The 72,089-nt window shown below is 44.8% G+C and overlaps 1 protein-coding gene and 1 long non-coding RNA gene across 2 annotated transcripts; one reads left to right on the plus strand and one right to left on the minus strand.

Annotated features, from left to right (window-relative positions):
* Positions 1-9,211: 9,211 nt before the first annotated feature.
* LOC122681137 (probable histone-lysine N-methyltransferase PRDM7) lies at positions 9,212-32,401 on the minus strand. The gene is made up of 14 exons (XM_043882849.1): positions 32,333-32,401; positions 31,807-31,930; positions 31,392-31,499; positions 27,201-27,250; positions 25,305-25,461; positions 24,376-24,477; positions 23,891-24,162; positions 22,527-22,594; positions 21,264-21,457; positions 18,322-18,828; positions 17,493-17,561; positions 15,461-15,540; positions 14,602-14,785; positions 9,212-9,303 (listed from the first exon to the last, which is right to left on the minus strand). Exons 1-14 carry the CDS (start codon positions 32,399-32,401, stop codon positions 9,212-9,214), a joined length of 2,076 nt encoding a protein of 691 aa, XP_043738784.1.
* Positions 32,402-68,405: 36,004 nt separating this feature from the next.
* On the plus strand, positions 68,406-69,880 carry LOC122681581. The gene is made up of 3 exons (XR_006337035.1): positions 68,406-68,907; positions 69,042-69,224; positions 69,642-69,880. It is a non-coding gene; the product is annotated as an uncharacterized LOC122681581 (long non-coding RNA).
* Positions 69,881-72,089: the final 2,209 nt, after the last annotated feature.

Raw genomic sequence — 72,089 nt, forward strand, 5'->3', positions numbered from 1 at the left:
ACTGTGCTTACAAAGGTCCGTCTAGTCAAAACTATGGTTTTTCATCTATATATGGGTGTGGGAGTTGGACTATAGAGTAGTCATGTATGGATGTAAGAATTGGACTATAAAGAAAGCTGAGAGCTGAAGAATTGATGCTTTTGAACCGTGGTGTTGGAGAAGACTCTTGAGAGTCCCTTGGACTGCAAGGAGATCCAGTCCATCCTAAAGGAAATCAGTCCTGAATATCCATTGGAAGGACTGACGCTAAAGCTGAACCTCCAATACTTTGGCCACCTGATGTGAGGAAGTGACTCATTGGAAAAGACCCTGATGCTGGGAATTATTGAAGGCGGCAGGAGAAAGGGGCGACAGAGGATGAGAGGGTTAGACGGCATCACTGACTCCATGGACATGAGTTTGAGCAAACTCCAGGAGTTGGTGGTGGACAGGGAGGCCTGGCGTGCTGCAGCCCACGGGGTCACAAAGAGTCAGACATGGCTGAATGACTTAACTGATGGTTTGGGTAGAGGAGTTCATATGGTTAAAGCTAGGCTCAAGGCAAAGATAGGTTCAAGGATAAGTACAGAACCTGAGGATGTGGCTGGTCATAGGGCTTCTTTAATAAATAGTTTGACTGCATCGCCAATAGTTTGGAGTAGGCTGTATGGCCCTACAACATTTGGGCCTTTTCAGAATTGTGTATAGCCTAGAACTTTTCATTCTACTAGTGTTAAGAGTGCTATAGCTAGGAAGATGGGCATAATAACTATTATAATATTATGAACTGTTTGTTAAGGATAGGATTTAAATCTCTGATCATACAGGTTCAAGTTTTATGCAATTATCAGGTTCTGCCACCTTAAATAAGGCCTGTTTTTGGGTGGAAATGTTTACTTATCCATTAAGATAAAATTATGCATTATTTTAAGGCACTTATTTAAAGTTGGCCTTATTTCTCTTGTCCTTTCCTACTGGGAAAATTGTATAATAGATGGAAACCGACCTGAATGACTCTGGTCTGAACTCAGATCATGTAGAACTTTAATTGTTGAACAAAACAAAACTTTAATACTAGTCACACCATTCAGGTGTCCTGATCCAACATCAAGGTTGTAAACACTGTTGTTAATATGAACTCTGAAATAGGACTGTGCTATTATCCCTAGGGTTACTTGTCCCATTGATCAATTTCTTGGATCAATAATTGATAATTTGATTTGCCTGGGAGGTCTTGGCTTTAAAAGTCACTTGGAGGATCTTTTGTTCTCCAAGGTCACCCCAATCAAAATCATTATTAGCTCATGAAAAGTTCTGTTATCCCTTAATGGTTTAATTTTATTTGGGGGGCTAATTAATTAAAGTTCCATAGGGTCTTCTCATCTCATTGGTTTTTTCCCCTGACTTTATGGGAAGGTCAGTTTCACTGATGAGAAGTAAGAGTAAAACCCTTGTGTGGCCATTTATACAAGTCCTTATTTACAGAACCAATGATTAGGCTACATTTGCACAGTCAGGGTACCACAGCTCTTTAACGATTGTCACTGGGCACGCAGTGACAATGCTAGAGATGCTAGAGTGATGTTAGAAATGATGTTTTTGGTAAACAGGCAGGGTTTATGTTTGCCGAGTTCTTTTTCTTCTTTTCTTCTTTGCTTGAGTGAATGCCTCTGTTGGGTTAAGAGTACAATTAATAGTCTAACATTAGATTATTTTTATTTACTGTTCACCATCAAGGAATAATACTAGTTGCTGACACAAAGTTGTGCAAGGAGTCTTAGGGAGTTTTATTGTTTTCCTTTTCAGGTTTACAAGACCAGAAGCATGGATATACTACGAAGACTTCGCTTCATTTTAGATTATTTTAGATAATGCTAGCCACTGGCATTGATAGTAGGATAAGGAAAAACATATAATAGATGCTAGTTGTCCAGTGATGATAAAGGGATGTTCTACTGGTTGTCCTCCAATTCATGGTAGTGTTAAGTGGTTCACTACTAGAATTCAGAATAAGCACTGGCTGAATGGTCAGAATGTCATGCATTGTCGTTTGCATGTATGAAGTAATGGCATTAATACTAAGATTAGGATAGAAAAGATTCGGGCTAAAATTCTGCCTAGTTTGTTAGGGCTTCATCGTAGGACTGCATATGTGAATAAGAAGTATCATTCTTGCTTGATGTGTGAAGGTGTGTTGAGAGGTTTGCCGGGGTGTAGCTATCTGGGTCTCCTAGTAGGTCAGGTGAAAATAGGACTAGTATTTTTAACCCCAGAACTAGTAGCAAGGCACCCAAGATGTCTTTAAATGTATAATATAGATGGAATGGGATCTTGTCTATATCAGATGAAATTCCTACTGAGTTATTTGATCCTGTTTCATGGAGAGATAGTAAGTGGACTATAGTAAGTGCTGCAATAAATGAGCTTGTAGAGAAGGGGAACTGACCATGTTACTAGTTGGCCATAATTAATTGTTATTACAGAAATTACTTGTGGAAATTTACATTATGCTGATGAGTAAGGTGATAAGGAAAGAGGAAATACAGTGTGATTAGCCCCTTTTGACCTGATACTAATATAGACATTTTTATTTGAATAAGGGAGGTGGTTTTTGGCAAAATATCCTCTCCTCAGATTCAGTCTAGAAGGGGGATGCAGACTTTTGGCTGGTTAAGTTTAAATAAGGGGTCAGGCGGTGTATGATAGTGGAAAAGTATCCTTGAATACATTTGAATAGTTGAACTTCAGATTTTGTGTTACTGCTATTTTTGAGTGCCAAGATGAAGCCTAGAATATTCAGGGCCAGGGCAGTTATTTTGAGGTAGTAAGGTATGGTTATTTGTGGAACTGCTGTTGGGGGAATATTGTTGGAGATAATAAAGCCAGCAAAAATACTTCCAACTAGTAGGCATTTAATTGATGAGGAGGGGGTTGTTCTTGTTAATGATAATCAGAGTAGAGAATTGAGGCCGCCCTAGTAGGATGAAGAAGATAGTGAGGATACTGGAGACGGCTGTGAGTGAGGAGGCAGTTTGTGCAGGGGATCAGGCATTGGTATAAGGCATATTCACAGTTTCAATATTTAGGTCTTTAGAGTAGAATCCAGTGAGGAAAGGCATTCCTGTCAATGCTAAGCTGCCAATGATAAGGGCAGTTGTAGTAAAAGGCATAGCTTTAAACAGGCCTCCTATTTTTTGAATATCTTGTTCATCATTTAGGTTGTGAATAATCTGGGTTACATAAATAGAATGGCTTTGAAAAAGTCAAGAGCATTGTTTTGGAGAAAGAGGAATGCTGGGTAGAGTTGGTTGATGCCAATAGTTACTATCCTGAGGCCTAATTGATTGGAGGTGGAGAAAGCAATGATTTATTTTGATATCATTCTGGGTAATGGCACATATTGCTATAAATGTTGTGATAGCCCCTAGGCATAATGTAACCGATGGGGTACATTTATAGCTTTCTGTCAGAGGCTAGAAGTGGATGAGTAGGAACATATCTGCTACTATTATTGTGCTTGAGTGGAGTAGGGCTGAGACTGATGTGGGCCCTCTATTGCTGAGGGTAATTGTGGGTGTAGCCCAAATTGGCAAATTTTCCCATTGCAGCTAATACTAAACCTAATATAGGCAATTTGAATTAAGTTGAGCAAGAGAGTTCCAGAAAAACATCTATTTCTGCTTTATTGACTATACCAAAGCCTTTGACTGTGTGGATCACAATAAACTGTGAACAATTCTGAAAGAGATGGGAATACCAAACCACCTTACCTGCCTGTTGAGAAACCTGTATGCAGGTCAGGATGCAACTTTAAAAGTGGACTTCGAACAATAGACTGGTTCCAAATAGGAAAAGAAGCATGTCAAGGCTGTATATTGTCACCCTGCTTATTTAACTTATATGCAGAGTACATCATGAGAAATGCTGGGCTGGAGGAAGTACAAACTGGAATCAAGATTACCAGGAGAAACATCAATAACCTCAGATATGCAGATGACACCACCTTTATGGCAGAAAGTGAAGTAGAACTAAAGAGCGTGTTGATGAAAATGAAAGAGGAGAGTGAACAAGTTGGCTTAAAACTCAACATTCAGAAAACTAAGATCATGGCATCTGGTCCTATCACTTCATGTCAAATAGTTGGGGAAACAGTGGAAACAGGGCTCCAAAATCACTGCAGATGGTGATTGCAGCCATGAAATTAAGAGACACTTGCTCCTTGGAAGGAAAGTTATGAGCAACCAAGACAGCATATTAAAAAGCAGAGACATTACTTTGCCAACAAAGGTCCGTCTAGACAAGGCTATGGTTTTTTCAGTAGTCATGTATGGATGTGAGAGTTGGACTATAAAGAAGGCTGAGCGCCGAAGAATTGATGCTTTTGAACTGTGGTGTTGGAGAAGACTCTTGAGAGTCCCTTGGACTGTGAGGAGATCCAACCATTCCATCCTGAAGGAAGTAAGCACTGGGTGTTCATTGGAAGGACTGATGTTGAAGCTGAAACTCCAATACCCTGGCCACCTGATGGGAAGAGCTGACTCATTGGTAAAGACCCTGATGCTGGGAGGGATTGGGGGCAGGAGGAGAAGGGGATGGCAAAGGATGAGATGGTTGGATGGCATCACCAACTCAATGGACATGAGGTTGGGTAAACTCCGGGAGTTGGTGATGGACGACGAGGCCTGGCGTGCTGAGGTTTTGGGGTCGCAAAAAGTTGGACACGACTGAGCAACTGAACTGAACTGAGGATAAAAATTTGTTGTAAGTGTCATGCATTGAAGTTAAGTAAGAATCATGCTGTTGTTTTAATAAAACCTGTATCAGCCTAGGGTTTGGAGAAGGCAATGGCACCCCACTCTAGTACTCTTGCCTGGAAAATCCCATGAATGGAGGAGCCTGGTAGGCTGTGGTCCATGGGGTCGCGAAGAATCAGACACGACGGAGTGACTTCACTTTCACTTTTCTCTTTCACGCATTGGAGAAGGAAATGGCAACCCACTCCAGTGTAGTTGCCCGAAGAATCCCAGGGACGGAGGAGCCTGGTGGGCTGCCGTCTATGGGGTTGCACAGAGTCGGACACGACTGAAGCGACTTAGCAGCAGCAGCAGCACGGGGTTATACGAAACAGATCCACGCCCCCCTGGCCCCACTTTCTCACATCCACGCCCTCGTGCCCTGCATCCCCACATCCACGCAGCGCAAGCCAGCAGTCTGCCTCCTCTTTCCAGTCAGTCATTGGGCTTCACTGAGGTGTTTTGGCCCTGGGGAAGGAAATGGCAACCCACTCCAGGATTCTTGCCTGGAACATCCCATGGACTGAGGGGCCTGGTGGGCTACAGTCCATGGGGTCGCAAAGAGTCGGACACAGCTGAGCGACTGAGGTGTTATACAAAATTGCCTGTAGTGCCGCTGTGTGTGCATCTGCCATCCACACCATCATCCAATGAGCAGGAAGGACATAATCCCTGCTCCTTCTCAGCCAGTAAGTAATTGGAAGAGATTATTAGTGGTAAGAAGAATTAGTATTGTAACAAGGAAAAGGAGTGTTTGAAGAATCAGTTAATGTTGGGGTCTGAGTGAATGGATCATATTGAGAAGTCTATAGTTGATCATATGACAAATAGGGCCACCAGCACACATTATTGAGAAATAATCTATTTTAGAACTAAATGATAGCTTAAGGGTTTGTAGTGTGATTCAGTGCCAGTTAGAGATAATTATCTCTTGGTCTGTATACATGAATATTATTGTTGGAGCTAAGCTAATGGTGAAGGCATATGAGATAATCTTACATATAGAGGGTATGTGTTGGTTTTATAAATGTTAGTGCTTGTTATTATGATGGATGATATGAATAGTGAGGCTAGAGTGAAAGAGGAAATTTAATTTATTATTTTTATTTGGAGTTGCACCAATTATTTGGTTCCTAACACCAATGGAGAGTTTGAAAAAGCCATGCTGTTAGTCATGGGAGTGTGGAATCAGCAATTCTTATATACTTCTGTGGTAAATAAAAAGGTATTGTCTTCTCTTACTAGATTCACAATCAAGTGTTTTTTTCTAAACTATATATACAGTATAGGGGGCCTAGAATAATTTTTGGGTTTAAGGATAGAAGTAGAAGAGGTAGGATGGGTAATGATATGAGAGCATTTTCTCATGTAAAAGATGGAGAGATACTGTTTATGTGGTGTGTGTATTTGCCTCACTGTGTTGTAATGAGTATATATAAAAAGTATAGGGCAGCAATTACTATATGAATTCCTATTCAAATAACTGCAATGTTTGATCACGAGAAGGATATTGCTACAGATAGCTCTCCAATCAAGTTAATAGTTGGGGGTAGAGCTAGGTTTGTTTAACTTGCTGGTAATCATCAGGTTGCTATTAGTAGGAGTATTTGTAGGCTTTAGGCTAGGATTATTGTTTGGCGATGGACCTGGTAATTTGAATTTGCCAGGCAGAACAATACAGAGGATGTAAGACTATGGGCAATTATTAGGGCTGTGGCTCCTATAGAACTTAAAGGTGTTCGGGTAAGGATAGCAAAGTGCTATGTGGCTGACAGAAGAGTATGCAGTGATTGATTTTAGGTCTGTCTGGCATAAGCAAATTGAGCTGGTTATAAGTATGCCTCATAAGAACAATAGAATGAGTGGATACCCTATGAAGTCTGTTAGTGGGTTTCAAATTATTGTAATTCGTAATTTGTAGTACACCATAGCATCCAAAGTTTAGTAGTGCTGGCAGCATAGCCAGAACTATGAAGCCTGCAATAGGGGCCTCTTCATGTGCTTTAGGTAGTCAAAGGTGGAGGCCATAAGATTGTATTTTTACTGTAAAGGCAATTATGCATACTAACCATATGAAATCATTGGATCAAGAGTTGGATACTGATTGGGCTCAGCATTAGACTATTTAAAGGTCCTACTGTATTTTGAATGTAGACAAGTATTCCTAAGAGGGGGAGAGAACAAACTAGGGTTATAAAATGAATAGAGACCTGCATTAAGGTGTTCTGCTTGATTTCCTCTTTGGGTAATGATAATAAGTGTTGAAACTAGTGTTTCTCCAAATAGAATATATAAAAGAATGAATTTTATGGCAGTAAATGTTATAATTAAAGTAATTATAGTATGACTAGCAGTGATAATATTTTTTTTCTGATAGAGATTCTTTTAATATGAGATGTTGACTATTAGTATAAGGGGTCATAACCATGTAGTTAAAATCAGTGGTGGTGTCCATAGGGAGTGGGAGAAAACAATTGAGAAATTGAGGCTGTTATCATTGATTAAGGAGGAGTAGGCTTGTGAGTCTAATTAGTAGGCTATGCATGGTGGTGTTAATTCAGATTAACCTGGTTATCAGGTTAGTGGTATTGTTGCTGACCAAAATCTTGGCCTTCTCTGCCCACTGAGCTGAATAAAAGAACATGGAGACTGAGTCTGGAGGAAATAGAAAGCTGGCTTCAATTCTCAGCCGGCAGAGAGGGGAACCCAGCAGGCTCATGCCTCAAGACCTGTGCCTGCCCCCCTTGAGAAGTCTAGGGGCTCATAGAAGGAAGGGCTCACATTCAGGAGGCAGTATGATAAACAAAGGGGATAGGACTTTGATTTCTTCCTCTTGCATTTATTCACAGTCGCATCAGTTCAGTTCAGTTGCTCAGTCATGTCTGACTGATGATGGGAAAGACTGAAGGCGGGAGGAGAAGGGGACGACAGAGGATGAGATGGTTGGATGGCCTCAGTGACTCAATGGACATGGGTTTGAGTAAACTCCGGGAGTTGGTGATGGACAGGGAGGCCTGGTGTGCTGCAGTCCATAGGGTCGCGAAGAGACGGACACGACTGAGCGACTGAACTGAACTGAAACCACTCCACTAGATCCTTCCAAGTGTGTAGCCCAGAGCATTCTGCCTGAGGGAGTTGAGATCACACAGGAAAAACGTGTAACAGCTCACAGGGTGCTCAGGACTGTGGAACTGACAGCCCATCCCTGAGCAGCGATGAGAGCCTTGCCCCCTCGTGGTCCCAGGGAGAAGGAAGCTGATCAGCCTGCCATCCAGTCCGAGCCACTGCTGGGAGGTACCTGTCTACCCTGACCACTGGAGCGGCCCAGGGGGCCCACCCTCTCAGGCCCCACCGAGCCCCTGCTCCACACCCATGTGGAGAGCCCTTCCAGGCCACCCTGATGGGAATCTGTGGTGGGAACTCAGCAGAAAGGGCGTGAGGGCAGCCGGGAACTTCCTTCACTGAGGACATGAGATCGCCAGGTACACTGAGGTCGCAGGGGTGGCGGGGAGGCCGTTTCAGATGGTGGTCTGTGCTGAGAAGGACACAGGACACAGGGAGGCAGGGGCTGATGGGCGGCGAGTCCAGAGAGGCGCCTTCTTGGAGGTGGGGGGGTGCTCAGACAGAACTGCATCTTACGCCAGAGCTCCAGCGGGCCGGCCGGTGGCTGAGGAGGGCAAGGCCGGGGCTCGGCCACAGGAGCGGTGCATCTGGCCTCTGGTAGAGTTTCTGCTCCCCAAGGACTGGGGTTATTGTCTGTCTCCTCATGGCCGTCCCGTGCCTGGAACACGACCTGGCCAGAGGCAGGTGCTAAGCAAATATCTGTGAATTAGTGGACGGTCCGAGTGTGGAGATGCGCAGGACAGGCGGCCTCAGGCTGCAGAGTGGGGGTTAAGTAGATTAGGAGGCCAAGATGGGAGAGAGGCGTACAGGGTTTCTGAGTCTGGACTCCCAGCCCCCTTGAGCTCAGTTCCACCCAAGCCCATCTGTTCCCCAGACACTCTGTTTTCTATGGTACATTCCCTCTGGCCTTCACTCACCTGCATGGCCTGCCCTGCATGACTTAAAAGCAGCTCCAAGTCTGTTCCTACCACCTGTACCTGAAGTCTCTTTATGCTTAAGCTGGGGGATCCCAAGGGCGCCCCCTGAGATGGGGCCCCTTCCCTGCCCGTGGATGGGCGCACCTTGTCTGTGCCGTGGACACTGCTCTCTGCAGTTGTCTGCCTGTTCGGGTCTCTGCCTGACCCAAGGTCGGGAGTGTTCGTGGGTCGGTGTGTCCCCGCTGAGTCTAGCAATCCGCCAGGCCGAGTCCTGCTGGCCTGCATCGCGACACTGCCATTTACTGGTGACCCTGTAAATGGGTCACCACCCTGGAGCACCGCTGACAACATGTCCACTGGTCTCAGCTGGACCTCGCTGTTGGGCCGGGAGCCAGATGGTCAGTGCTGCTGGTGCCTGTGGGCATGGCTGCCATCACATGCCTTCTCCTTGGGGCTCAGCAGCTGAGGCATCAGGGCCTGTGCAGAACGCGCTGCAGACCGGCACAGGGGGCCAGCGCTGGGCCTCAGCCAGAGAGCAGAGGCACCGACGTGGGTCCTGCCCTCCATTAGGACACTTTCCGGCCTCCTGGGCTCTGTTTTGTCCGATCTTCGAGGAATGGGCGGAGCTGCTGCGCTCATCCTGGCCCACCCGCTCCAGAGCTGCCCTCACAGACCTCCCCTGCATTGGGGTCTGACCAGTACATTCCTGGTCCCAGCACCAAGCCAGGGCATCCCGGGGCCCCTCAGTTAAGGGGTCAGGGGAAGCAGAGCCGCTTTGTTTAGAGCTGGAGGGGGAGTCGTGTGGGTAGAGTTCTCATTTCCTCCAGCGACATTTGTGGCTTTCGGCGCCCAGGGCTCCTAGCCAGCCTGTGGGCCGCCGTGGGACCCCGTCTCCTGTCGGCCCCTCTTCTGACTGGTTGGTCCATGTTCTAACTGCTCGGGAGTTGGTGCTCCTGGGTTGAGTGTCTGTTGTAATTGGCTAGTGTCTGTTTTTTTGTGTGTTTTTTTTATCAGTATTTTTTTTTTTTTGAAGTATAGCTGGTTTACAATGTGTTAATTTCTGCTGCATAGCTCAGAGATACACTTATACACACATATACATTCTTTTTATAAATATTCTTTTATAGTTCATCATTGGATACTGAATATGGTTCTCTGCTATGCAGCAGGGCCTTGTTTTTCCATTCTACTTACAAAAGCTACATCTGCTAACCCCAGCCTCCCACTCTGGCCCACCACCGCCCCCTCCTCCTCAGAGAGCACCAGTCTGTTCCCTCTGTGCCTGAGTCCATTTCTGTTTCATGTGTGTGTGCTCAGGCGCTCAGTTGTGTCTGACTCTTTGCGACCCCATGGACTGTAGCCCACCAGGCTCTTCTGTCCATGGGATTCTCCAGGCAAGAATTCACCGCTGGGTGAGTGCAGGCTCGCGGTCACTCTGGTCTGTCACAGACCTCTCAGAGCCCATCCGCTGGGTGAATGCATGCTTCTGGAAACTCTGGCCTGCCACAGACCTCTCAGAGGCCATCATCTGGGTGAATACATGCTTGTGGTAACTCTGGTCTGTCACAGACCTATCAGAGACTGTCCGCTGGGTGAATACACGATTGTGGTCACTCTGGTCTGTCACAGACCTATCAGAGGCTGTCCACTGGGTGAGTGCAGGCTCATGGTTGCCTTAGTCTGTCACGGACCTCTCAGAAGCCATCTGCTGGGTGAATGTGGGCTCCTGGTCACTCTGGTGCACAGTCTCCGTGGGGATGTCGAGAGGCACCGTGTGGCTGCCCCAGCTGGGGGCCACTTATTGCACTCTTGCTGCCCCCAAGCTACGTCTGGAGAAGGCTAATCCCAATGAGAAGCTACTTTCAGACTTCAGCTCACATCCCAGGAACTAGTCTTCCAGCCTAAGCAGGTCACTTGGGGTTTCCTGTGTTAGTGCTCACAGCTCACATTTCCTAGAGGGTGGGCCGGATCTGGGGACACATGTCCTCTGCTGCTAAAAGTGACATTAGACTGTGTTCCCATGGATGGACCACAAGGCATGATGGGAGAACGTCTGCCCTACCTGCTTGGAGGCACTGTGCCCCCAGCCCCTGCCTTCTCCCCACTCAGGTATGGAATGTGGGAGAGCAGGAGGGGGAACCTCGGTCCCCAGTGAGACCCTCTCAGCAGAGCTGGGCCTGGGTCAGGCTTGGAGGGTGTGACCGAGAGTTTGCTGGACAGGACGGCACATTTAGAGGGCCTCCTGCAGTGCAGGTTTCAGGGCTAAATAGCAGCTAAGTGCAGACCATGGTGGCTGAGCTCACGGCTGTGGATCCTGCAGGCTGAACGCTGAGCCCTGAACGTTGGAAGGTTGTCTGGAGTCACAGGACATGCTTGCTCTCTGTGCTGAGATGATCTCAATGGGGACACAGGTTCCCCCTCCTACTCTCTAGAAGCTATCAAACTGAAGCCACTCCTCATGGTGAGCTCTGAGGAACCTCAGGAAAGAAAAGAATACCTGCTTTCCAGCAGCCATCAGACTGCAGCCACTCCCCCTGTGATCCCCGAGGAAACTCAGGAAGGAGAAGTCAGGGTGCTGCTCCCAGGTGGTAAGGTGTGTATCAAAGGGGATGATTTCAGTGAGATGGCTGGTGCATCTTCCCACACACAGAAAAGTGCTAAGTTCCTTAACTTTAGATGCTGCCCCCTGGTTCTGAAATCCTAAAAGATTTGTACTGAATAAAACAGCTCTCAACACCTGTATTATAATATTATTATGTCTATACATATGAAGTAGAGACTTTCCAAAGAACAACAAGAGACAAATCTCAACATTCAGCACACTGGCACCAGTGGTGGGCACTCCCCAAAAGATGCAACTAGTGGGGCAATTAGAACACTCATCACCCCTTTTCCCATAAGATTGTGGAATGGACGCTGACACTGGGAATTGTTACAGGGAAGAACAAAATCTGACTCCATGTCGAATGTTTTACTTTAACCTTTGCTTCCTGTTGGTCTGTTTGCTACAGGGATGCTGTCCATACATAATGGCCTGCCTCAGGAAACCCCGCCCCTCTGCCTCTGTCCAGGACCTGTTCACCTGTGGATGGCTAGAGGAGGGAGAAAGTAACACATCTCCTCCCGAGGCTGGCCATTCCAGGAGATATTTGCCAGATTAATGGCCTTTTTACTTTATTTCCTTACCTCCCAGCTCTGTGTTCTATAAAACACACTGGCATCCAGACCCTGACAAGATGGTTTCTTGGAGATATTAGTTTGCTATCTTCTCAATCTGCTGGCTTTCCAAGTAAAGTCATATTCTTTGCCTCAGCATCTTGGCTCTGATTAATCGGCCTGTTGTGAGGTGTGCAGAACAAGCTTGGACTTGGTAACAATCCCACATGCCTTGCAGTCAAAAAATCAAAACATAAAATGGAAGCAATATTGTAAGAGATTCAATAAAGACTCTGAAAATGGACCATATAAAAAGATCTGAAACCAAAAACCAAAAGGAACTCAGTGGTTGTCTGAAATATTTAGAAAGGAGTTAGTGCCCCTCTTGCCTGTACCCCCTGAAGCCACACTGGACAGTTAGGCCCTGTCCATTCAGGACACCCTCTCCAGACCCCGGTGGAGGTGCTCTGCCCTCAGTGCCCACCTGGGTCTCACGAGTAGAAGAGACACAGCCTGGGGGGTCTCCTCTCTGGTCCAGGGGAGCATCACACCAGCCACCCTGTCTCCCTGCCCATAATAAATAAGGAGGGTTGTCAGCACCTGGGTGAGTGGTGCTGTGGGCACCTGGACTGCCTCGTCCTTGTGAGATTTGGTGTTTAGACAACACAGAAGGAGGACCAGCCCTAAGAAGGATCCAGGGAGCAGTGAACCCCTCTTCACAGGGACCCTGTGAGACCCAAGACTCACTGCCCACCCTGCTCTGACTTTTGGGAACTGGCCTTTGTCATTCTCTGGGCAGGAGGTGGGAAGTACAACCCAGTCTCTCTTCCACCTCCTGAGACCCAGGTGGGCCCTGGGGGCAGCAGGACCTCCACCTGGGGTCCAGAGAGCGTGTCCTGAATGCACAGGGCCTAACCGTTCAGTGAGGCCATCCCTTGTCCACAGGGCACTGACCTGCTGCAGGGTCTTGGGTTCCCTGGCATTCAGCTCCCCCATCGCCAACCCCAGCTTGGTGTCTTGGGAGCCCCTCACTGGCGGGCACCCAGCAGGTGAAAGCTGCATGTCCAGCGAGAAGGAGGAGAAGCCGGTGGGGCAGGGGTCCAGCATGGAGTGTCCAAGGCCCCTCTGCTCTCCCAGGAACACCCAGCCCCGCCTGCCGTGGCCTTGCTCCTCTTCAGTATGTGTCTTTGTGGCTGATGTTGCCAAACACCTTCCTCTGGAAGAGAAGGCTCCATGACCGTGGAAGGGGTGGAGGTGAGGAGGTGCTGTAGCCCTAAACCCAGAGAGCTTCAGAACTAACTCCCCTGAGCCCTGAACGTACTGCCTGTTACATCTGTACCAACCAAGGCCAAGATCCAGGCAGATTCTCTGTGGAAACACTTTTCTGTCCAACAAGAGAGGACTTGTTAACCCACAGCTGAACCCCGAGACGTGGGACGTGCTGTAACTGTGGAGACTGCAGGGAAGGTGTTTGAGAGGCTTCTTCCCGGGCGGCTCCCCGAGGCCCCTGGAGTTACTGGGCCCAGAGGCGGAGCACTCGCGCTTCTCTCCTCACTGCAGGCCAGATGGTGCCCCCAACCACACAGCCCTGCTCCTCCGCCTCCCTGAGTTCAACAGAAACGCCCCAGTCACGAGGCCAAAGCGCAGTCTTCTTGGTGAGCAGAGCAGAGGCCGGTGGGAAGAGGGGTGGAGGCTGAAAGCCTCTTTGTAGAGGAAAAACACGGACGTGTGTTCCCGTGTGTGGTGGCCGGATGCTGCAGTAATTGATGCTCCCCACACATTTATGGGTGGATTTTAGTTTCTGTATTTTCTAAATTTCTTTTTTTTTTAAACAGCTGCATATTATGAGAAAATTTTTGCAATCAACCATGAACACTTGCAAAATAAGATCTTTTGTTTTTTCTTTTCCTAAAATGTCGCAGTTTTCTATGGTGACAGATGAACTGCCTCCTACTTTTAAGTATTCATTTAATTGGCTGCGCTGGGTCTTAGCTGTGGCATGCAGGGCCTTCAGTTGCAGCATGTGGGATCTAGTGCCCTGACCAGGGATTGAACGTGGCCCCCTTTGTTGGGAGCTCAGAGTCCTAGGCCCTGGATCAGCAGAGAATGCTGCGATCTCCTACTTAAAGCAAGGTTATTTATTTATTTTCGGCTTGTTGGGTCCTCGCTGCTGTGCGGGCTTGTCTCTGGCTGTCGGGCGTGGGGGCTGCTCTCTCGTTTCTGCGCTGAACTTCTCCCTGTGGCGGCTGCTCTGGTTGGGAAGCAGAGACTCTAGGCTCTTGGGCTGCAGTAGTTGTGAACGGACTTAGTTGCTCCACGGCACGTGGGGTCTTCCCAGATCAGGGATTGAACCCGTGTCTCCTGCATTGGCAGGTGGATTCTTAACCACAGCACCACCAAGGGAGTCATTCCCCTCCCCGCTTCCTGCCAACATCCCCCTTTAAAAAAAGACTATAAATAATCTGTTTAGTAAGTTTTCAGGAGTCTGAGCTCTGAGGTCAGCATCTGTGGTGTCATTCTCTCAGAGGCATCTTGGCTTCAGATACTGGCTGGGCTCATGAGTCCAGTAAGCAGGGCAGGTCTGGTGGCTGAAGACAGGCTTGGCCTCTAGAGCTCTGCCCTCACCGACTCACCCAGGGTCCCCGAGCCCCGGCAGCCAAGCAGAGCCGCCCACAGGTGGGGCTGGTACAGCCCTGGGGCCGCCGTGGTCAGGGTGGAGCGTGCGGCGGAGGCAGCTGGCTCTCCGTCCCATGACTGCTGGTGTCCTGTGTGCCCATGCAGGGCAGTCACGGTGTCAGGCGGGGCCTGGCCACTGTCCTGGGGACAGCATGGGACCTCAGAGAGCTCGCATCCCCACTCCCCATCTCCCAGCTCCGCTTCAGATCATGGCTTGTGGCTGCTGGCAGCTCCCTGGGCTGGGAGGCTGTGTAAAGCATCAACCCCCTTGCTCAAGGTCAGCTGAGACCCCCAGCTCTGGGGTCACACACCATCTGTGCCACCATCCAGGTCATCCCACTTCTGTGAGGGAGGGCCTGTGTGGGGCTGTGGGTGATGGGGGATTTGGGGGTGTTGTGGGCTGGCCCCAGGAGTCAGCTTTTTGAGGGGAGGGGAGCGGAGGGGAGGGGAGGGAGAAGGTTTGACCTGCTCAGCCTTCCAGGGGATTCCAGGCCCAGCTCTGCTGGGAGGTGCAGGTGAGAAGCCCCTGCAGGTTTCTGGATCCCCACCGTTTTTCAGTTGAAGCCCCTCTGCCTACACCACCCCTAACTCTCCCTCCCGTGGCCCCGGCCTGAAGCCACAGAAGATGGGGAGTTTACGTGGCTTCCCTTCCTGTAGGGAAACCAAGCCACAGACAAACGCGTTCCTTTAAGAAAGCATAGAAACCAGAAAATAATAGTGGGTGGTTATCACTGACGCGGTTCATGTAGAGACGCTTCACAAACCTGGCACATGGAGGGAACTGAGGGCCGTTGCCCCGAGTCCTGGACTTCGCACCCTCCGCCCGCCGCCCCGTGGCCCACTCTCCCCTTGGTGTCTTCTGGTGGCCGGGCGGACTTCAGCCTCTTGAACCCCTTCTGGAAAGACCAGGCCAGGGCAGAGGTCATTCACAGAGGGGAGGGTGTGGCCGACCTTAAGAACCCCATTGCCCCCACTCTGTGTCGGAGCTCGGTTCCGGGTCTAAGCAAGCGTGGCTTCCTGGTGCTGTCCCCACCCTCACTCACCCAGGGTGGGGGGGCTTTGTGTCCACTTTGTCCCCTTGTGCAGCCTGGTCACCCCAGGACCCGTGCTGTGTGTGCATCTGCTCTGCTCACAGTTCACCCCGGGGCCCATCAGACTTCACTCATGAAAGGGAAGTGTAAGGATGAAGTATTCCATGGTTAAGAATTTCAGGGTCGCGACAGAGTTGACCAGAGCGCACGGGCACAGGTACGAGGCCCATGCAGAGAGAAGCCGCGGTGTGGTCTTCAAGGACCCTCCGTGTGGGGGTAGGATGGGGGACGGTCAGGGATTTCATGCAAACGCGGCTCCAGGCTCTGTTCTCGGCCGGGGGACGAATGTGGGGACTGCCTCTCTGTGGACGGGCTCTGAGGCTGCCCAGCTCAGCAGGAACAGCAGCGGTTGGAAGGGAGGTCGCCCTCCCTTAGCACCCCTGACCTCACACCCCATCAGGGCATCCTAGTGCCTGAACGGCCCCTTCCTCGTCTAGCTCTGAAGACCTGGAAGGTGTGGGGGCTGGAGGACATGCAGAAAACAAATTCTGTAATGCAATTATCCTTCTATTAAAAAAATAAAAAATATTAAAGAAAAAAACACAAAAGACAGCAAAGGTGGGGCTTGCGTTCTCAGCTAGCCTCTGCCAGATTCCGCCTGTGCTTACGCATCAGACCAAAATGCTGGTGCTCCCACCTTGTATCACAGTGAGATTAGAGACACAGAGAAGTTGAGCATCTTGCCCCAGCTCACGCAGCTGCTGGGGGCAGGGCTGAGAACTGGACCCCTGTGGTCGCATCTGGAGTCCAGATGCTGTGATGACCCCGAGGGAGCGGCAGAGACCAGACGGACCATGCTGAGTCAGGCACGCGCGCTCACACACACACGTGCACGTGGCCTTCACCTTTGCGGCTACAGAAGTCAGAGGGAACCAGAGGGCCACCAGGAGAGGCCAAAGGAGAGTCGGGGTCTATAAGGAGGAGAGGCCCCACTTCCCAGGAGGCCAGGGAATTCCTTTCCCTGGTGAGTCTGACTCCACTGTGCATTCCTCTCCCTGGACCCAGGCTTGACTGTCCAGTGACCTAACTGATTTGGCTCCAGAATTATGCCTTCCCCGGGGTTCAGCTATAACTGGACCCCACTACTGTCAGTGATAAGGGGGGAATGAGTACATAGTCTGGGATTCAGATTTGTTTGGAGACAAAATTTATTAGAAAAGGAGACCTAAAATACCACGAAGGCAATTGGCATGAACATCTACAGAACACTTAAGAAACCCTCTGCTGTTTATCTACCTCCTCTCCTGTCACAAAAGTGGAAGGTCTATTTAACAAGTAATTCTGTGCTTATCACACTCTTTCTTTAAAATATTTATCATATATTTATTTATTCAGCTGTGCTGTGTCTTAGTTGCAGCCTGTGGGAGCTAGTTCCCCAATCAGGTATTGAACATGGGTCTCTGCATTAGAGTCTTGGCCACTGGACCACCTGGGAAGTCTCTCCTCATACTCCTGGGGACAGTAACGGGTCACAAGCCTCCTCTGAGGCCCCCTTAGAGCTGAGGCATGGGGTGGCTGCAGTGATCCTCCTGTGGCTAAGGTGTGGTTTGTTGGTCATGACTCACTCACACTCCCTACAAACATAGGGCTACTCCCCTGTGTGTGTCCTCTGGTGTCTGATGAGGATGGACTTCCAACTGAAGCTTCGCCCACACTCCCCGCAAACATAGGGCTTCTCCCCTGTGTGTGTCCTCTGGTGTCTGATGAGGACGGACTTCCGACTGAAGCTTCGCCCACACTCCCCGCAAACATAGGGCTTCTCCCCTGTGTGTGTCCTCTTGTGGGAGATGAGATGGGACTTCTGACTGAAGCTTCGCCCACACTCCCTGCAAACATGGGGCTTCTCCCCTGTGTGTGTCCTCTGGTGGGTGATGAGGAGGTACTTCCGACTGAAGCTTCGCCCACACTCCCTGCAAACGTAGGGCTTCTCCCCTGTGTGTGTCCTCTGGTGTGTGATGAGGTTGAAGTTCTTACTGAAGCTTTGCCCACACTCCCCACAAACATAGGGCTTCTCCCCTGTGTGTGTCCTCTGGTGTGTGATGAGGGCTGACTTCTGACGGAAGCTTCGCCCACACTCCCCACAAACATAGGGCTTCTCCCCTGTGTGTGTCCTCTGGTGGATGATGAAATCTGACTTCTGAATGAAGCTTCGCCCACACTCCCCACAAACATAGGGCTTCTCCCCTGTGTGTGTCCTCTGGTGGATGATGAGATGGGCCTTCTGACTGAATCTTCGCCCACACTCCCTGCAAACATGGGGCTTCTCCCCTGTGTGTGTCCTCTCATGTGAGATGAGATTTGACTTATCACTGAAGCTTCTCCCACAGTCCCTGCAAACATAGGGCTTTTCCCCTGTGTGTGTCCTCTGGTGTATGATGAGGACGGACTTCTGACTGAAGCTTCGCCCACACTCCCTGCAAACATAGGGCTTCTCCCCTGTGTGTGTCCTCTGGTGTCTGACGAGGACGGACTTCTGACTGAAGCTTCGCCCACACTCCCCGCAAACATAGGGCTTCTCCCCTGTGTGTGTCCTCTGGTGTGTGATGAGGTTGAAGTTCTTACTGAAGCTTCGTCCACACTCCCCACAAACATAGGGCTTCTCCCCTGTGTGTGTCCTCTCGTGTGTGCTGAGACTTGACCTGTCCTTGGAGCCTTGCCCACACTCTCCGTACTTGAACCTCATAATCCCTGAGACCCCTGCCCCCGTGAGCAATGTGCCTGTGTCCTCTGGATTCAGTTTCTGGCTTGTGCTGGGCTCGTCTTTCATTCTCTCATGCACCCCAGAACCCCCCATTTCTACTCTGGGTGAGTAGGCAGAGACCCTTGAAATCCTCTTCAGCCTTACGCTTTTAAGCAAAGGTTGGGGCCTGTCCTTGGCCTCCCGGCCCTCAGGTTTGTCGCTCGGGCTGTGTGGATCTGAATATCGCTGATTTTGATTGCCTGGGCAGGGATCCTCTGGTTGGAGGAGGTCTCTTTCAGATGGTCTCAGGAGGGTCTGAGAGGGGTGACTGCGTTGGGTGTGTTGGCTGAGGAATTTCTGACTGGAGAAGGCCAGAGAGCAGGAGGCACATGGGTGGATCTTGGGCTTCGGTTCTGCTGAAAGAGGAAGCTTTTGGTCAGGTAGCTGGTTTGCCATGGTCAGGCCCTCGCCAGTAATCATCTAAGTGTTGACAGTGCACGATTTGTCTCCCATCAAATGTCTTTACAGTCCACTTTTCCATTCCACTCTTATTCTCTACATCTACAGAAATCCAGGAAGCTTGTGTCAAGGGCCTTTTCTACATATCACCCAGATAGGGACCTTCCAGCAGCATCAGAGGCAGTGTCTCTCCTGATAGAGATGGATCGCAGGGACTTTCCCTGCGTGTAGTTATCTGAAAAGTTACGTCACAGTGGCCACAGGTATTTACCCTACTGAGAGATAAGACTTGATGACTTAGGTGGAATCTCCTGAGAGGCTTCCTGTGAGGGTAAAGGGTCTGTTAAGTTAGGGGTGCCTGGCCTGGAGCTCTCTGCATATGGGAGGCAGCACAGGGGGTGGTTAGAGCAGGTGAGTAAAGCTGAATTTGAGGCTCCTTGTTCAAAGAGCAGCCTTTGTGCCGATCTCTGCAGAAAGTGGGTTTGAGACTGGATGAGACCGAGTGGCCCAGGTCCCACTGACCACAGGTCTCTGGCTCCTGCTGCCCCAATTGGTTCACAAATTGCTCCTCTCTCAGTTTCCCATAGATCATAAAATAAAGGCATATCCTTTCTCAAGCCTCAGCAGTATTCATACCTCATTTATTTCATTCAGGCTTAGTCCACTTAGCATGCACTAGGAAGCCCTGTTTAAAAATACATCTCCAGCCAGATTCTTCACACCCTCAGTCCCAAGCATCTTAAGCCAGCCCACTCTCCCCTCATGTCTGGCAATGAACTGACCTCTGAGGGGACTCCCCGCTGCTGTCTCTTCCCAAAAGTGAACCAAAGCATCGTCTTAGCACAGAGAACATGCCGCTTGCAGCTGAAAGCCTCGCGGTTGTTCTGTGTCACCCAGGAAGGCCCCTGGGGCCTGCACGTGGACACAGGCCCCGAGGCTTCCGTGTCCCGCCCAGCCTCCTTCCTCTCCCTCTGTGCTTACTCCTGCGACCCCTGGCATGGCCTCTCTTCCCGGCCCTGGGTCTGAGGCACTGGCTGCTCCCCTGCCTGGAATCCTTTCCCGCAGGTGTTATCTCTGCAGAGACCCTGCCGCACCGTCCTGCACCACACCCCACCCTCTGCTCACGCTGACCCGAGGCACGCTCCCTGCGCTGGTTTTCCTCAGAGCACCAGCCCCTGTCTGGTATGAAGCCCCTGCTGCCCCAGGGCAGTGGTTCTGTCTGTTTCGGTGCGTGGAGCCCCGTCTGGCACAGAGTGTGAACTCACATGACAACAGACTGGAACAGTAACTGAATGCACATCACTGCACATGTGTGCACCCCAATGTTCATCGCAGCACTGTTTATAATAGCCAGGACATGGAAGCAGCCTAGATGCCCATCAGCAGACGAATGGATAAGGAAGCTGTGGTACATATACACCATGGAATGTTACTCAGCCATTAAAAAGAATTCATCTGAATCAGTTCTAATGAGACGGATGAAACTGGAGCCCATTATACAGAGTGAAGTAAGGCGGAAAGATAAAGGCCATTACAGTATACTAACACATATATATGGAATTTAGGAAGACGGTAATGATAACCCTATATGCAAAACAGAAAAAGAGTCAGATGTACAGAACAGACTTTTGGACTCTGTGGGAGAAGGCGAGGGTGGGATGTTTCAAGAGAACAGCATTGAGACATGTATATTATCTAGGGTGAAACAGATCACCAGCCCAGGCTGGATGCATGAGACAAGTGCTCAGGCCGGGTGCAATGGGAAGACCCAGAGGGATCTGGTTGAGAGGGAGGTGGGAAGGGGGATCGGGATGGGGAATACATGTAAATCCATGGCTAATTCATGTCAGTGTATGACAAAAACCACTATAATATTGTAAAGTAATTAGCCTCCAACTAATAAAAATAAATGAAATAAATAAATTAATTAATTAATTAAAAAAATACTGATGACTAAGGAATTCCACTTACTTTCTTTAAATTGGCAGATGTCATTCATAAATTTCCTAGTGTGACTCTTAAAATATCTTTGCCCTATAAATATTTTAAAATAAAATGTCTTTATTTTAGTTTAAAAAAAAATAATGGGAGAAATTAAGGAAGAAAGAGATAAAGGGCAGAGAGCTGGTAGGTGCTAGAAAACTTGCCTTTTGCTCCTAAGCCTTTCAGCAGAAGGAGATGTTACATATTATTTTGCATGAAATATTAAAAATTAGAACTAGCATTTTTAATATAAAAATTTTTCCTAACAATCATATGAAAAGAATCAAATACTGAGGCATTTTATTTGCAACTCAACTGACTTTGGACTGGATTGTCCTCTGCTTCTAAATCGGACCATGGAGGCTCCCAGGATGGGGTGGGGTGCTGGAAGAGGGGTGACACTCACCTCTCCTGGTCGCGAGCTCACTCTTCCCCCTGCTGTTCCGCTTGATGCCAAGGTCCTGACCATACTCGTCCCCGTACCAGACCAGCAGCTCACAGCCCGGCCTGACCACCTGGCAGGTTCGGTAGAAGATCTGCCCGTGATACTGGAAGGCCACCAGGTTCTGCTCCTCGTTGTCCCGGGCACAGTTCACATACCTGGGGGCGAGGCCGGGAACGGGAAAGAAACCTCAAGTGATGAGTGCCCTCCACTCTCCGACCATGCCCAGCTCCTTGCCTTCCACCCCCGAGGCCGCCCCTCATGTGGACCTTCTATTCACACCTTCAACCAGACTATGTGAATTCCCATGCCTTTCTCTCCTTACCTAATTAGCCATTTTCCGGAGCCCAGTTCCAGACTCGTCTCCACCTGGACTCTCCGTGAGGCTGGTGACCTCCAGCTCCTCTAAACTCTGAATTAAGTTCTCTTCCATCCACAGGACTTGGTGCTCCTTGGCTAACACGCAGCCCTCAGCACTCACCCCAGCCTGCCTTCTCTCCCGAGGCTTTCTCCCATCTCCCCACGTGTATCCAGTGTCCTATTCACTTGCCCACCCTCTCCCATGGACACTTGGAGAGAGCTCTGATATAGCTTGAGACACGGAACAGTAATTGTTTGTTCACTGTCTGCCTGCCCTGATGAAAGGAGAGGCCCTCAGAGAATGGCCCCACTCAGAGCCATCCTGCCCCCCATTCCTTCTGAGGCCTCAGGGCCCACTTCTCACTGGAACCAAGCCTGAGGAGGTTGTTGCCCACATAGAGTCAAGGTCTCCTGTATTAGGTTTTCCTGGCGCTGTGTAGTTACTCAAAGAGAAAAAAATAAGGTTACTGTTCCTAAAATCAATTGGCTAATGTCTGTATGCAGTATGTTCTCCAAAAGGACATGGGTTGTGTGATCTGCTTCAGTAACGAAGTGCACTGTCTAAACTGAAACATAAAGTGTGTGGTAAGTGTCCACTAAGTCAGTTAAAGTGTCCCTGGTGAATCTAGACTCCTCAAGTTGTTTTCAAGTCCACCAGTTTTGTTCAGCAGATAGACTTGTATCTTGACGGCACATGCCATATTTTTATTTCCCTCTTTCTAGTGTCTTTTGAAATGAAAGAACATGATATGGAGGGAAAAGAGGAAAGAATATGTGAAAGCTGTTGAGGGAGCCGGGTTGAGAAGGAAAGGGGCATGGGATGGAGGGAGTCTTGATGTCTACACACTGCAGCCTCACTGCACTCACCTCATCCAGTTGGCCCAAGACGTGTCCTTTCCATCCACATACTCGTAGCAGTTCCTCCCTTTGGTTATCTGAGTGTCAGAAAAAGAGTTACAAGATGTCTTTTTTTTTTTTTTTTTTAATCTGTAGGAAGCAATAGAAGAGCTATTTCCCTCTGTAGTCATTGATGCTTTTGAGCCTGCATGGATTCAACTGCCAGTTGGACCACACGGTAAGCCCTTACTCATCATTCCAAGTCTGAGTCTCTTGGTTCATTGAAGGCAAGGGCTCCACAAGGGAGGAGTCACTTCTGTGTGCCTGGACCACTGTGTTCACACCTCTCCTCTGACCTTTAGATACAGGTCCTGAGTGTCTGTGCACGGTGGTCCCACCTCTCCTCTGACGTTTAGATAGAGGTCCTGAGTGTCTGTACACTGTGTTCCCACCTCTCCTCTGACCTTTAGATAGAGGTCCTGAGTGTCTGTACACTGTGGTCCCACCTCTGCTCTGACCTTTGCGTAGAGGTTCTGAGTGTCTGTACACTGTGTTCCCACCTCTCCTCTGACCTTTGGATAGAAGTCCTCAGTGTCTGTGTACTGTGGTCCCACATCTCCTCTGATCTTTAGATAGAGGTCCTGTGTGTCTCTACACTGTGTTCCCACCTCTCCTCTGACCTTTAGATGGAGGTCCTGAGTGTCTCTACACTGTGTTCCCACCTCTCCTCTGACCTTTAGATAGAGGTCCTGAGTGTCTGTACACTGTGGTCCCACCTCTCCTCTGACCTTTAGATAGAGATCCTGAGTGTCTGTACACTGTGGTCCCACCGCTAATCTGACCTTTAGATAGAGGTTCTGAGTGTCTGTACACTGTGTTCCCACCTCTCCTCTGACCTTTGGATAGAAGTCCTCAGTGTCTGTATACTGTGGTCCCGCATCTCCTCTGATCTTTAGATAGAGGTCCTGTGTGTCTGTACACTCTGGTCCCACATCTGCACTGACCTTTAAATAGAGGTCCTGTGTGTCTGTACACTGTGTTCCCACCTCTCCTCTGACCTTTAGATAGAAGTCCTGTGAGTGTGTACCAAGGTGTTCCCATCTCTCTTCTGACCTTTAGATGGAAGTCCGGAGTGTCTGTACACTGTGTTCCCACCTCTCCTCTGACCTTTAGATGGAACTCCTGTGTGTCTGTACACTGTGCTCCCACCTCTCCTCTGACCTTTAAATGGAAGTCCTGTGTTCACGCCCAGGGCACACAGTACACAGGGCTGACTGTGTCATTGCCATCCATGTTATCACCATCTGCGTCCTCGCATGTAATCATGAAGTACCCCCCCACCACCACACACAAGCGGTTAGAGGCCAGAGGACAAGGAAACGGGTGCTTCTCACCTGCCAGGCGTATCCACTCTTGGCGGCCTCTTCATTGTCTGTGATCTTGCCCTCATAGGGGCCAAAGTGCAGGCCCAGCGGCAGATCGGATGCCTCGTTCCACACTCCAAGCCCAGCGTCAGGGATGCCCGACAGTCTGATGCTTAACCCAGGGGGCAGAGTGAGGGCTGAGCGATTGGCATGCCCCCTTTCCACTGCACAGTCCTTTACAAAGGTTGGGGGCCCATGGGCAGCACAGCTGTCGATGAAGAAGTTCTGACACTCCTCACAATCTGGAGGTGAGAACAGGGATGAGAGGAGGTATCGTGATGTTGCTGGTCGTAATGCCCTTCAGAAAGAACTGGGGCATTCATGGCATTTGGCCTTGATCCTGCACCCCAAGTCATAGAGGAAGGGGATGGCTGGGGGACCAAATGGTGAGGTGAGGTTAGTGGACCAAGGCCTTGTAGCCCCTTCTCCGTGAGTGGGCCAACAGGGTCACTCACAGAGGTAGTCGTCATCCTGGGGCTCGCTGACCTCTTGGTACACGTGGCCCTTTCTTTCTCGTAAACTGTACCTCTTCACTCCAGTCTCCTTTCTTCTGAGTTCTAAGATGGAGAACAGAAGCTAAGCAAGGCTGGCGGGGTCTGGGGAGTTAGTCCCTGTTTTATCAGAAAGTGTGAGATCTCCTACCTGTCCATCTATACACTTTGTTAAAACTTTCTTACATGTAGTTTTCAAACGTTTACTTTTGTAATTTTATGTTTTCATGTTACATTATTTATTTCTTGGCCACACTGCATGGCTTGTGGGATCATAGTTTCTTGACCAGGAATGGAACCCATACCGCCTGCAGTGGAAGCGGGGAGCCTTAAGCACTTCACCCCCAGGAAGTCCCTTCTCTATACTTTGTTTCTTCTCCCTTTAACTACTGGTTCAGGATACTGAGGCTCCACTGACCACAGATGCCCAGTTCAGTGATAGCATCCTGCACTTCCCGTTAGTAGGTTTAACTTCCCAACCTTCCTACTTAGGAAATAGTTCACCAACACATCTACTCAGAAAATATATGCTAAGGGCACATGACATGTAAGGCACTGAGCAGAGGTCTGGGCATAAACACTAACAAAGCACGGTTCCCATCATCAGAGATGGGTTTATTGAACTACTTGTAGGTGTCAGACTTTTGCATTTAATGTAAGGCTTTCAAGCACTATGAGTTATGTATCCTTATCTTCACTTTACAGATAGCAATCAGGACCTCAGAAAATGAATAAGATTTTCCCAAGGCCCCAGTGCTAACTTCATGTCTCAGATCAGTCCACCTTAAACCTCACCTACCCAAAGTCCATGCCACACACCTAGGCCATACTTATTAGTTTTTCTACAGGGATTAAAGAAACTAATTAGAGGAGCTCCCCAAATTTTCTCTTACCGACTTTTTGTCTGGGGTGCTGTCCAGGGGTCCTTGCTTTTCTGTGATGGGGCACTGGTTTCTGAGCCTGCTGGGAGCCACTTGTCTTGAGCGATTTTGCTGCTCCTGGCAATTCCTTCAAACTAGATTCCTTACTTAATGGTGCCCTGGTCATTCTCTTCCGTGTGAGTAAAAGACAACAGGCATTTCTTTAGTTCTTTAGGACTTTATGAAGTGTTTTCACATGCATGACTTTAGTTAATACTTTGACAATTCTTGGAAATACCTGATTTGGGGGGAGGGTCTGAACACTGGAGAGTAATAAAAGGACCTAGGTGGATAGTGAATCAAAACTAGAATTCATATCTTAAGGCTCTTCCCCTTCAACTTTCTGCATAAAAGTGAGAGCAAGGCAGGGAGAATAGCTGGAGGTCAGGGAAAGAAGAGGGTAAGGGCTCGTAGAGAGTTCCGGGGTTTCTATTAATTAGTGGCCCTTTGATGGATGAGGAAGTATGGAAAATTACAGAGGGGACAAAACACATCTGGAAAATAAGGTGACAAAGCAGTGAGATTAAGAAGAGAAAAGACGATCGGCAGAAACACATTTAGACAATAAAGAAAATGAGATGAAAGTTGCAGGTTGCCATGTCCTAGAGACAATATTTGGAATTAAAGTAGCTGGTCTCATCAGTTCTCCTTGAACAAGGCTGTATGACTAGCTGGTTCTCCTCAGTTTCCTGATCCATTAATTGGTATACAGGCTAATTCTTAATATTATAGTGGACATGAAGTTTAATAATCTTCAACAAATTGGTGTGTGAGCTATTTAATACAGTGAGAACGTGAGCGTACATCCCTGGTATCAATGTATTCCCTAAACTGCATCTATATTTGAAGTCTAGCTCACAGATACTATCTTCAGCATTCTTTGACCTTTCTACTCCTAGATGAATGCTTAAATGTGGAGTCACTCATTCACAAAACATTCAGGGGGCCCTCAGGGCTTTGAGCTGGGCCTGGACTTCTGAGAATGAATGGGTGTGGGCTAGCCTCCCAAAGCTCACAACACAGGGGCAGGCTAAACAAATGATTCCAAACAGGAGAGTTGCCTATTAGAGCTCAGAGGAGGAGCTGTTACTCCTCCTGCAAGAAGGAGCATTTGAAATGATGCCCAGATGGTGAGTTTCTACTCAAAAGTGGGTAATCTATGTGAAGTCCTTCTGTTATTTTCTTATTTGTTGCTTTTCAGTCATAAACCTGAGGCTTCTCAGGGTGGCGAGTCACTTCCTCTTATTGGAGTGGGAGGCTCTGAGGTAGGGATCCTGTCTCCTTCTTCATCTTGGACTGTCCACTCTACAAACTGCCCAGCATGTCCTTAAGCTTCCCTTAGTCAGATGTCTCAGCATATCTCTCCCTAGCACAGCACAAAAGAACTGAGGTTGAAAACATCTCTCAGATGAATGATATAAAGATGTATGAATAAGCTTCATAGAACTATGGAAGTTTTAATCAGTTTGTAAGGGGTTTAGAGAACGTGCATGGGTTTAGATTGCACTACCAGTGATACTGTGATCTCAGGCATATAATCAAATGTTTTTTACCTCATTTTTTGGATCTATAATGGTGATAGCTATATACCTACTTATAGGTACTGTAGGATTGATTTAAGGTTTAAGTAAGTTTATTCACATAAAATGCTTAACGTCTGAAATATTATGAAAATAATGTAACAACAGAACTGCCTACTACTGTTGTTGTCCTTACTAACTGTAAAGATGGTGATGATATCAGAAAGTGTGCTAAAGATCCAGGGCAGGAAGGCAGCCGTCTCCAGGATCTCTGTGTTTTCTCCTGTTCTCACCTGTGACTGAATCCATGAGGAGGATATTTTGGCAACAGGATTTGGGAAATACTCACCTTCTGGTGTTTACTGTGCTCCACTCTGAAGGGCATTGAAGAAGGTTTACCTAATAAATGATGAGAATCGGTGCTTTGGTTGGAAAATGTTTCCAAACTCTGGGTATTCTAGTTAAGGACACATAAATCTAAGCCAGAGAGTGACAAAGACAATGATTACCAAAGGAGGAATGGAAAATAATTCTGTATCATCAACTTCTATGGTTCCACTGGGAGCATTACATAATTTTTAAAATTAAAAAAAATATATAAAACTTCATCTGTTCCTCATCTGATGTTCATAAAGTATCTAATAAATTTACTAGTCTTTCATGACAAAAAATACTCAACACTGTAGAAATAGAAGGAAGTGACTGCAATGTAATAAAGGTCATATATTGAAAGTCTACCTCTAACATCATAGTCATCAGTGAAAAAGATCAAGAAAAAAAGCCAAGGATGCCTGTTATCAACATTTCTGTTCACCATAATATTAGAAGTCCTAGCCAGGGCTTTAGGTTAGAAATGGAAACAAAAGGCTTCCATTTGGAAAGAAAGAAGTAAAATTATGTCTGTTCACAGGGGCATGGTTTTATGTGCAGAAGAATCTTTAAATCCACACACACAAAATTCCTGCACAGAAAGTTGCATGGTACAAAATCAACATTCAGATGTCTTTCCATGCACGAAGAATGACCATTCCACAAAGGAAAATAAGAAAACAATCCTATTTATTTTTTATTTTTTTAAAACCACCATCAAGAGCTAAATTAAAAAAAAATATTTATTTTTATTTATTTGTTTGTGCCAGGTCTTTGTTGCAGCATGTGGGATCTAGTTCCCTGACTAGGAACTGAACCCAAGTTATCTGCATTGGGAGTGTGGAGTCTTAGCCACTGGATAAATAATCTTGTTTATAATAGCATTGAAAACAAGGAAGTAATTAGGAATAAACTTAAGGAGATGAAAGAATTATATGTTGAAAACTACAAATTTTTGCTGAAAGGAATCTGACATAAATAAATAGATAGATGTCTCATGTTTATGGATTTGGAGGCTTAATATTATTAAGCTGTTCATACTACCCAAAGCAATTTAAAGATTCAATGCAATTCCTATTAAAATCCCAATGGAATTTTTTTTCAGATATAGAAAATCCATCTAACAGTTAACACGGAATCTCAGAGCACCCCAAATAGGCAAAGCAATCTTAGAAAGAACAGCAAAGCTGGAGGCCTCTGATTTCAGAACATACTACAAAGGTACAGGAACCAAAAGAGTGTAGATTTGGCAAAACATTTATGCTTAGTCGCTGAGTCTTCTTGACTTTTTGTGACCTTTTGGACTGTAGCCCACCAGGCTCCTCTGTCCAGGGGATTTCTCAGGCAAGAATACTGGACAGGGTTGCCATTTCCTTCTCCAGGGGATCTTCTTAACCCGTGGAGTGAACCCGCATCTCCTGTGTCTCCTGCACTGAAGGCAGATTCTTCACCTGCTGAGCCACTGAGGAAGCTGGCTGGCATAAAGACTGATATGTCAATCAATGGAACAGAATAGACAGCCAGAAATAAACTCTTGGATACATGGTCTAATGATCTTCATCTAGGGTGTCAAGATAGTGGGGAAAGTTTAATCCCTGTAATGAATGGTGCTGGGGAAACAAAATATCCATATGCAAAATAATGAACATCTTACATCTTGAAGAAAAATCAATTCAGAATGGATGAAAGACCTAAATGCAAGACTTGATAAGACTCTTAGAAGAAAACAAGGGTGAAGCTTCACGACACTGAATCAGCAATGATTTCTTAGATATGGTACTAAGTGCACAAGTATTAGTAACAAAGTAAAAGTAGACAAATGAGATTAATCTTAAAACCTTGTGCATCAAAGGACACTGAACAGAGTTGAAAAGGCCACCTATAGGATGGTAGAAAATATTTGTAAAATATGCATCTGATAAGGGGTTACTAAGCATACACTAGTATGATGGCTACCTACAAGCCAGGAAGAGAACCTGATTGACCATGATGGCACCTTGATATCAAATTCATTCTCCAGCATTGTAAGAAAACAAATTTCTGTGGTTTAAGGAATGCAGTCTGTTTTGTTATGGCAGTCTGAGATGACTAACAGTGAGAAAAGGAATTGAATAGACATTTCTCCAGAGAAAATACACAAATGGCCAACAAACATATGAAAAGATGCTCAATATTACTAATCAATAGGGAAATACAAAGTGAAACCTTCTGTGATGGGCAATATGTATAAGAAGACAATAGCAAGCTTGGTAAGGATATGGAGAAATTGGAACCCTTATACACTATTGTTGGCAATGTAAAAAGTTGCAAGCTTTCTAGAAAACAGTATGGAGTTTCCACAGAAAGTTAGAACTGCTGTATGATCTAGCAATCCCACTCAAAAGTGTATTTCCATAAAGAATTGAAAGCAAGATATTGACTAAATAGTGGGCACATGTACGGTCACTGCCGCATTATTCCCAATGGGCAAGATGTGTAAGCAATCTAAATGTTCATTGGTGGATAAAAGATAAAGATTATATATAAGATATATGTTATAGCTCTTATATCCACATGCACACAATGGAATGTTTTGAAGCCTTAAAAAAGAATTCTGTCACATGCTACATCATGGATGGGCCTTGATGATATTTTACTAAGTGAAATGAACCAATCAAAAAAGACAAATATTGCCAGATTCCACGTCTATGAGGTATCTAAATTAATCAAATCCATGGAAACAGAAAATAAAATCGTGGTTGCCAAGGGCTGTGAGGAGGAAGGATTGGAGAATTGTTACTCAGTGGGTTAGGGCTTCAGTCACGCAAGATGTAACATTTCTACAGATTTGTTGTACAGCAATGTGTATATATCCCCAGTGGCTCAGCGGTAAAAAATCCACCTGCAATGCAGGAGATGCAGCAGATGCAGGCCCAGTTCCTGTGTTGGGAAGATCACCTGGAGCAGGAGATGGCAACCCACTCCAGGATTCTTCCCTAGAGAATCCCATGGACAGAGGAGCCTGATGGGCTACAGTCTATGGGTACGCAGAGTCAGACATGACTGAGCCATTAGCACTATGGCCACTAATACTAACGTGCACATAGTTAGCAACAGTGTGCCATACACTCAGAAATTGTTAAAAAGGTAAATAAAGACGTGCAGGTGTATGGTGAACCGAGGCGTATGTATTCCCTATGAAGAATCTCTCCTTATGTCAAAACCTTTGCAGACAACCAAATGTTTGTTTTCATGTCCCTTTCACTAGTTTTAATAACCTAAGGGAAGAGAGGTTCTTCCCTGGTGCACAGTGGATGAGAATCTGCCTGCCAATGCAGAGGACACAGGTTCGATGGCTGGTCCAGGAAGATTCCACTTTGTGCGGGGCAGCTGAGCCTGTGTGTCACAAACTACAGAGCCTGCATGTGCTCTGCAGCGAGAAGACACTCACCGCAACCAGAGAAAGCCCATGGACAGCAATGAAGACCCAGTGCAGCCAAAACTAAATAAATAATTTTTAAAAATCTGGGAGAACAGAAATCCATAGATGGAGAATCATAGAACTATCTAAATTGTTTTCTCCAGTCTAGGCAGATTAACTCTTCTAAACTGTTTCAGCAGCAGAAGAGGAAGTGAGCTGCTCACTTCTATTTTATAATAAGTGTACTTCATTTTATTTACCTGATGCCATCTCTGGTCAGTGCAATGTGGGAAAGATCATGGAGAATAAATAGTTCTCTCAAACACTTTCCAGAATCAAAATAAAGAATTAGTTTAACCTTAGGGTAAGAAGATCATGGGTTTTGTTTTATATACATAACATAAATAATATATCTTGACATAATATGTTAATCATTTCCTCTTTGAAGAGATTTAATCCAATAACCAATGAGATTAGTATTAAATCTGTTTGGTGAATTTATTTCTAAGCTTTCTTTAACTGCCTTTCACTAAGAATGTTTAGCAAAAATAATTCTTTTTAAAAAGAATGATAAATTTTAACCATAAAACTTTTGAGAATTACACTGGAAAACCTATACATTCATCTTCATTCAGGCTAATGTCAATATTCAGCCACAACCACTTCAGAATGCTGAAAATTATGTTTTCCGTACTACTGGCGGAGATGTAGTTGAGACCTAAGCCCAGGCTGGTTTCACGAAGACACCTCCAAACCCTCCTGGACTCTCACCTTGCTGCCTTGGTGTCCATTCTTCATCAGAATCCTCAGGGTCATCTACCTGGGGTTTGATGACCTGCCTGCGGTGATGCATGAAATCCGGTTGAGTGGCTCTGAAACCTGGAAAGAAGCAAAATATTTGTTCTAAGAAGGAGAAACAAAGCATAGAAGCAATGGGAAGTGTCACAAAGTCAGGGAAATCTGTAGGATGGGCTGGGGGAATCTAGAATAAGGCAAGAGGTGAGTTCTGCACTGCAGGGTCAACCTCCCTCTGGTACAAAACTGTCAACATTTCCTCCAGGTTAGTCTCCACACAAAAGGGAATTGTGAGCAGATGAAGCCACCTAAGAGCAGGCCAAGTGAACACTGAGGGTGAAGACCTGCTTCATGTTTCCCAGGCTCACAGGAACCCAGCACTTCCTGTTACCTATAGCAATCAGCGCTTCGTAGTTCCTTTTCATATTCTTATATCGGATTTTTTCCCATTCTCCCATCTCTTCCCATTCTTCCTTGGAGAAGTATACGGAGATGTCTTTGAAAGCATCTTTGTCCTAAGGAAAATAATAGATTTCATCAGTGATTTACTAATCTAAGTCAGACCTTAGAGCTGAGCCTTCTCCTCCACCTTCTGTGCAGGGAGTAGCCTGAAGCTACTGGATGGTCTGTGAGACAGGGATGAAGACTTTCCTTCCCGACTGTGTCCTGTTTAACTGAACAAACTGAGCATTTTCCTAACTCTCCCTGGACACAGGGCAGTTGATGAAGCTAGTGTCCTGTTTTGTCCCACTCCACCCCCCCATCTCAGACAGGACCAGGCATTCCCATCCTGTGTATGGTCACAGGGAAGTTCACTCAGCTGCCCAGGCAAGCAGTCTGTGGTGCTTCAGGGACCAGCACCATGTCCTTCCTATAGAGCTGGCTTAGAGCCCAGCTTTGCCACCTCCAGTTCTCACCTTGGGCTTCCACACTGTTCTCCTGGCATCTCCCTCAGTGCTCTCCTCTGGAGACCTGTTCCGCCTCATGGCCATTGGAGTGCTCAAGGCCAAGGTGCCTGTGGAAGAAGAAGGTGCTGAGATAGCCCAGACCAGTGTCAAGAGCCTGGTGTGTCTTCCTTGGGTGGAGTGTCCAGGGCAGGAAGGTGAGGGGAAAGTCAGGGTGAGGGTATTCGTGGGATGGACGGATCCTGACTAGATATGACAGACCAGCCTAAAGTGAACTAGATTTGGTTTCTTTCGTTCCCCTACAATTCAGCCCCTCTGAGGGAAGGCACTGGGAGGGATGTGTCTGTGGGTGACGGAGGGATTCTTGAGGAGACCCGGAAACCCCTAACTGTTGGACTGGGGTCAGGCTGAAATCAGGGCTCTGTTCCAGTGCAGCAGAGGGAATGTTTCTCCAATAAGGGTTTTGAGGATCTCCTCCTGGAGACTCAGAAAAATCTGGGCATAACGTAGGTTCTACGTCTAAGGGACAAGTCACTAGGCTTGAGGAGATCTGGGTCCCAGTGGCTGAAGTAACTGGGGTCCTCAGACAGAGGGAACTCGGGATCTTTTGGCTGATGTAGAATGCGCAGGGTGAGGAAACTTGGGATCTGTGAAGCTGAGGAAATCGGGGATTTCTTATTAAGTGACTTTAAGTCTCCGACAGGCAGGACAGTTAGGGTCTTGAGGAGGAAGAGTTTTAAGAGCTCCCAGTCAGAGGGATTCAGGGTCTCCGAGGTTGAGGAAATTTGGTGTCTCTGCGGGTGGTATTTTTTAGGGTGCCTCAGGCTGATGGGAACTGAGGTTAATCTAGGTATTTGAAGGTAGCAGCACTAAGGGGTTTGGTGTTTCTGTGCCTGAAGGGACTTGTAATCCCTGAAGCTGACCAGACGCAAGCCCCCTTCAGATTAGGACTCAGGTTACTCAAAGTTGACAGGATTTCGGGCCTCCCACCCTGGAATTTGAAGCCATCAGACTAAGGGTTTACGAGGACTGCACAGGGCGCATTCCTGTCAGTCTCCCTGCAGTCCTGCCGCACTGCTCACCCTGTCCCCAGGAGCGCTAGAGGTTCAACGAAGTTCAGTCCTTCGGCGCTGAGGTGAAGTGAAGAGCCACCAGCCTGCCTGTACCCTGTCAGGCACAAGCGACCAATCGGCGTTGTGACTGAGGCAGTCTGGCCAATAGGCGCCCGGAGGGTGGGGAGCGTGATGGAGGCCCCGCCCCTCCACTCGGGGATTGGCTGCTCTGTGGGCGTGTCTGTCAAGGCTCCAGCGCGCAGGCGCATTTGGCTTGTTTCTTTGTTTTCAGGCATGGCCTCTTAGGCCTGGATCCTCAAGTGGGCGGGTTGTCCTCAGGCTGAATGTTTCTTTCCAGTGCCCTCAACTGTTATATCTGCTCCACGAGACTGTAACCATGGTCCCGGAGTGTATCCTAGGCCCACCTGTGCCCTACCCTATCACATCCAGTTTGGGGAAGAACTCTATGTCGTGAGTACTGCATTATTCAAGGGAAACGGTGTAATTAGCTACATTCTGATGAGACACAAGATAAACACCGTATGGTCCAAGATTTAAACACAACGCATGGAATAAGTGTGTTAGAAAAAACTTGGAGGATTTTTAACCTGAAAGTGGAAGTGGCACTGATGAGCCATCTGTGTATTTAATGTAGGTATGAAAAACCTTCAGAAATGAGGTATAAGTAAAACCTCAAAGCCTTGCAAGTGTTTTCTGTAAGCCGAGGCATCGATCTGGAGGAATGTGGATCCACTGAGCTGAGTTTGCCTGACACCTACTGGCTTCACAAGATAAAATAGGGACACTGTTTCTGGCCCTTAGGTAGCTTTGCTCACAGAAAAATAATGTGATTTCCACGTATTGGAAGCAAAGCGACTGAGTGTAGAATTAGTGTCAAGTGGTGGTTGGGAGTCTGGATGGAGAAATGTTACCAAAAAGCGAGTTTACCTCTTGGTGGGTGTAGAGCCAGAAGGTACAACCCAGCCAAAGCTCATGGAAAGGAAAAGTGTATTACTTGCAGAACTCTGGAGAACACCACGGAGCTTTCCAGAGCAGGGTCTCTGTAAACCACAGAGTTGGGTAAGCTTTAATCTATGAGTACAGGCATGTTCTGGCTTCTGTGGTGACTCAGATGGTAAACAATCTCTGCATAGCAGAAGACCCGGGTTCAACCCCTAAGTGTGGAAGATCCCAAGAGGAGGGCGGGGCAGTCCACGCCAGGATTCTTGCCTGGAGAATCCCATGGACAGAGGAGGCTGGTGGTCCATGGGGTTGCAAAGAGTCAGACATGAGTGAGTGACTAACACTTTAACTTACAGGCATGTTCATTAAGGGTCTTGGCCTGTGGGAGACTCCAAGCTTCAGTTGATTGAAGTCTTGAGAGTCAGAACCAGTCATCATCAGCATCCCTTACATTGCAGCTGGTCTGGTATACATATAGCTATCTATTCTTGATATAGATATAGATATCTATTCTTCTTCATATTCTTTCGCCTTATCAGTTCAATTCAGTCACTCAGTCGTGTCCGACTCTTTGCAGCCCCATGGACTGTAGCACGCCAGGCCTACCTGTCTATTTGTAACTCCCAGAGTTTACCGAAACTCATGTCCATTGAGTCGGTGATGCCATCCAACCATCTCATCCTCTGTCGTCCCCTTCTCCTCCTGCCCTCAATCTTTCTAAGCATCAGGGTCCTTTGAAATGAGTCAGGTCTTCACATCAGGTGACCAAAGCATTGGTTTCAGCTTCAACATCAGTCTTTCCAATGAACACTCAGGTCTGATCTCGTTTAGAATGGACTGGTTGGATCCCCTTGCAGTCCAAGGGACTCTCGAGTCTTCTCCAACACCACAGTTCAAAAGCATCCATTCTTCAGCACTCGGTTTTCTTTAGAGTCCAACTCTCCCATCCATACATGACCACTGGAAAAACCATAGCCTTGACTAGACAGACCTTTGTTAGCAAAGTAACATCTCTGCTTTTTAAAATACTGTCTAGGTTGGTAATAACTTTTCTTCCAAGGAGTAAATGTCTTTTAATTTCATGGCTGCAGTAACCATCTGCAGTGATTTTGGAGCCCCCCAAAATAAAGTCAGCCACTGTTTCCCCATCTATTTGCCATGAAGTGATGGGACCAGATACCATGATCTTAGTTTTCTGAATGTTGAGTTTTAAGCCAACATTTTCATTCTCCTCTTTCACTTTCTTCAGGAGGCTCTTTAGTTCTTCTTCACTTTCTGCAATAAGGGTTGTGCCATCTGCATTGATGATATTTCTCCCGGCAATCTTGAATTTAGCTTGTGCTTCATCCAGTGCGGTATTTCTCATGATGTACTCTGCATAGAAGTTAAATAAGCAGGGTGACAATATATAGCTTTGATACGCTCCTTTCCTGATTTGAAACCAGTCTGTTGTTCCATGTCTGGTTCTGACTGTTGCTTCTTGACCTGCATACAGATTTCTCAAGAGGCAGGTCAGGTGGTCTCATATTCCCATCTTTTGCGAATTTTCCACAGTTTATTGTGAAACCACACAGTCAAAGGCTTTGGCATAGACTATAAAGCAGAAATAGATTTTTTTCTGGAACTCTCTTGCTTTTTCAATGATCCAGTGGATGTTGGCAATTTGATCTCTGGTTTTTCTGCCTTTTCTAAAACCAGCTTGAAGATCTGGAAGTTCACAGTTCATGTATTGTTCAAGCCTGGCTTGGAGAATTTTGAGCATTATTTTGCTAGTGTATGAGATGAGTGCAATTGTGCAGTCGTTTGAGCATTCTTTGGCATTGCCTTTCTTTGGGATTGGAATGAAACCTGACCTTTTCCAGTCTTGTGGCCACTGCTGAGTTTTCCAAATTTGCTGACAGATTGAGTGCAGCACTTTCACAGCATCATCTTTTAGGATCTGAAATAGCTCAACTGGAATTCCATCACCTCTACTAGCTTTGTTTGTAGTGATGTCTCCTAAGGCCCACTTGACTTCACATTCCAGGATGTCTGGCTCCAGATGAGTGATCACACCATTGTGATTATCTGGTTCATGAAGATCTTTTTTGTACAGTTCTTCTGTGTTTTCTTGCCACCCCTTGTTAATATCTTCTGCTTCTGTTAGGTCCATACCATTTCTGTCCTTTACTGAGCCCATCTTTGTGTGAAATGTTCTCATAAGCATAAGTTTTAAGGTCGTTATTGCAGGGAATGGCCACAAGGCGTCAGGACTTTTTCAGGCCCAGTTGTGATTACCTTGAAAGTGAAAACTCAAGTTTTAACTCAAGACTGTAATTCAATATGGAATGTACCTGAAGAAACACCCAAAAACTTATGTGTTCTTTCTGAACATTCTTATTTATTTATTTTAATAATTTTTTTTGTTTACTGGCAGTGCCATGTGGCATGTGGGAATTTTAGTTCCCCGACCAAGTGTCGAACCCTCGCCCCCTGCATTTGAAGCACAGAATCTTCACCACTGGACTGCAGGGAAGTCCCCCTAAGCATTATTTTTTTAAAGTAACCTTTATTTCATATTGTAGTAACATTGATATACCATGTGTTGTTGGTGGCAGGTGAACCGAATGTATTTTCTATTTTATTGTTGTTCAGTTGCAGAGTCAGGTCTTTTTGTAGGAGTGTTCCCTTTTCTACAGGCCCTGTTATACTGGTAAGACATCTATTTGTATATAGATAAGTGTACATAAATGTAAATATCTAGGTACAAAGATATGTAACTGTCCAGATAGAGATATAAATGCCTAGGTATGTAGATATACAAATGTTTATATGCATAGAAATATACATTCTAGGTACATAAATATATAAATACCTAGGTTCATAGAGACATAAATATCTATATACTTAAACATATAAATATATATATACATATAGACATAACTATCTATGCAAAACAGAAAAAGAGACACAGATGTACAGAACAGACTTTTTGACTCTGTGGGAGAAGGTGTGGGTGGGATGTTTCGAGAGAACAGTATCGAAACATGTATATTATCTAGGGTGAAACAGATCACCAGCCCAGGTTGGATGTATGAGACAAGTGCTCGGGCCTGGTGCACTGGGAAGACCCAGAGGGATCAGGTAGAGAGGGAGGTGGGAGGGGGGATCGGGATGGGGAATACATGTAAATCCATGGCTGATTCATGTCAATGTATGACAAAAACCATTACAATATTGTAAAATTATAGCCTCCACTAATAAAAATAAATGAAAAAACATTTCAGTGGGTTTTGTCATACATTGATATGAATCAGCCATAGATTTACACTTATTCCCCATCCCGATCCCCCCTCCCACCTCCCTCTCTACCTGATCCCTCTGGGTCTTCCCACACTGAAATGTTGTGAAGTAATTAGTCTCCAACTAATAAAAAAATTAAAAAAAAAAATATTTTAACCTATGAAATAGGTATATAGGGTTTTTACAATTTTTTTACTTTTATAAATTCTTCAAAATTTTAATAAAAATTTAAAAATCTTAAAAAATGGAAAACTAGAAAGTGTTTACTGAAATAAACAAAAGCTAAATGCAAAAAAAATAAAAATAAAAAATAAATGAAAAAAAAAAGAATTCAATTTGTTGTAATCCATGGGCCCCACCCAAACCCAATTAATCAGAAAATTTTGAAGTGGGGCCCTGCAATTCATGTTTTCTAAACAAGATTTTCAGTTGATGGTGATGCACATGAAATTTGGGAACCTCAGTGGCTGTTTTTTAAAATCCCCTTGGAAAGGGAACCCTCTTACACTGTTGGTGGGAATGCAAACTAGTATAGCCGCTATGGAGAACAGTGTGGAGATTTCTTAAGAAACTGGAATTAGAACTGCAATATGACCCAGGAATCCCACTTCTGGGCATATACACTGTGGAAACCAGATCTGAAAAAGACACATGCACCCCAGTGTTCATCACAGCACTGTTTATAATAGCCAGGACATGGAAGCAACCTAGATGCCCATCAGCAGACGAATGGATAAGGAAGCTGTGGTACATATACACCATGGAATATTACTCAGCCATTAAAAACAATTCATTTTAATCAGTTCTAATGAGATGGATGAAACTGGAGCCCATCATACAGAGTGAAGTAAGCCAGAAAGATAAAGACCAATATAGTATACTAACACATATATATATAGAATTTAGAAAGATGGTAATGATAACCCTATATGCAAAACAGAAAAAGAGACACAGATGTACAGAGCAGAATTTTGGACTCTGTGGGAGAAGGCGAGGGTGGGATGTTTTGAGAGAACAGCATCAAAACATATATATTATCTAGGGTGAAAGAGATCAGCAGCCCAGGCTGGATGCATGAGACAAGTGCTCGGGCCTGGTGCACTGGGAAGACCCAGAGGAATTGGGTGGAGAGGGAGGTGGGAGGGGGGATCGGGATGGGGAAAATATGTAAATCCATGGCTGATCCATGTCAATGTATGACAAAAACCATTACAATATTATAAAGTAATTAGCGTCCAACTAATAAAAATAAATGGAAAAAAAAGAAATATACATTCTAGGTACATAGATGTATAAATACCTAGGTTCATAGAGACATAAATATCTATATACATAGACATATAAATATATATGTACATATAGACATGACTACGTATATACAGATATAAATATTATAGATACATATAGACATAGATATCTATATACATAGACATGTAAATATCTGTATACATGGAGGATGGTTACACAGTGGACAATGAAGGAGACCACCTTATAGACAAAATAAGTGATACAGATAGTGGCATTTATAAGAGCATACTAGGAGAGAGCAACATAAACAATTTCAAACAAAGAGAACACAGCTAAGCAAGATGCATGTGACTAGTTTTAATCTGAGGGCACTAAACCAACAAGTCCACAGGGGGTCAGTAGATGAAGGCAAAGTCTGGAAGGGTGAGATAGTGAAAACTAGTTAAATGTTTCATCTTTGTTTACAAAGTATACCTTATACATTTTTGGATTCATACTTGTTACCTCCTTAAGTATGTATCATCCTATATATCCTCATATGCCCACATCCAAACTGTTTCAACTCAAATCAAGCATAACTCCAACTTGTTGCAACTCTAGTTAGTCAATTGTTGCAATTTCATGAAAAAGACACATTGTGATTCTTTTGTATAGACCAGCAATGGTTAGGATTTCTGTCTAATTTTTTTTTTTTTTTAGGGTCCTTAGAGATCATTTAAAATTTCAACACTTCTCCCTGCTTCACCTTGTTGTGATTCAACTGACATTGGAAAAGTTATGGAAAGAGTATTTAGTATAATCTGAACTCACCAGGTATCTATTGTTTAGTGTACATAAAGATCTGAGAAGTAGACTTCGATGGATGTAAAAATAAACATTGTGGATATAGAACATAATTAGAAATTGCGAGAGTCATTTGACCAGGAGCAATCACAATGGATCCACTTCATCTCCCACACCCATGAGGACAAGTTCATCTTGGTAATACTATCAGCAACCGAAGAGTTAAAGTGTTATCACTGTGAAAAATGATTATGAAAACAAATCTTTGGAATGTTTTCATAGATAGGATGCAACTTTCCAAGAGGCTTTAAATTTCAGGTGAATGTTTTATTATTTGAAATCTTGAGTGGATTACAGACTCTGTAAGTTTTACAGACTGTTCAAAGTAACATTCTATTCCATCCTGGAGTGAATCCATTATCTTTTGATTCATGCACTTGTGACACACTTCATCAGCTTAGAGACAATCTGGGTTGGAGAGTGTTCTAAACCAATGTGTGCATACTAGCTGCAGGTTTGACAAGAAACATTCACTCTCATTTGTTGTAGTGGCTGCTCAGTTGCTAAGTTGTGTCTGACTCTTTGTGACCCCATGGACTGCAGCATGCCAGGAATCCCTGCCCATCACCTACTCCCGAAGCTTGCTCAAATTCATGACAGTTGAGTCAGTGATGCCATCCAACCATCTCTTCCTCTGTCATCCCCTTCTCCATTTGCCTTCAGTCTTTCCCAGCATCAGGGTCTTTTCCAGTGGGTCGGCTCTTCACATCAGGGGACCAAAGGATTGGAGCTTTGGTTTCAGCGTCAGTCCTTCCTATGAATGTTGAGGACTGAGTTCCTTTAGGATTGACTGGTTTGATCTCCTCGCAGACCCAGGGACTCTCAAGAGTCTTCTCTAGCACCACAGTTCAAAAGCATTAGTTCTTCAGTGCTCTGCCTTCTTTGTGGTCCTACTCTCATGTCCATACATGACTACTGCAAAAACCAGTAGCTTTTACTCTCACATATGGGATATCAAACTTGTTTTTACATATTGCCTGCTATATTTAGGCTATTGGTTCATACTTCATGTACCCATGTAGTGTTGTATTTCAATCCAGTTTGAAACAGAGCTTTATTTGAAGAACGTTTTGCCCACCAGCAGCGTTCTATTCTCACCAGCACCTCTTACCTTGGTGTGACATCTCAAAACTCGGAAACTCTTACATGTTGATATGAATATCAATTTCATTTTAGGAGAGTTTAAACACAGAAGTGACAAAATCAGGGTGCCTATTTTATCAGGTTTCTCCAGGCAGAAAATTGAAGCTTGATGTTCAGTTGCTCAGTCGTGTCCAACCCTTTGCAACCCCATAGACTGCAGCATGCTGGGCTTCCCTGTCCTTCACCATCTACCAGTTTGCTCAGACTCCTGTTCTTATGTTGGTGATGCTATCCAACCATCTCGTCCTCTGTCATCCCCTTCTCCTCCTGCCCTCAGTCTTTGAAACTGAAATTGTTAGAAGGCAGAGTTCATACAGCTTATGGGCTCCTTGACTCAATTTTTTTTGCAAGAATTTTCTTATGTATTTTTTCAAGTGTGACCTTTCATTCATATAATAGCGAATAACAGAATTAGAAGAAACCAATTTGAAACAATGGATTGTTTCTACCCTGACAATCTGAACACAAAGGAACAAGTGGGAACTGCAAAGATCTGGGGGCCAAGCTTTTAAGAATATTTTAGGTTGGCAAATACTAACTAGTATGCTTTCCATTTCAACAATTTTTATTCTGATACAGAATATCCTTTTCTACAAGGCTTCCAGTGTGGCTGCCTCCTGCTGGAAGCATGGGAGAAGGAATCAGGGCACTGTCTGTCTGTCTTTACAAGACACTGGACTCAACTCTAAGAAATCCCTGGATCTTCCCTGGATCCTGACCACCACATGGCCAAAGATACTGGTAACAGTTTTGTTTTGCCTGTTAAAGTGTTTAATGGCAAAGATTCTTTCGGTTTCCTGATGTGGGTGACATGTGGGGCCCAGTGATGATTTTTTCTTTGAGAAACTTACTTGCTAGCTCCCACATGAGGGTGAGGTCCCTGTCCAATGATGAGAGATCTGTGTCTCCAGGGAGAGCAACTTTATGCTAGTTTAATCCTGACCAAGTTCTGTCTGCATGGTAGATTTAGACCTTTCTGTCTTGTCTAGGACGCTCCGTGGTTGCTTAGATGGTAAAGAATCTGCGTGCAGTGCAGGAGAACTGGGCTCATTTCTGGATTGGGAAGATCCCCTGGAGAAGGGAATGACGACTGAATCCAGTATTCTTGCCTGCAGAATCCCATGGACAGAGCAGGCTGGAGGGCTACAATCCATGTGGTCACAAACAGTCAGACATGTCTGAACGATGAATACTTTGACTTTTCAATCCTGTCTGCACTGATTATGTTTAGACAAGACTGCTTGCTTTCTGCAATGAGAATATTAACACCTGACCATGTTCTGTGTGCACGAGGACGTGGAGACCTGGGTGCGGACTGGGCCTGGCCTCCGTCCTGGAAAACTCTGTGCCTGTGTCTGAATGTCAGTGCTCAGAGGTCTGGGGCCTGGAGCTGAGGTGGGCTTCTCTGGGTAATGTGCCCTCCTCTGAGTGGGGTTCCATGGCCCTCCCAGGGGTCAGTGCTGCAGTAGGGCTCTTAGTCTTTCCTCCTGCCAGGCTCACCTGCCCTGAGGCTCATGGAGACTCCTCAGGTGGGCTACTTTGTAATTATTCCAGTGTTTCAGCGCATTCAGTTTGAGTAGGGAGGCAGGTTCACCTGGCTAATTGATTCCAGGGTACAAGGATCAGGCAAAAAACCAACGGGCAGCAGGTGAGTTTGCCATGTGATTTTCTTCCCGTCGGCCGTCCCTGCTCAGCAGACACCAGACCTGCCCCTGTCTTCTAGCCCCACGCCTGGTGTCTCTTCTCAACACCTCAGTGGGAAAACAAAGAACGGAGCCCGCTGGAACCAAGGCAGTGTGTTCAACATTATCATGACAGGTGTAAAAACAGTTAGTATCAGACAGAACCAAAGGGCAGAAGAGGAGGACTTCTCTGGGACGAGAGAAGTTTCCAGGAACCCACTCATTTCCACCTTTGGGGCCCAGCCATCAGGGACCTGGCATCCTAACCAAGAATCATGCAGCCCCAGATGCAGGTTTTGGGGACCGTGTGGGTCTCACCCTGTTCACATGGGTCCGGATCCTGTGCCCAGAGACCCCGTGTCTGCTCTTCACCTCTGTGTGTCTTGCCCCTTGGAGATCCCCAACCTCTGAATTGAGGGTGTTGCCCTGATTAACCTGTGGTCTTTCGTCTTTTAATCTTGTGACATACACATGAGGTCAGGCACCTTTGAATGGGTTGCTGCTCTGTGTTCTGCTGGGTGAAAACCTTTGGCGGTGTCATATTAATATCATAGTGTATCACAGACCTAATCTGTAGGGTCACCACTGTCTGGGGTCCCCTAGATGGATTTTCTGTAATTTAATTTTTATTTTCTATTGGAGTCAGGTCGATTTCCATTGTTTTGTTAGTTTTAGCTCTACAGGAACTTAATTTGATTTAACATTGAAGTGAAACTATTCTTTATTCCATTTTTTTCCTCATATAATTACAGTCTCTTTGGTAGAGTTCCCTATTCTTTTCAGTAGGTCCTATTTGCTTATCAATTTGTTAGATCTTAGTGTGTATATAAATCCTAAACTCTTTATCCCTTCTTTCTTTCTTTTGATACTCATAATTTGATTTTCGCAGGCTGTGAAGTCCATTTTGTACATGGTATGAATTTATAGATTGTGCCCATAAGTGATATCTCATGATATTTGTCTTTCTGTCTGAGTTCCCTCACTTGGTGTGATGATGTCTTAGCACACCCAGGCTGCTGACAGCATCCTTGTTTCATTCTGTTTTATGGCTGAGTGGTGTTCCAGTTACAGGTGTTCCGCCTTGTCTTCACTTTTCTTCCACTGGACCTTTTGGTGGATTCCATGTCTTGCCTATTGAAAGGGTGCTGCCCTGAAAATCAAGGTGCCCGTGTCATTTTGAAAGGTGATTTTCTGTGGACCTGCGCTTCCCTTTATAGCTCAGTTGGTAAAGAATCCGCCTGTAATGCAGGAGACCCCAGTTCGATTCCTGGGACAGGAAGATCCACTGGAGAAGGAATGGGCTACCCACTACAGTATTCTTGGGCTTCCTTTGTGGCTCAGCTGGTAAAGAATCTGCCTGCAATGTGGGAGACCTGGGCTTGATCCCTGTGTTGGCAAGATCCCCTGGAGAAGGGAAAGGCTACCCACTCCAGTATTCTTGCCTGGAGAATCCCATGGACATCCTTTGTCCTGCCAGGGTACAGTCCATGGGGTTGCAAAGAGTCGGACAGGCTGAGCAACTAAACAACAAAAACTGCACCAGTTTTGACATGTAAATATTGATCTGTACCAGCTAATTACTCCCCCCACCCCCTGCCACCTTTCCATTTTGGTAAGCGTAAGTTTCTGAGTCTGTGAATCTGTTTGCATTTTGTAATGACGCTCATTTGTATCCATTTTTAGATCCCACAGAAGTGATACTCTCTATTATCTTTCCCTTTCTCAGTTATTTCACTTAGTTTGATCACCTCTAGTTTCTTCCCTGTAACTGGAAATGGTATTATTTCATCCTTTTTTGTGTCTGAGCAATATTGCCTTGTGTATATATACCTCATTTTCTGTATCCATTCGTCTGTTGTTGTACACTTAAGCTGCTCCCCTGTCTTGGCTATTGTACCTAGTGCTGCCATGATCTTTGGAGTGCAGGTGTCTTTTAAAATTTTGCTTTTTTTCTGGATTTACTTCTAGGTATTATATTTCTGGGTCACTGGGTACCTCTATGCTTAGTTTTTAAAAGAACCTCCATAATGTTCTACCTAATGGGTGTACCAATTTACATTCCCACCAACAGTGTAGGAGGGTTTCTTTCTTTCCACACCCTCTGCAGAATTTATTGTTGTAGGTTTTTGATGTGGCCATTCTGACCAATGTGAGGTGATACCTCATGGTACATTTGATTTGCCTTTCTCAAAGCACTAGTGATGCTGAGCATCTTTTCATGTGCTTTTATCACCATCTCTATGACCTCTTTAGAGAAACATGCATTTAGACCTTTGGCTGATTTTTTTGTTGAGTTTTTTTTTTTTTTTAATTGAGCTGTACTAATAATTTGTATGTGTTGAAGAGAAAGTTCTTGTGAAATCAACCCTGAATATTCACTGGGAGGACTGAAGCTCCAATCTTTTGGCCATGTGATGCAAAGAGTTGACTCATTGGAAAAGACCCTGATGCTGGGAAAGATTGAGGACAGGAAGAGACGTGGGCAGCAGAGGATGAGATGGTTGGATGGCTTTACCCACTCAACAGACATGAGTTTGAGCAAACTCCGGAGATAGTCAGGGACAGGGAGGCCTGGCATGCTGCAGTCCATGGGGTCACAAAGAGTCAGACATGACTTAGCAACTGAACAACTACAAAACCCTGAATCCTCGTGAATATTAACTGCCTAGCAATTCAGCTGGCATTTAATATTCAGCTGTACAGTATGAAAAGACAAAAAGATATTACACTGAAAGATGAATTCCCCTGGTTTGTAGGTGCTCAATATGCTACTGGAGAAGAGTGAAGAAATAAATCCAGAAGGAATGAAAAGGCTAAGTAAAAACAGAAACAGTTGGGGGTGTGTCTGGTGGTATAAGTAAAGTCCGATTCTGTAAAGAGCAATATTGCATTGGAACCTGGAATGTTAGGTCTGTGAATCCAGGTAAATTAGAAGTGGTCAAGAAGAAGATAGCAAGAGTGAACATTGACATTTGAAGAATAAGTGACCTAAGTTGGATGGGTTAGTGTTAGGTTTAGAATGTGGTCCACTGGAGAAGGGAATGGCAAACCACTTCAGTATTCTTGCCTTGAGAACCCCATGAACAGTATGAAAAGGCAAAAAGATAAGACACTGAAAGATGAATTCCCCAGGTGGGTAGGTACCCAATATGCTACTGGAGATCAGTGGAGAAATAACTCCAGAAAAAATGAAGGGATGGAGCCAAAGCTAAAACAACACCCAGTTGTGGATGGGACTGGTGATAGAAGCAAGGCTTGATGCTGTAAGAGCAATATTGCATAGGAACCTGGAATGTTAGGTCCATGAATCAAGGCAAATTGAAAGTGGTCAAAGAGGAGATGACAAGTGTGAACATCGACATTCTAGGAATCAGCAAGCTAAGGTGAACTGGAATGGGTGAATTTAACTCAGATGATCATTATATCTACTACTGCAGGCAGGAATCCCTTAGCAGAAGTGGAGTAGCCATCATAGTCAACAAAGGAATCTGAGATACAGTAATTGGGTGCAATCTCAAAAACGACAGAATGATCCCTGTTCATTTCCAAGGCGAACCATTCAATATCACAGTAATCCAAGTCTATCCCCAACCAATAATGATGAAGAAGCTGAAGTTGAACAGTTCTATGAAGACCTACAAGACCTTCTAGAACTAACACCCAAAATAGATGTCCTTTTCATTATAGGGGACTGGGATGCAAAAGTAGGAAGTCAAGAAATACCTGGATTAACAGGCAAATTTGGCCCTGGAGTACAGAATGAAGCAGGGCAAAGGCTAGTAGAGTTCTTCCAAGAGAATGCACTGGTCATAGCAAACACTGTCTTCCAACAACACGAGAGAAGACTCTACACATGGACATCAACAGATGTATGACACCGAAATCAGATTGATTATATTCTTTGCAGCCAAAGATGGAGAAGCTCTATACAGTTAGCAAAAACAAGACTGGGAGCTGACTGTGACTCAGATCACGAACTCCTTATTGCCAAATTCAGAGTGGAATTTGGAGAAAGTGGAGAAAACCACTAAATCATTGAGGTATGACCTAAATCAAATCCCTTATGACTATACAGTGGATGAGAGAAATAGATTTAAGGGACTAGATCTGATAGACAGAGTGCTTGATGAACTATGGATGGAGGTTCATGGCATTGTAGAGGAGACACTAATCAAGACCATCCCCAAAAATACAGAAAAGAAAAAGAAATACAAAAAAGTGAAATGGCTGTCTGAGGAGGCCTTACAAATAGCTGTGTAAGAGGGAAGTGAAAAGCAAAGGAGAAAAGGAAAGATATATGCATTTGATGCAGAGTTCCAAAGGATAGCAAGGAGAGATAAGAAAGCCTTCCTCAGCAATCAGTGTAAAGAAGTAGAGGAAAACAATAGAATGGGAAAGACTGGAGATCTCTTCAAGAAAATCAGAGATACCAAGGGAACATTTTATGCAAAGATGAGTTCAATAAAGGACAGAAATGGTAGGGACCTAAGAGAAGCAGAAGATATTAAGAAGAGGTGGCAAGAATACACAGAAGAACTGTACAAAATAGATCTTCATGACTCAGATAATCATGATGGTGTGATCACTCACCTAGAGCCAGACATCTTGGAGTGTGAAGTCAAGTGGGCCTTAGGAAGCATCACTACGAACAAAGCTAGTGGAGGTGATGAAATTCCACTTGAGCTATTTCAAATCCTAAAAGATGATGCTGTGAAAGTGCTGCACTCAATATGCCAGCAAATTTGGAAAACTCAGCAGTGGCCACAGGACTGGAAAAGGTCAGTTTTCATTCCAATCCCAAAGAATGGCAATGCTAAAGACTGCTCAAACTAGCCCAAAACTGCACTCATCTTATATGCTTGCAAAGTAATGCTTAAAATTCTCCAAACCAGGCTTAGCAATTGGTGAACCGTGAACTTCCAGATGTTAAAGCTGGTTTTAGAAAAGGCAGAGCAACTAGAGATCACATTGCCAACATCCGCTGGGTCATGAAAAAAGTAAGAGAGTTCCAGAAAAACATCTGTTTCTGCTTATTGACTATGCCAAAGTCTTTGACTATGTGGGTCACAATAAACTGTGGAAAATTCTGAAAGAGATGGGAATACCAGACCGCCTGACCTGCTTCTTGAGAAACCTGTATGCAGGTCAGGAAACAACAGTTAGAACTGGACATAGAACAACAGACTGGTTCCAAATAGGAAAAGGAGTATGTCAAGGCTGTATATTGTCAGCCTGCTTATTTAACTTATATGTAGAGTACATCATGAGAAATGCTGGGCTGGAGGAAGCACAAGCTGGAATCAAGATAGCCAGGAGAAATATCAATAACCTCAGATATGCAGATGACATCACCCTTATGGCACAAAGAGAAGAACTGAAGAGCCTCTTGATGAAAGTGAAAGAGGAGAGTGAAAAAGTTGGTTTAAAGCTTAACATTTAGAAAACTAATATCATGGCATCTGGTCCCATCACTTCATGTTAAATAAATGGGGAAAGAGTGAAAACAGTGGTTGACTTTATTTTTCTGGGCTCCAAAATCACTGCAGATGGTGATTGCAGCCATGAAATTAAAAGACACTTGCTCCTTGGAAGGAAAGTTATGAGCAATCTAGACAGCATATTAAAAAGCAGACATTACTTTGCCAACAAAGGTCTGTCTAGTCAAGTGTATTCTTTTCCCAGTGGTCATGCATGGATGTGAGTATTGGACTATAAAGGAAACTGAGCACAGGAGAATTGATGCTTTTGAACTGTGGTGTTAGAGAAGATGCTTGAGAGTCCCTTGGACCACAAGGAGATCCAACCAGTCCATCCTAATGGAGATCAGTCCTGGATGTTCATTGGAAGGACTGATGTTGAAGCTGAAACTCCAATACTTTGTCCACCGGGTGGGAAGAGCTGACTTATTTGAAAAGACCCTGATGCTGGGAGGGATTGAGGGCAGGAGGATAAGGGGACGACAGAGGATGAGATGGTTGGATGGCATCACCGACTTCATGGACACGGGTTTGGGTGGACTCCGGGAGTTGGTCATGGACTGGGAGGTGTGGTGTGCTATGGTTCACGGGATCGCAAAGAGTCACACATGACTGAGTGACTGAACTGAACTGAATTAGTGTTAGAAAAAATTGTTTGGTATAGGTGCCCTGGGATCACATCTGATTTTTGTCCTAGAAGTCACAGCTCATGAGCGTAGCACATCTTCTGTGGAAATTAACATTTGTTTAACTATCGCTATATGTAAAACAACCCAATCATCTACTTCCAAACACCCTGGCTTTAACTCTGATGTTGGAATTATATAGGAGTCAAAATTCAAGTCTTCCTCAACTGTATCTTCATAGCTTCAATATCTTCGGTGACTGATAGTTTATAGCATAAGGCATGGAGTGTTAATTTTGTCTATTATGTATAAAATTTATAGGGATGGAAAGGCAATCAAGATGAAAATAATAGCTTGTAAGATTGTTCAGATAGTCTACTTCTTGTGTGTCTATAGTACCAGTGTGTGTGAGTTTTGTTGTCAGAATAAGTGAGATAATATAAACTACCAGTGAGCTGATTGAGAAAACAATTACTAATGTGTTATCATGAAGTGTAAGAATTCTTCTATGATGGCTGGTGTTGCATCTTGAAAGTCTAGTTGTAGAGGATATGCCATTGATATATACAGATTTTTCACCTATAACTTAACTTCAACAAAGTGATACAATATTTCACTAATATCTCCTAAATAGAGAAAGAAATCATGGTTATGATTTTAGCTTGAAATCAGTAGTTGTGGGTTCGATTCCTTCCTTACTTATTTTCAAATGATGTGCATAGGTTCTTTGAGTGTGTGATATGGTTGGTCTACTGTACCTCGTCTTGATGCAAATGCTTCTCAGATAATAAGAATTATTGGTATTACTGTGGTTAAAGAAGTGAATGGGCCTATAGATGAAATAGTATTTCACACTGTGTATGCATCTGGGTAGTCAGAATATTGTTGTGGTATTCCAAACAGGCCTAGAAAGCATTTTTGAAAAAGGTTATGTTAACATCTACAAATGCATTTATGAAGTGAATTTTTGCTCATGTAAAGTTGCGTATAGCCTGAGAATAATGAGATTCAGTGCAGAAAGCCCCCTATAATAGCAAATCTCCCACTGAAAGTACATAATGCAACTATGTAACTACATAGTGTATATCATGAAGAAAATATCTGAAGGTGAATTAGCCAGGAAAATTCCTGTTAACCCTCTGACTGTGAAAAGAAATACAAAACCTAGCACTCACATTATAGCTGGGGGTCATTTAATGTTACTGTCATGAGGCATTGCTAATCAACTGAATATTTTTACTCTTGTTGGCCTGGTAATTATTATAGTGGCTGATGTGAAATAGGCTTGTGTGTCAACATACATCCTTACTGTGAATATCTAATGTTCTCATACAATAAATCCTAAGAATCCAGTTGACACTATAGTTCAGACCATTCCCATGCACCTGAAAGTTTCTTTTCCCCTAAGTAATAGGTTACAATATGTGAAATCATCATAAATCCTGGCAAAATCAAAAGATATACTTCAGAGTGTCTGAAAAATCAGATCAATGTTGATACAGTATTGGGTCCCCTCCTCCTTCAGGATCAAAGAAAGCTGTATTTACATTTCAGTCTGTTAATAGCATAGTAAAAATACCAGCTGCCAATACAGGTAGTGATAGTAATATGGCTGTGATTAGGACTAATCACATGAATAACAGTGTTTGATATTGGGATATGGCAGGGGTTTATATTAATAGTTGTAGTAATAAAATTGATAACACCTAAGATAGAAGAAACACCTGTTAGGTGTAGAAAAAAAAAATAGTAAAGTCTACTTAAGCTCCAGCATGAGCTAGATTTCTGGCTAAAGGTGTAGACAGCTCAGCCTGTGCCAGTGCCTGCTTCAGCTATTGGTGATGCAAGCAGTAAGAGGAAAGAGGGAGGGAGAAGTCAGAAGCTTATTTATTCAGGGAAAACTATGTCATTAGCTCCACCTATTAGGGAAACTAATCAGTTACCAAAGCCTCCAATCATCATAGGGAGTACTATAATGAAAATTATTACAAATGCATGAGCTGTTACAATTACATTGTAAATTTGGTCATCTTCAAGTCAAGTTCCAGGTTGGCCCAACCCAGCACAGATAAAGAACCTTGGGGCTGTGCCTACTGTTGCCAGCCAAAATCTTGGCCTTCTTTGCCCACTGACGCTGAACGAAAAATATGGAGACCGGGCTTGGAGGAAATAGAAAGGTGGCTTTTGTTCTTATCTGGCAGAGAGGAGAAAGGCTGTGGGCTTATGCCTCGAGAGCTGTGCCCTGCCCCCCGAGATGAATCTAGGGGCTTATAGAAGGCAAGAGCTCACAGTCAGGAATCAGTGATGAGAAACAAAGGGGATAGGATCTTGATTTCTTCCTTTTGCATTGTTTCAAAGACAGTAGGAGACTGACGTCAATAACCCAGTAATTGAGTCTGGCACCCGGTGACTCTGTGGCCTTCTTTCTGATATGTAACTACAAGGGGAAGAGTGTTCTGAGGGTAAACACCAGATAGGGCATATATTTAGCGCAGAGTCAAAGGAACATAGGTGCCAAGTGTAGCTTCTGCAGAGTTTAGGGACAGAAAAGCAAACTTAGTCCCAGACATTCAGCGTGAGGAGCAGTTACAGGAAAAAGAAAAGTTAGGAATGTTCAGGCCTGCTCACTCTTCTCTTTATCTTCTTTGTTGTCAGAAAAGAAAGGAGAAAAACTCATTCCTCCTTTTTCCCTTTCACTGCAACACTGCCTTCCTGGCTCAAGCACCAAATAGTAAGTATATAGTACAGATATCTTTACGGTTAGTTGAAAATAATAGGCAGTTAATGAACATAGGCAGAATGGCTGAGTAAGCTTTAGATTGTAAATCTAAAGACAGGAGTTTAATCCACTTTTTCTTTTTACTAAGTCCTGTGATGAATATTTCACGTTGAATTGCAAATTCAAAGAAGCCGGTTCAATTTGCTATGACTTATACCGCTTTTTTTTTCTTTTTTCCTTTTGCAATAGAAGTAGCTTGAAGTCAGTTGACCAGGGTATTTAGCTGTTAACTAAAAGTTCATGGGGTTATAGTCCACCAGTCTAGAGAGGGTTTAGCTTGAAGTGGCTGGTTTGCATTCAATTGATGTAAGATATAATCTTGCAAACCTTATGAACAGGAATTAAGTAAATTATACTTGCTTAGGGCTTTGAAGTATAAGGAACATCCCTGTAGTACAGGAATTTTCCTGTAGTTCATACAATAACGAATCTGCTTGCAATGCAGGAGACCTGGGTTGCATCTGTGAGTTGGGAAGATCCTCTGGAGAAGGGAATGGCAATCCACTCCAGGATTCTTGCCTGGAGAAACCCATGGACAGAGGAGCCTGGTGGGCTACAGTCTATGGGATCGTAAAGAGTCGGACATGACTGAGCGACTAAACCCACAGCACACAGGGCATGAAGGCTCTTGGTCTAGTTAACCTAAATTCCTATTCCCCCACTGAGAGAATTGGTGTTATGGGTAGAAATGTTGTGGCTATTACAGTTATTGTGGATAACAGTGTTATTTGTTTCATAGTGTAGAATCATCATGTTTTCTCTGTTATTTGTGGAGAGGAATAAGGTTAGCGCCGTGGAGGGTGTGAGTCATATGTTGAAGTATATTAGTGCCATGATTGCTATTACTGTTGGTAAAAGGATGCTCTTTTTGGTTGTTGTTATTTTTTCAATAATTGTTCACTTGGGTCTGAATCCTAATAGTGGTGGGAGGCCTCCTATTGATAATAAAATGATGAGGATAAGGGTTGTTATGATTGGTATCTTGTTGCATGTATGTGATAGTGATAATGTGGTGGTGGTGGAGTTGGTTATGGACATTCTGAATATGGTGGAAGTTAAGATAATATAACCAGGTTTAGTGGAGAAGGCAATGGCAACCTACTCCAGTACTCTTGCCTGGAAAATCCCATGGTTGGAGGAGCCTGGTAGGCTGTGGTCTATGGGGTCGCGAAGAATCAGACACGATGGAGTGACTTCACTTTCACTTTTCACTTTCATGCATTGGAGAAGGAAATGGCAACCCACTCCAGTGTTCTTGCCTGGAGAATCCCAGAGACGGCAGAGCCTGGTGGGCTGCCGTCTATGGGACTGCAGAGTCGGACACGGCTGAAGCAACTTAGCAGCAGCAGCAGCAACCATGTTTAGTGCTGTCAGAGTGGAATTACATAATAGGATGGCGTTTATACATCCTATGTGGGCCGTTGATGACTAGGCTGTGATCTTTCATACTGCATCTGATTTCACCATCCTCAGCCTTCAATTATAGTGGGTAATGTAGATATAGCTTGTATCAACTTGGGCTTCCCTGCTGGCTCAGATGATAGAGAATCTGCCTGCAATGTGGAAGGCCTGGGTTTGATCTCTGGCTTGGGAAGATCCCCTGAAGGAGAGCATGGCAACCAGCTCCAGTATTCCTGCCTGGAGAATGCCCATAGCAGAAGAGCCTGGTGGAATACAGTCCCTGGGGTCAAAAAGAGTCAGACACAGCTGAGCGACTAAGCCCAGCACACGGTACACTATTAAATTAATTGATGGTGAAGTTTGGTATAGCACAGACATGGGTGCAAGTTTTTGTCATGTTCATAGGATGAAGCCAGATGTTAGTAAAATGTTTTGTATACCTTCTGGTACTGCAATGTGAAATGCAGATATTTCCAGTTTTCATAAGGCTATTGTTATTAATATGGATGCTGTTGGATTAAATAGTTTTGTGACAGTCCATTGGCCTGAGAATAATAAACAATGACAGTTATTATGAGTAATATTGATGTGGTGGATTGTGTCAAGTATTTAGTTGATGCTTCTGTTGCTCCTGGGTAAAATTTATTTATTATGATGGGGATGATGCCTAATATATTTATTTCAAAGCCAAATAGATAAGTAATCAATGGAGATAATTGTAGTGACAATAAATCCTGAGAAAATAGTTGATAGGATAATGATAAAGATGATGGGACTTATTAGTACAGAAAGGGTATAAATGAACATTTTTGGGGTACAGGCCCAATAGTTTAAATAGCTGACCTTACTTATAGAATGTGGTGTAATTTGGTAGCACAAAGAACTTTGGAGTCTTAGGGGTCTGTTCAATTTCTATGATTCTAGATATAAGAGGATTTAAATCCCTATTATTTACTCTCTCAAAGTAACTCTAGTCAGACACATTTCTTATGCTTGTGGAAGAGTCTTGATAATAGGATGGATATGGATATGTGTCATATGCATAGGGCTTAGTGTTACGGATAGAAAATATTTGTGAGTAAATGTATTCATTGGTCATATTGGAATCAGGGGTCTAATGCTCAAATTGATAGGAAGGAGACTGTTAATAACAGTGATTTGGTTCAGTTCAGTTGCTCAGTACTATCCGACTCTTTGTGACCCGATACACTGCAGCTCACCAGGCCTTCCTGTCCATCACCAACTCCTGGAGTCAATCCAAACCCATGGTCCATTGAGTTGGTGATGCCATCTCACCATCTCATCCTCTGTCATCCCCTTCTCCCGCCTTCATCTGACCCAGCATCAGGGTCTTTTCAAATAAGTCAGCTCTACGCATCAGGAGGCCAAAGTATTGGAGTTTCAGCTTTAGCATCAGTCCTTCCAATGAACATACAAGGCTGATCTCCTTTAGGATGGACTGGTTGGACCTCCTTGCAGTCCAAGGGACTCTTCAAGAGTCTTCTCCAACGCCACAGTTCAAAAGCATCTGTTCTTCAGCGCTCAGCATTCTTTATAGTCCAACTCTCACATCCATATATGAACACTGGAAAAACCACAGCCTTGACTAGACGGACCTCTGTTGGCAAAGTAATGTCACTGCTTTTTAATATGCTGTCTAGATGTGTCATAGTTTTTTTTCCCAAATAGTAAGCATCTTTTAATTTCATGGCTGCAGTCACCATCTGTAGTGATTTTGGAGTCCCCCCAAATAGTCTGTCACTGTTTCCAATGTTTCCCCATCTATTTGACAAGAAGTGATGGGACCAGAGGCCATGATCTTGGTTTTCTGAATGTTGAGATTTAAGCCAACTTTTTCACTCTCCTCTTTCACTTTCATCAAGAGGCTCTTCAGTTCTACTTCACTTTCTGCCATAAGGGTGATGTCATCTGCATATCTGAGGTTATAGTTATTACTCCTGGCAATCTCAATTCCAACTTGTGCTTCCTCCAGCCCAGGGTTTCTCATGGTGTACTCTGCATATAAATTAAATAAGCAGGGCGATAATATACAGCCTTGACGTACTCCATTTCATGTTTGGAACCAGTCTGTTGTTCTATGTCCAGTTCTAACTGTTGCTTCCTGACCTGCATACAGGTTTCTCAGGAGGCAGGTCAAGTGGTCTGGTATTCCCATCTCTTTCAAAATTTTCAATAGTTTATTGTGATCCACACAGTCAAAGGCTTTCAAATAGTCAATAAAACAGAAATAGATGTTTTTCTGGAACTCTCTTGCTTTTTTGATGATCCAGCAGATGTTGGCAATTGGATCTCTGGTTCCTCTGTCTTTTCTAAAACCAGCTTGACCATCTGAAATTTCACAGTTTATGTATTGCTGAATCCTGGCGGAGCACCCCCTGCCCCCAAATAAATTCTGTCACTGTTTCCATTGTTTTCCCATCTATTTGCCATGAAGTGATGGGACTCTTTGCCATGACCTTAGTTTTCTGATTGTTGAGTTTTAAGTACACTTTTTTCCAAAGAGGGTGTTTGCTTTTACCAGTGCATTCACTTGGCAGAACTCTATTAGCCTTTGCCTTGCTTCATTCTGTACTCCAAAGCCAAATTTGCCTGTTACTCCAGGTGTTTCTTGACTTGCTTCTTTTGCATTCTAGTCTTGCAGGTCTTCATAGAACTGTTCAACTTCAGCTTCTTCAGCAATACTGGTGAGGGCATAGACTTGGATTACTGTGATATTGAATGGTTTGCCTTGGAAATGAACAGAAATCCTTCTGTCGTTTTTGAGACTGCATCCACGTACTGCATTTCAGACTCTCTTGTTGACTATGATGGCTACTCCATTTCTTCTAAGGGATTCTTGCCCACAGTAGTAGATATAATAGTTTCAATAATACGTGAACTGTGAACATCAAGATGTTCAAGCTGGTTTTAGAAAAGGCAGAGGAACAAGAGACCAGATTTCCAACATCCACTGGACCATTGAAAACAAGAGAGTTCCAGAAAAATATCTATTTCTGCTGTATTGACTATGCCAAAGCCTTTGACTGTGGATCACAATAAATTGTGGAAATTTCTGAAAGAGATGGGAATGCCAGACCACCTGACCTGCCACTTGAGAAACCTGTATGCAGGTCAGGAAAAAACTGTTAGAACTGGACATGGAACAGCAGACTGGTTCCAAATTTGAAAGAAGCATGTCAAGGCTGTATATTGTCAGCCTGCTTATTTAACTTATATGCAGAATACATCATGAGAAACGCTGGAAGCACAAGCTGGAATCGAGATTGCTGGGAGCAATATCAATAACCTCAGAAATGCGGATGACACCACCCTTATGGCAGAAAGTGAAGTAGAACTAAAGAGCCTCTTGATGAAACTGAAAGAGGAGAGTGAAAAAGTTTGCTCAATGCTCAATATTTAGAAGAGAACACAATGGCACCCCACTCCAGTACTCTTGCCTGGAAAATCCCATGGTTGGAGGAGCCTGGTAGGCTGCAGTCCATGGGGTCGCGAAAAGTTGGACACAACTGAGCGACTTCAGTTTCACTTTTCACTTTCATTCATTGGAGAAGGAAATGGCAACCCACTCCAGTGTTCTTGCCTGGAGAATCCCAGGGATGTGGGAGCCTGGTGGGCTTCCGTCTATGGGGTTGCACAGAGTTGGACACGACTGAAGTGACTTAGCAGCAGTAGCAGCACTATTCAGAAAACTAAGATCATGGCATCTGGTCCCATCACTTCATGGCAAATAGATGGAGAAACAGTGGAAACAGTGGCTGACTTTATTTTCTTGTGCTCCAAAATCACTGCAGATGGTGATTGCAGCCATGAAATAAAATGATGCTTACTGCTGTTAAGAGAAGGTATGACCAACCTGGACAGCATGTTAAAAAGCAGAGACATTACTTTGCCAACAAAGATCCGTCTAGTCAAAGGTATTGTTTTTCCAGTAATCCTGCATGAATGTGAGAGTTGGACTATAATGAAAGCTGAGTACCAAAGAATTGATGCTTTTGAACCGTGGTGTTGGAGAAGACTCTTGAGAGTCCCTTGGGCTGCAAGGAGATCCAACCAGTCCATCCTAAACATAATCAGTCCTGAATGTTCATTGGAGGGACTGATGTTGAAGCTGAAACTCCAATACTTTGGCCACCTGATGTGAAGAACTGACTCACTGGAAAAGACCCTGATGCTGGGAAAGACTGAAGGCAGGAGGAGAACGGGACGACAGAGGATGAGATGGTTGGATGGCATCACCGACTCAATGGAAATGAATTTGAGTAAACTCCGGGAGTTGGTGATGGATAGGGAGGCCTGGTGTGCTAGAGTCCATGGGATCGCAAAGAGTCGGACATGACTGAGCGACTGAACTGAACTGACTGATGTTTCTATCATATGCTGGAGCAGCAACTGCGTCACACTCGAGTGACTCTGAGGAGATACCCCACGTCCAGGGGCAAAGGAGAAGCCCCAGAAAGATGGTACGAGGGGCACAATCACATTCAGAATCAAATCCCACACCTGCCAGAGACACTCAGAGGCTCAAACGCACCCTGTGCACACCAGGACCTCAGCCACACAGAGACTGAGACAGAACTGTGTCTGGGTGTGTCCTGAGGAGATACGGGTCAGAAGTGGACTGCTGCAGGATGAGGGACTCTGGGTGCAGTAGACCTGGGTATGGCATAAGCCCTCTGGGAGAAGTACACCGTTAACCCACCACAGAGCCGCCAGGACGTCCACAGGACTGGGGAAACAGACTCTTGGAGGGCACAACAGAACCTAGTGCACACCAGGACCCAGGAGAAAGGAGCAGTGACCCACAGGAGACTGACCAAGACGTGCCCGTGAGTGTCCAGGAGTCTCTGCTGGAGGCGTGGGTTGGTGGTGGCCTGCTGCAGGACTGGGGGCCCTGACTGTAGCAGGGCCCGCATGGCATCTTTTGAAGGAGGTCGCCGTTATCTTCATCACCTCCACCATAGTTTGGCCTCAGGTCAAAAAACAGAGAGGGAACACAGCCTCACCCTTCAACAGAAAATTGGATTTCCATCAGAGGGCAGACAGACTGAAAACCACAATCACAGAAAACTAACCAATCTGATCACATGGACCACAGCCTTGTCTAAGTCAGTGAAACTATGAACCGTGCTGTGTAGAGCCAGCCAAGATGAAAGGGTCCAGGTGGAGATTTCTGACAATACATGGGCCACTGGAGAAGGGAATGGCAAACCACTTCAGTATTCTTACTTTGAGAACCCCATGAGCCGTATGAAAAGGCAAAAAGATAGGACACTGAAAGATAAGCTCCCCAGGTCGGTAGGTACCCAGTATTCTCCTGGAGATCAGTGGAAACTAACTTTAGAAAGAATGAAGAGGGAGAGCCAAAGCAAAAGTAACACCCAGTTGTGGAAGTGACTGGTGATGGAAGTAAAGTCCGATGCTGTAAAGAGCAATATTGCATAGGAACCTGGAATGTTAGGTCCATGAATCAAGGCAAATTAGAAGTGGTCAAACAGGAGATGGCAAGAGTGAACATTGATATTTCAGGAATCATCAAAATAAAATGGATGAGAATGCGTGAGTATAATTCAGATGACCATTATGTCTTTTGGGCAAGAATTCCTTAGAAGAAATGAAGTAGCCCCGATAGTCAACAAAAGAGTCCGATGCAGTACTTGCATGCAATCTCAAAAAAAACAGAATGATCTCTGTTCATTTCCAAGGTGAACCATTCAATATCACAGTAATCCAAGTCTATGCCCCTACCAATAAGGCTGAAGAAGCTGAAATTGAATGGTTCTATGAAGGCCTACAAGACCTTCAAGAACTAAAACCCAAAAAAGGTGTCCTTTTCATTAAAGGGGTCTGGAATGTAAAAGCAGGAAATCAAGAAATACCTGGAGTAATGGGCAAATTTGGCCTTGGAGTACAGAGTGAAGCAGGGCAAACCCTAATAGAGTTTTGCCAAAAGAATGCATTCATCATAGCAAACACCCTCTTCCAACAACACAAGAGAAGACTCTACACATGGACATCACCAGATGGTCAATACCGAAATCAGGCTGATTATATTCTTTTCAGCCAAAGATGGAGAAGCTCTATACACTCAGCAAAAAGAAGACTGGGGGCTGACTGTGGCTCAGACCATGAACTCCTTAATGCCAAATTCAGACTTAAATAGAAGAAAATAGGAAAAACCACTAGACCATTCAGGTATGACCTAAATCAAAACCCTTATGACTATATAGTGGAAGTGACAAATAGATTCAAGGGATTATATCTGCTAGACAGACTGTGTGAATAACTATGGATGGAGCTTTGTGACATTGTAGAGGAGGCAGTGATCAAGACCATCCCCAAGAAAAAGAAATGCAAGATGGCAAAATGGATGTCTGAGGAGGCCTTACAAATAGCTCTGAAGAGAAGACATGTGAAAGGCAAAGAGAAAAAGAGAGATATACCCATTTGAATGCAGAGTTCCAAAGAAGAGCCAGGAGAGATAAGAAAGCCTTTCTCAGTGATCAGTGCAAAGAAATAGAGGAAAACAATAGAATGGGAAAGCCTAGAGATCTCTTCAAGAAAATCAGAGATACCAAGGGAACATTTCATGCAAAGATGGGCACAATAAAGGACAGGAATGGTAGGGACCTAACAGAAGGAGAAGATATTAAGAAGAGATGGCAAGAATACACAGAAGAACTGTACAAAAAAGATCTTCCCGACCCAGATAATCACGATGGTGTGATCACGCACCTAGAGCCAGACATCCTGGAATGTGAAATGAAGTGGGCCTTAGGAAGCATCACTATGAACAAAGCTAGTGAAGGTGATGAAATTCCAGTTGAGCTATTTCAAATCTTAAAAGATGATGCTGTGAAAGTGCTGCACTCAATGTTCCAGCCAATTTACAAAACTTAGGAGTGGCCACAAGACTGGAAAAGGTCAGTTTTCATTCCAATCCCAAAGAAAGACAATGCCAAAGAATGCTCAAACTACGGTACAACTGCACTCATCTCACATGCTGGCAAAGTAATGCTCAAAATTCTCCAAGTCAGGCTTCAACGGAGCATGAACCATGAACTTCCAGATGTTCAAGCTGAATTTCGAGAAGCCAGAGGAACCAGAAATGAAATTGCCAACAACCATTGGATCATCAAAAAAGCAAGAGAATGTCAGAAAAACATTTATTTCTGCTTTATTGACTATGCCAAAACTTTTGACTGTGTGGATTACAACAAAGTGTGGAAAATTCTTCAAGAGATGGGAATACCAGACCACCTGACCTGCCTCCTGAGAAATCTGTATGCAGGTTAGGAAGCAACAGTTATAACTGGACATGGAATAACAGACTGGTTCCAAATAGGAAAAGGAGTATGTCAAGGCTGTATATTGTCACCCTGCTTATTTAACTTATATGCAGAGTACGTTATGAGAAATGCTGGACTGGATGAAGGACAAACTGGAATCGAGATTGCTGGGAGAAATATCAACAACCTCAGATATGTGGATGACACCACCTTTATGGCAGAAAGTGAAGAAGAACTAAAGAACCTCTTGATGAAAGTGAAAGAGGAGAGTGAAAAAGTTGGCTTAAAACTCAACATTCAGAAAACTAAGATCATGGCATCTGGTCCCATCACTTCATGGCAAGTAGATGGGGAAACAGTGGAAACAGTGGCTGACTTTATATTTTTGGGCTTCTAAATCACTGTAGATGGTGAGTGCAGCTGTGAAATTCAGAGACGCTTGCTCCTTGGAGGAAAAGAAAGAAAAGAAAAGAAGAAAAGAATCCCTAGATAGCATATTAAAAAGCACAAATATTACTTTGCTAACAAAGGTCCGTCTAGTCAAAACTATGGTTTTTCATGTATGTATGGGTGTGCGAGTTGGACTATAGAGTAGTCATGTATGGATGTAAGAATTGGACTATAAAGAAAGCTGAGAGCTGAAGAATTGATGCTTTTGAACTGTGGTGTTGGAGAAGACTCTTGAGAGTCCCTTGGACTGCAAGGAGATCCAACCAGTCCATCCTAAAGGAAATCAGTCCTGAATATTCATTGGAAGGACTGATACTAAAGCTGAAACTCCAATACTTTGGCCACCTGATGTGAGGAAGTGACTCATTGGAAAAGACCCTGATGCTGGGAATGATTGAAGGCGGCAGGAGAAAGGGGCAACAGAGGATGAGAGGGTTAGACGGCATCACTGACTCCATGGACATGAGTTTGAGCAAACTCCAGGAGTTGGTGGTGGACAGGGAGGCCTGGCGTGCTGCAGCCCATGGGGTCACAAAGAGTCAGACATGGCTGAATGACTTAACTGATGGTTTGGGTAGAGGAGTTCATATGGTTAAAGCTAGGCTCAAGGCAAAGATAGGTTCATGGATAAGTACAGAAACTGAGGATGTGGCTGGTCATAGGGCTTCTTTAATAAGTAGTTTGACTACATCACCAATAGTTTGGAGTAGGCTGTATGGCCCTACAACATTTGGGCCTTTTCAGAATTGTGTATAGCCTAGAACTTTTCATTCTACTAGTGTCAAGAATGCTATAGCTAGGAGGATGGGCATAATAACTATTAGAATATTATGAACTGTTTGTTAAGGATAGGATTTAAATCTCTGATCATACAGGTTCAAGTTTTATGCAATTATCAGGTTCTGCCACCTTAAATAAGGCCTGTTTTTGGGTGGAAATGTTTTACTTATCCATTAAGATAAAATTATTCATTGTTTTAAGGCACTTATTTAACGTTGGCCTTATTTCTCTTGTCTTTTCCTACTGGGAAAATTGTATAATAGATGGAAACCGACCTGAATGACTCTGGTCTGAACTCAGATCATATAGAACTTTAATTGTTGAACAAAACAAGCCTTTAATACTGGTCACACCATTCAGGTGTCCTGGTCCAACATCAAGGTTGTAAACACTGTTGTTAATATGAACTCTAAAATAGGACTGTGCTATTATCCCTAGGGTTACTTGTTTTGTTGATCAATTTCTCGGATCAATAAGTGATAATTTGATTTGACTGGGTGGTCTTGGCTTTAAAAGTCACTTGGGGGATCTTTAGTTCTCCAAGGTCACCCCAATGAAAATCATTAGCTCATTAAAAGTTCTGTTATCCCTTGGTTTAACTTTATTTGGGGGGCTAATTTATTGACGTTCCATAGCGTCTTCTCGTCTCATTGGTTTTTTTCCCCTGACTTCATGGGAAGGGCAGTTTCACTGATGAGAAGTAAGTGTAAAACCCTTGTGTGGCCATTTATACAAGTCCTTATTTAGAGAACCAATGATTAGGCTGCATTTGCACGGTCAGGACACCACAGCTGTTTAACGATGTCACTGGGCACGCAGTGCCTCTAATACTAGTGATGACAGAGATGATGTTTTTGGTAAACAGGAGGGTTTATGTTTGCCGAGTTCTTTTACCTCTTTTCATCTTTGCTTGAGTAAATGCCTCTCTCTGTTGGGTTAACAGTGCAATTAATAATCTAATATTAGATTATTTTTATTTACTCTTCACCATCAAGGAATAATACTAGTTGCTGACACAAAGTTGTGCAAGGAGTCTTAGGGAGTTTTATTGTTTTCCTTTTCAGGTTTACAAGACCAGAAGCATGGATATACTACGAAGACGTCTCTTCATTTTAGATTATTTTAGATAATGCTAGTTACTGGCATTGATAGTAGGATAAGGAAAAACATATAATAGATGCTAGTTGTCCAGTGATGATAAAGGGATGTTCTACTGGTTGTCCTCCAATTCATGCGAGTGTTAAGAGGTTCACTACCAGAATTCAGAACAGGCACTGGCTGAATGTTGAGAATGTCATGCTTTGTTGTTTGCATGTATGAAGTAATGGCATTAATACTAAGATTAGGATAGAAAAGATTCAGGCTAAAATTCTGCCTAGTTTGCTAGGGCTTGATCGTAGGACTGCATATGTGAATAAGAAGTATCATTCTTGCTTGATGTGTGAAGGTGTGTTGAGAGGTTTGCCGGGGTGTAGCTATCTGGGTCTCCTAGCAGGTCGGGTGAAAATAGGACTAGTATTTTTAACCCCAGAACTAGTAGCAAGGCACCCAAGATGTCTTTAAATGTATAATATAGATGAAATGGGATCTTGTCTATATCAGATGAAATTCCGACTGAGTTATTTGATCCTGTTTCATGGAGAGATAGTAAGTGGACTATAGTAAGTGCTGCAATAAATGAGCTTGTAGAGAAGGGGAACCAACCATGTTACTAGTTGGTCATAATTAATTGTTATTACAGAAATTACTTGTGGAAATTTACATTATGCTGATGAGTAAGGTGATAAGGAAAGAGGAAATACAGTGTGATTAGCCCCTTTTGATCTGATACTAATATAGACATTTTTATTTGAATAAGGGATGTGCTTTTGGCAAAATATCCTCTCCTCAGATTCAGTCTAGAAGGGGGGGATGCTGACTTTTGGCTGGTTAAGTTTAAATAAGGGGTCAGGCAGTGTATGATAGTGGAAAAGTATCCTTGAATACATTTGAATAGCTGAACTTCAGGTTTCGTGTTACTGATAGTTTTGAGTGCCACGATGAAGCCTAGAACATTCAGGGCCAGGGCAGTTCTTTTGAGGTAGTAAGGTATGGTTATTTGTGGAATTGTTGTTGGGGGAATATTGTTGGAGATAATAAAGCCAGCAAAAATACTTCCAACTAGTAGGCATTTAATTGATGAGGAGGGGGTTGTTCTTGTTAATGATAATCAGAGTAGAAAATTGAGGCCGTCCTAGTAGCATGAAGAAGATAGTGAGGATGCTGGAGACGGCTGTGAGTGAGGTGGCAGTTTGTGCAGGGGATCAGGCATTGGTATAAGGCATATTCACAGTTTCAATATTTAGGTCTTTAGAGTAGAATCCAGTGAGGAAAGGCATTCCTGTCAATGCTAAGCTGCCAATGATAAGTGCAGTTGTAGTAAAAGGCGTAGCTTTAAACAGGCCTCCTATTTTTTGAATATCTTGTTCATCATTTAGGTTGTGAATAATCTGGGTTACATAAATAGAATGGCTTTGAAAAAGGCAAGAGCATTGTTTTGGAGAAAGAGGAGTGCTGGGTAGAGTTGGTTGATGCCAATTGTTACTATACTGAGGCCTAATTGATTGGAGGTGGAGAAAGCAATGGTTTATTTTGATATCATTCTGGGTAATGGCACATATTGCTATAAATGTTGTGATAGCCCCTACGCATAATGTAACCGATGGGGTACATTTATAGCTTTCTGTCAGAGGCTAGAGGTGGATGAGTAGGAACATATCTGCTACTACTATTGTGCTTGAGTGGAGTAGGGCTGAGACTGATGTGGGCCCTCTATTGCTGAGGGTAATTATGGGTGTAGCCCAAATTGGCAAATTTTCCCATTGCAGCTAATACTAAACCTAATATAGGCAAATTTGAATTAAGTTGAGCAAGAGAGTTCCAGAAAAACATCTATTTCTGCTTTATTGACTATACCAAAGCCTTTGACTGTGTGGATCACAATAAACTGTGAACAATTCTGAAAGAGATGGGAATACCAAACCACCTGACCTGCCTGTTGAGAAACCTGTATGCAGGTCAGGATGCAACTGTTAAAGTGGACTTCGAACAACAGGCTGGTTCCAAATAGGAAAAGAGGAATGTCAAGGCTGTATGTTGTCACCCTGCTTATTTAACTTATATGCAGAGTACATCATGAGAAATGCTGGGCTGGAGGAAGTACAAACTGGAATCAAGATTACCGGGAGAAACATCAATAACCTCAGATATGCAGATGACACCACCTTTATGGCAGAAAGTGAAGTAGAACTAAAGAGCGTGTTGATGAAAATGAAAGAGGAGAGTGAACAAGTTGGCTTAAAACTCAACATTCAGAAAACTAAGATCATGGCATCTGGTCCTATCACTTCATGGCAAATAGTTGGGGAAACAGTGGAAACAGGGCTCCAAAATCACTGCAGATGGTGATTGCAGCCATGAAATTAAGAGATGCTTGCTCCTTGGAAGGAAAGTTATGGGCAACCAAGACAGCATATTAAAAAGCAGAGACATTACTTTGCCAACAAAGGTCCGTCTAGACAAGGCTATGGTTTTTTCAGCAGTCATGTGTGGATGTGAGAGTTGGACTATAAAGAAAGCTGAGCACTGAAGAATTGATGCTTTTGAACTGTGGTGTTGGAGAAGACTCTTGAGAGTCCCTTGGACTGCAAGGAGATCCAACCATTCCATCCTGAAGGAAGTAAGCACTGGGTGTTCATTGGAAGGACTGATGTTGAAGCTTAAACTCCAATCCTTTGGCCACCTGATGGGAAGAGCTGACTCATTGGTAAAGACCCTGATGCTGGGAGGGATTGGGGGCAGGAGGAGAAGGGGACGGCAAAGGATGAGATGGTTGGATGGCATCACCAACTCAATGGACATGAGGTTGGGTAAACTCTGGGAGGTGGTGATGGACGACGAGGCCTGGCGTGCTGAGGTTTTGGGGTCGCAAAAAGTTGGACACGACTGAGCAACTGAACTGAACTGAGGATAAAAATTTGTTGTAAGTGTCATGCACTGAAGTTAAGTAAGAATCATGCTGTTGTTTCAATAAAACCTGTATCAGCCTAGGGTTTGGAGAAGGCAATGGCACCCCACTCTAGTACTCTTGCCTGGAAAATCCCATGAATGGAGGAGCCTGGTAGGCTGTGGTCCATGGGGTCGCGAAGAATCAGACACGACGGAGTGACTTCACTTTCACTTTTCTCTTTCACTCATTGGAGAAGGAAATGGCAACCCACTCCAGTGTAGTTGCCCGAAGAATCCCAGGGACGGAGGAGCCTGGTGGGCTGCCGTCTATGGGGTTGCACAGAGTCGGACACGACTGAAGCGACTTAGCAGCAGCAGCAGCAGCACGGGGTTATACGAAACAGGTCCACACACCCCCGGCCCCGCTTTCTCATATCCACGCCCCGTGCCCTGCATCCCCACATCCACGCAGCGCAAGCCAGCAGTCTGCCTCCTCTTTCCAGTCAGTCATTGGGCTTCGCTGAGGTGTTTTGGCCCTGGGGAAGGAAATGGCAACCCACTCCAGGATTCTTGCCTGGAAAATCCCATGGACTGGGGGGCCTGGTGGGCTACAGTCCTTGGGGTCGCAAAGACGCAGACACAGCTGAGTGACTGAGGAGTTATACAAAATTGCCTGTAGTGCCGCTGTGTTTGCATCTGCCATCCACACCATCATCCAATGAGCAGGAAGGACATAATCCCTGCTCCTTCTCAGCCAGTGAGTAATTGGAAGAGATTATTAGTGGTAACAAGAATTAGTATTGTAACAAGGAAAAGGAGTGTTTGAAGAATCAGTTCATGTTGGGGTCTGAGTGAATGGATCATATTGAGAAGTCTATAATTGATCATGTGACAAATAGGGCCACCAGCACACATTATTGAGAAATAATCTATTTTAGAACTGAATGATAGATTATGGGTTTGTAGTGTGATTCAGTGCCAGTTTGAGATAATTATCACTTGGCCTGTATATGTGAATATTATTGTTGGAACTAAACTAATGGTGAAGGCATATGAGATAATCTTACATATAGAAGGTATGTGGTGGTCTTATAAGTGTTAGTGCTTGTTTTTATGATGGATGATATAAATAGTGAGGCTAGAGTGAAAGAGGAAATTTAATTTATTATTTTTATTTGGAGTTGCACCAATTATTTGATTCCTAACACCAATGGATAAAAGTTTGAAAAAGCCATGCTGTTAGTCATGGGAATATAGAATCAGCAATTCTTATATACTTCTATTGTAAATAAGAAGGTATTGTCTTCTCATACTAGATTCACAATCAAGTGTTTTTTTCTAAACTATATATACAGTATAGGGGGCCTAGAATGATTTTTGGGCTTAAGGATAAGAGTAGAAGAGGTAGGATGGGTAATGATATGAGAGCATTTTCTCATGTAAAAGATGGAGAGATACTGTTTATGTGGTGTGTGTATTTGCCTCACTGTGTTGTAATGAGTATATATAAAAAGTATAGGGCAGCAATTACTATATGAATTCCTATTCAAATAACTGCAATGTTTGATCACGAGAAGGATATTGCTACAGATAGCTCTCCAATCAAGTTAATAGTTGGGGGTAGAGCTAGGTTTGTTTAACTTGCTGGTAATCATCAGGTTGCTATTAGTAGGAGTATTTGTAGGCTTTAGGCTAGGATTATTGTTTGGCGATGGACCTGGTAATTTGAATTTGCCAGGCAGAACAATACAGAGGATGTAAGACTATGGGCAATTATTAGGGCTGTGGCTCCTATACCACTTCAAGGTGTGCGGGTAAGGATGGCAAAGTGCTATGTGGCTGACAGAAGAGTATGCAGTGAGTGATTTTAGGTCTGTCTGGCATAAGCAAATGGAGCTGGGTATAATTATGCCTCATAAAGAAAATAGAATGAGTGGATACCCTATGAAGTCTGTTGGTGGGTTTCAAATTATTGTAATTCGTAATTCGTAGTATACCATAGCATCCAAAGTTTAGTAGTGCTGGCAGCATAGCCAGAACTATGAAGCCTGCAATAGGGGCCTCTTCATGTGCTTTAGGTAGTCAAAGGTGGAGGCCATAAGATGGTGTTTTTACTATAAAGGCAACTATGCATACTAACCCTATGAAACCGTTGGATCAAGAGTTGGATACTGATTGGGCTCAGCACTAGAATATTTTAAGGTCCTACTGTATTTTGAATGTAGACAAGTATTCCTAAGAGGGCCAGAGACCTTACTAGGGTATAAAATAAATAGAGACCTGCATTAACATGTTCTGCTTGATTTCCTCTTTGGGTAATGATAATGAGTGTTGAAACTAGTGTTTCTCCAAATAGAATATATAAAAGAACTATTTTTATGGCAGTAAATGTTATAATTAAAGTAATTATAGTATGACTAGCAGTGACAATATTTTTTTTTCTGATAGAGATTCTTTTAATACTTGGTGTTGACTATTAGTATAAGGGGTCATAACCATGTAGTTAAAATCAGTGGTGGTGTCCATAGGGAGTGGGAGAAAACTAATGAGAAATTGAGGCTGTTATCATTGATTAAGGAGGAGTAAGCTTGTGAGTCTAATTAGTAGGCTATGCATGGTGGTGTTAATTCAGATTAACCTGGTGATCAGTTTAGTGGCATTGTTGCTGACCAAAATCTTGGCCTTCTCTGCCCGCTGAAGCTGAATTAAAGGACATGGAGACTGAGTCTAGAGGAAATATAAATCTGACTCCAATTCTCAGCCGGCAGAGAGGAGAACCCAGCAGGCTCATGCCTCAAGAGCTTTGCCTGCCCCCCTTGAGGAGTCTAGGGGCTCATAGAAGGAAGGGCTCACAGTCAGGAGGCAGTATGACAAACAAAGGGGATAGGACTTTGATTTCTTCCTCTTGCATTTATTCACAGTCGCATCAGTTCAGTTCAGTTGCTCAGTCATGTCTGACTGATGATGGGAAAAACTGAAGATGGGAGGAGAAGGGGACGACAGAGGATGATTTGGCTGGATGGCCTCACCGACTCAGTGGACGTGGGTTTGAGTAAACTCCAGGAGTTGGTGATGGACAGGGAGGTCTGGTGTGCTGCAGTCCATGGGGTCGTGAAGAGTCGGACACGACTGAGCGACTGAACTGAACTGAAACCACTCCAGTAGATTCTTCCAAGTGTGTAGCCCAGAGTGTTCTGCCTGAGGGAGTTGAGATCACACAGGAAAAACGTGTAACAGCTCACAGGGTGCTCAGGACTGTGGAACTGACAGCCTTTCCTGGGCAGCCACCACCCTGAGCAGCGATGAGAGCCTCGCCCCTCGTGGTCCCAGGGAGAAGGAAGCTGATCGGCCTGCCGGCCAGTCTAAGCCACTGCTGGGAGATCCCTGCCTGCCCTGACCACTGGAGCGGCCCAGGGGACCCACCCTCTCGGGCCCCACCAAGCCCCTGGTCCACACCCATGGGGAGAGTCCTTCCAGGCCGTCGTGACGGGAATCTTTGCTGGAAATCCGCAGAAAGGGCGTGAGGGCAGCCGGGACCTTCCTTCACCGAGGACATGGCATCGCCAGGTACACTGAGGTTACCCAGGTGGCGGGGAGGCCATTTCAGATGGTGGTATGTGGTGAAAAGGACACAGGACATGGGGAGGCAGGGGCTGACGGGCGGCGAGTCCAGAGCTAAGATGATCTCAATGGGGACCCAGGTTCCCCCTCCTACTGTCTAGGAGCTATCAAACTGAAGCCACTTCTCATGGTGAACCTTGAGGAAACTCAGGAAAGAAAAGAATACCTGCTTTCCAGCAGCCATCAGACTGCAGCCACTCCCCACTGTGAGCCCTGAGGAAACTCAGGAAGGAGAAGACAGGATGCTGGTCCCAGGTGGTAAGGTGTGTATCAAAGGGGATGATTTCAGTGAGATGGCTGGTGCATCTTCCCACACATAGAAAAATGCTAAATTCCTTAACTTTAGATTCTGCCCCCTGGTTTTGAAATCCTAAAAGATTTGTACTGTATAAAACAACTCTCAACACCTGTATTATAATATTATTATGTCTATACATATGAAGTAGAGACTTTCCAAAGAACAACAAAGACAAATCTCAACATTCAGCACACTGGCACCAGTGGTGGGCATTTCCCAAAAGATGCAACTAGTGGGGCAATTAGAAACCTCATCACCCCTTTTCCCATAAGATTGTGGAATGGACGCTGACACTGGGAATTGTTACAGGGAAGAACAAAAACTGACTCCATGTTGAATGTTTTACTCTAACCTTTGCTTCCTGTTGGTCTGTTTGCTACAGGGATACTGTCCATACATAATGGCCGGCCTCAGGAAACCCCGCCCCTCTGCCTCTGTCCTGGACCTGTCCACCTGTGGATGGCTACAGGAGGGAGAAAGTAACACATCTCCTCCCGAGACTGGCCATTCCAGGAGATATTTGCCAGATTAGTGGCCTTTTTACTGTATTTCATCACCTCTCAGCTCTGTGTTCTATAAAAGACACTGGCATCCAGACCCTGACAAGATGGTTGCTTCAAGATATTAGTCTGCTGTCTTCTCAGTCTGCTGGCTTTCCAAGTAAAGTCATATTCCTTGCCTCAGCACCTCGCCTCTGATTTATTGGCCTGTTGTGAGGCAAGCAGAGCGAGCTTGGACTTGGTAACAATCCCACATGTCTTGCAGTCAAAAAATCAAAACATAAAATGGAAGCAATATTGTAAGAGATTCAATAAAGACTCTGAAAATGGACCATATCAAAAAGATCTGAAACCAAAAACCAAAAGGAACTCAATGGTTGTCAGAAATATTTAAAAAGGTGTTAGTACCCCTCTTGCCCATACCCCCTGAAGCCACACTCAACAGTTAGGCCCTGTCCATTCAGGACACCCTCTCCAGAGCCCAGGTGGAGGTGCTCTGCCCCCACTGCCCACCTGGGTCTCAGGAGGTGGCAGGGACACAGCCTAGGGGGTCTCTTCTCTGGTCCAGGGGAGCGTCACACCAGCCACCCTGTCTCCCTGCCCATAATAAATAAAGAGTGTTGTCAGCACCTGGGTGAGTGATGCTGTGGGCACCTGGACTGCCTCGTCCTTGTGAGATTTCGTGTGAAGACAGCACAGATGGGGAACCAGCCAAGAGGGATCCGGGGAGCAGTGAACCCCTCTTCACAGGGACCCTGTGAGTCCCAAGACTCACTCTGCCCACCCTGTTCTGACTTTTGGGAACTGGCCTTTGTCATTCTCTGGGCAGGAGGTGGGAAGGACAACCCGGTCTCTCTTCCACCTCCTGAGACCCAGGTGGGCACCAGGGGAAGCAGCCCTCCACCTGGGGTCAAGAGAGGGTGTCCTGAATGCACAGGGCCTAACCGTTCAGTGAGGCCAGCCCTCGTCCACAGTGCACTGACCTGCTGCAGGGTCTCGGGTTCCCTGGCATCCAGCTCCCCCATCGCCAACCCCAGCCTGGTGCCTTGGGGGCCCCTCACTGGCGGGCACCCAGCAGGTGAAAGCTGCATGCCCAGTGAGAAGAAGGAGAAGCCGGTGGGGCAGGGGTCCAGCATGGAGTGTCCAAGGCCCCTCTGCTCCCCCAGGAACACCCAGCCCCGCCTGCCATGGGCTTTCTTCTCTTTAGTGTCTTTGTGGCTGATGTTGCCAAACACCTTCCTCTGGAAGAGAAGGCTCCATGACCGTGGAAGAGGTGGAGGTGAGGAGGAACTGTAGCCCTAAACCCAGAGAGCTTCAGAACTAACTTCCCTGAGCCCTGAGCGTACTGCCTGTTACATCTGTACCAACCGAGGCCAAGATCCAGGCAGATTCTCTGTGGAAACACTTTCCAGGTCCAACAAGAGAGGACTTGTTAACCCACAGCTGAACCCCGAGAAGTGAGATGTGCTGTAACTGTGGAGACTGCAGGGAAGGCATTTGAGAGGCTTCCTTCCGGGCAGCTACCCTGAGGCCCCTGGAGTTACTGGACCCAGAAGGGGAGCACTCTTGCTTCTCTACTCGCTGCAGGCCAGACGGTGCCCCCAACCACACAGCCCTATTCCACCACCTCCCTGAGTTCAACAGAAACCCCCCGGTCACGAGGCCAAAGCGCAGTCTTCTTGGTGAGCAGAGCAGAGGCTGGTGGGAAGAGGGGTGGAGCCTGAAAGCTTCTTTGTAGAGGAAAAACACGGACGTGTGTTCCCGTGTGTGGTGGCCGGGTGCTACAGTAATTGGTGTTCCCCACACATTTATGGGTGGGTTTTAGTTTCTGTATTTTCTAAATTTCTTTTTTTTTTTTTTTTAAACAGCTGCATATTATGAGAAAATTTTTGCAATCAACCATGAACACTAGCAAAATAAGGTCTTTTTTTTTTTTCTTTTCCTAAAATGTCGCAGTTTTCTATGGTGACAGATGAACAGCCTCCTACTTTTAAGTATTCATTTAATTGGCTGCGCTGGGTCTTAGCTGTGGCATGCAGGGCCTTCAGTTGCAGCATGTGGGAAATTGTGCCCTGACCAGGGATTGAACGTGGCCCCCTCTGTTTGGAGCTCAGAGTCCCAGCCTCTGGATCAGCAGAGAATGCTGCGATCTCCTACTTAAAGCAAGGTTATTTATTTATTTCTGTCTGTGCTGGGTCTTCGCTGCTGTGCGGGCTTGTCTCTGGCTGTCGGGCGTGGGGGCTGCTCTCTCGTTTCTGCGCTGAACTTCTCCCTGTGGCGGCTGCTCTGGTTGGGAAGAGGGGCTCTAGGCTCTTGGGCTGCAGTAGTTG

This window comes from Cervus elaphus, chromosome 23 (assembly GCF_910594005.1).
Source record: "Cervus elaphus chromosome 23, mCerEla1.1, whole genome shotgun sequence".
NCBI lineage: Eukaryota > Metazoa > Chordata > Mammalia > Artiodactyla > Cervidae > Cervus > Cervus elaphus.

What these genes read in the sequence shown, in the direction of transcription:
- LOC122681137 (XM_043882849.1), bottom strand. Translation starts at nt 32,401, where the DNA reads ATGAGGCGGAACAGGTCTCCAGAGGAGAGCACTGAGGGAGATGCCAGG. An exon ending in TCTTGGGCCAACTGGATGAG is followed by an intron (nt 21,458 to 22,526) that starts GTGAGTGCAGTG and finishes CCTCGCCCCCAG; the next exon opens with GTATGTGAACTGTGCCCGGG. An exon ending in CCGGGGCTCGGGGACCCTGG is followed by an intron (nt 9,304 to 14,601) that starts GTGAGTCGGTGA and finishes GCCGGTCTGCAG; the next exon opens with CGCGTTCTGCACAGGCCCTG.